A 71,598-nucleotide genomic window follows, 5' to 3' on the forward strand; every position below is an offset into this window, starting at 1 on the left:
CTTTCCCTCTATCTCTCTCTCTGTTCTATCTCTGTCTCCATTTCTCTTTGTTGTGTGTGTATGAAAAGATCTGTATATAGTATATATATCTATATGAAAATATCTATATAGATGTAGATAACTCTATCTTTCCATATGCCTTCTTCAAAAGTTGAAACGTCTTAAAAAGAACTAGCTAGGCTGAATACGCTAGATATAACCTTTCATTTCTTTAGTATTTTAAGAAGGAAAATGTGTATTGTTCCTCAAGCAATAGCAATCAATAAACATTTATAGCACGCTTATTATTTTGAGCATTGTTAATGGGGGCTTAATCTGTGTAATTGGTGTCAGATTATATAATTCGTTCAACAAAGAATCAGAGAGTTTAAGTAGTGTCCTAGAGAGTTGCTACTGTGTGGTACATGAGATTCAGCTAATTGTATCTCAGTTTCCTCTCATTTATAAAATAGAAACAATAATAGTTTGACTTAATAAGGTTTTTAGGAAGATATAACAAGCTGATACAAAGAAAGTTCTTGGAAAAATGTCCACTACCACTTAGTAAGCACTGAGTATATGGTAGATTATATATAAAGAGCTAATTTTTTTATTTTGATTAAAAAGATAAACTCTGGTTAAATCTTCTTACACCAAATGCGGGGAGTCTGTCCAAACTTCCTGTTTTATTATATACTATTTCAGGGGGAAAGACAGGTAGTAACCAGGAGTTAGAATATTTTTTTCCCGGAAATAATATTACTTTAATAGACATGGATCTTTATCTTTGTGAAGGCACTCTTTGCAGTAGGAAAGATGAGCAGGATAATTTTTAGGATTATGGCTTTGCCATTCAAATTTTCTTTTTTTCTCTTTCTCTCTTTCTCTCTTTCTCTTTCTTTCTTTCTTCCTTCCTTCCTTCCTTCCTTCCTTCCTTCCTTCCTTCCTTCCTTCCTTTCTTTCTCTTTTCTATTGTCAGTAGCTTGTTTATTCCTCAGAGGGTAGAAGAGGTAGCACACATCTTTGACATCACCTCACAGGTGATAATGTTGTTTATAAACTAGAGCATCTCTGAGAAATGGTTGAATATCAATGTACAGTTTGCCTTACTTGTGGGAAGTATGAGAAAATGTAATAAAAGGGATACAAATGTTATTTCCCGTTTCCCAGTGGGTGTTAAAGCTGAGCAGCTGAATGCTTTCAACCTTGGTCAGAAGTAAGAGACTTGAGATGTAATCAAGTTTTATGATTTTGGTGAAATCCTTAAATTCTCTGGGCCATTGTGTTATTATGTTAACAATGAAGATGCTGGTTTAGTGAGCTACTGTTTAACATTAAAATGTTGCTATCTGTTTTAGTATACTTTCTGTAAGTTTAAAAAAAAAAGTCCCTTTTTACAGTTTACTCCAGTAGATATGAAGTAGCAATCACTACTATCATTTTCAGTCTTTGAGTAGACAACACTTATATAAAATGTTAAAATATGAAATATTCTAAATATTTCAATGTCATGTTAATTATAAAATAAATTACTTGAAGTTGCAGATGCAAACATTTCTATTAGTGTTCAAGTGTAGGATGGAAATACTTAATTCTTTGGAATATCAGTCTCAGTTTTCTGAGTTCATTATAAATAAATATTTTTTAATGAAAAGTGTCGATAAAAATCCCAGGTGTAAATGGTTATATTGTTGAAGAGTGTGGATCAGATAATTTATCAATGTTTTGTTTCCTGCTTCATTAGATCTCTGCCTCCAAAGGAAGTTACAAATTATTATAGATGTTTTCTGAATATGTGCGGTCCCATTCTTCATTGTACAAACTAAGTTGAAGAAGATAAATTGAAATGTATTGAAAAATTAAAATTTTAGTAGGGGAAGAAGAAAAACATTTTTTCCTTAGTCTAAAAGTTTATTTAGAGAATATGCATGAATTTAGTTTTTAAACCAAATTTATTATATAATGTGCTAAAGCAGTGAACATGCTTTAAAACCATGTTCATCTTTAAGCAGAAAATAAAGAAGTCTCATTTACAATCTAATTCTAATCCATTTGATTTGACAAGTTAAATGTGAGAATGTAAATAGAAAATCTGAAGGGAAGAGGAAAAATCTCTTTGGAAACAAGCTATGTGTGTGTGTGTGTGTGTGTGCACGCGCGGATGCCACTCTGTTAATATGTCAAGAAAAGGGTCTGAGAGAATTCGGGAGTTAGAATGATTTACGGTGATTCATTCATTTTCATTATCCTTTTAAAGTTTTGAATAAACAGTACTCAAACTCTCTTGGTTTTTCTCTTTTTGGTTAATGGGCCTTTTGTAAGAACATTGCATTGTAATTAAGTGATCAAATTCAGGCTGCTACAATAGAAAAAGCTATAAACTGCTTTTAGATTTCAGGAAGTGCAAAATCATCTCATTTCCTCTGACACCATAACTTTTATTATTTGATTCATGCTTCTTCAACCTTTCTACCTAGTTTGTCGAACAGACCTTAGGTAATACTGAAGAAATAGAATGTATAGAAAACTGGACACTAGAAACGAAGATAAGATTATTTCTGGGAGGATAATGAGCATCAACTGAGATTCCAGAAGAAAGACACTTGGTCATGGAGAAAAAGACAGTAAAGAAAAGCTCAAAAACATTGCTCATTTATTTCAACACTATAGAAGTTTTCAAATCCAGTCTTGCTGCTTAGGAATGAACATCTGAACCACAAATAATGGTCATTTATTTTTAGAAGTTACCCAGGATTAGATATAATGATGCCTTTATGTGCTTCAAAGTAACTTATTCTCCCAAGCAATCATGATAAATAGAAAAGTTCACCATCATCTGAAACATTTAACTCTTCTATTGAGTTTCCCAAGTGTGTACTCATTTTCCCCAAAGTTAGATTAAAAACAATTGTATAAAAACATTTCTGTGTCTTACACTATTCTAGTTTCTCTTAGGTATAAACAATAAATTTCCCCAGTGCCTCTCACATTTCCAGATCTTATTCCAAAAGAGTGCACAAACTAATTAACAAAAATGCATTTATTAAAAAAAACTGGGCATTTTTTGTTATCTCAGAGGAACACAGTACTTTGCAAAAATTAGAGGCTTGCTTAGACCTGCATTAAAGTCTCTGCCTATAGTAGCATCATACACTGTTACTTCCACCTGCTTTGATTTGGACATACGTATTTTTAAAAACCTGATTCCTGTGAAGTTTAAAAGTCTAGGAAAGGGAAGGGACCCTTTATAAGCCTTAGAAATTCTATTTCCGTAATTGTAAGTGTTAAATGAAAGATCTTTTACAGAGATAGACTCAAAGTCTAGGAAGGTAAGAATAATTCAGCTACCATTAATCCAAAGTGGGGAAGAGCAGAGAAAAGCCTTCAAAGATATGGACTGGAATCCCTTAGGGAAGAAGAAAGCATTGAGATGTACAATGGGAAGAAGGGCATACCATGAAACCTGAAGCTATCTGTAGCATTTCAAAATGAAAAACATTTCTTAGTTTCTTACTAGACCAATAAGCACTAGTCTAAATAACAGAGGTATCTGAGAGTTCCTTTTGCAGTTTCTTACTGATATGTGTGTGTAAATATGCTCTTCAGAAAAATCAGAAGATGAAAAATTAAAATCTCACCTTAACCATCTCTTATTTTCATACTATGCATTGAAAGGTGCAAACCTCAAGGTTGTGTATGTGGGATATGTTAGGACAAAGAGGTCTTAAGCTCCTCAATATGACTGACAACAAGGCAGATGATTAAAAAGTAGAGAAGGAAAAACTCTAAGTTACAAGCATGATTAGAGAGAGACTAGGATTTCATTAATTTTCGTGTCTTTCTTTCTGGGCTTCTCCTTGCCCATGCTGACTCTAACATGCTGTGCCCAGAGAAGGACTAATTTTTCTCACCCCTTCTTACATATAGGTGAGACCATTTGAATATTTCTCTTTTAATGAAATTTGAACTGAAGGAATATATGACACTTCGGAGCCAATGGTTTTAATTATTTTTGAGACTCTTTTTTTTCTCATTTTAAACTCACCTACGTTGGTGTGGGGAATCCCAGGTGGGTATCCTACAGTAAAATTAAGAAGAGCTGCTTACATAGTACGTGAGCATTATGCCACTGGGAAAATTACTTCTTAAGTCACTGTAGTAAATACCCAGTAATGCAATGGCTGGATCATAGGGTAGCTCAAGTTTTAACTTTTTAAGGGACCTCCACACTGCTTTCCACAGTGGCTGTACCAACTTGCATTCCCACCAACAATGTAGGACGGATCCCCTTTCCCCACATCCTCTCCAACAGTTGTCTCTTGCCTTGTCAATTTTTGCCATTCTAACTGGCGTAAGGTGGTATCTTAGTGTGGTTTTGATTTGAATTTCCCTGAGGGCTGATGATTTTGAACATTTTTTCATGTGTCTGTTAGCCATTTTTATGTCTTCATTGGAAAAGTGTCTGTTCACATCTTCTGCCCATTTTATGATTTGTTTATTTGTTTCTTGTGTATTGAGTTTGAGAAGTTCTTTGTAGATCTTGGATACCAGTCTTTTATCTGTAGTATCATTTGCAAATATCTTCTCCCATTCCGTGGGCTGCCTTTTAGTTTTTTTGACTGTTTCCTTGGCTGTGCAGAAGCTTTTTATCTTGATGAAGTCCCACAAGTTCATTTTATCTTTTGTTTCTCTTGCCTTTGGAGATGTGTCATGAAAAAGGTTGCTTTGGCCGATGTCATAGAGGTTGCTGCCTATGCTCTCCTCTAAGATTTTGATGGGTTCCTGTCTCACATCGAGGTCTTTCATCCATTTGGAGTTTACCTTTGTGTATGGTGTGAGAGAGTGGTCAAGTTTCATTCTTTTGCATGTAGCTGTCCAAAGATACAGACATAGTGAAGAGAAAAGCCATATGCACCCCAATGTTCATAGCAGCATTGTCCACAATAGCTAAATCATGGAAGGAGCCAAGATGCCCTTCAACAGATGACTGGATTAAGAAGATGTGGTCCATATATACAATGGAATATTACTCAGCTATCAAAAAGAATGATTTCTCAACATTTGCTGTAACATGGACGGCACTGGAGGAGATAATGCTAAGTGAAATAAGTCAAGCAGAGAAAGACAATTATCATATGTTTCTCTCATCTGAGAACATAAGAACTAGGAAGATCGGTAGGAGAAGAAAGGGATAAAGAAAGGGGGGGTAATCAGAAGGGGGAATGAAGCATGAGAGACTATGGACTCTGAGAAACAAACTGAGGGCTTCAGAGGGGAGGGGGCTGGGAGAATGGGATAGGCTGGTGATGGGTAGTAAGGAGGGCATGTATTGCTTGGTGCACTGGGTGTTATACGCAACTAATGAATCATCGAACTTTACATCAAAAACCAGGGATGTACTGTATGGTGACTAACATAATATAATAAAAAATATAATAATAAAAAAAAGTCACTGTAGTAAAGTGGCTACTGATAATGACTACCATGTAGCAAAGCTCCAGTAGGAAGATCTGCTGCTTGATCTGACATAAGTTCTGAATTTCAGGGCTTGTGACAACTTTATTTCTCACTTTAATTAATAAAATTGCAATCTGTTTTTTTCCTTCAGTCTCCACTCTTTAGTTAGCATAAGACAGTCCCTGAGGGACTGATTATCCCTGAAAATGGAAAGAAGGGCATCCCAGAGCTTCTAAGGCAGAGAGCCAGATGCAGCCAGCCTTCCCTTTGATCATTTTATTATAATTTACATCTTCATTCATTCTAACGATTTCTAAGATAAGGATATAAATGTGTTTCCAAATAATCCATTTTTTGAACACTAAATTTGCCTTTCTTATAAAATTTTAATGTTTTAAATCAAATAATATATTGAGTACATATTGATCAGAAGGAAATTTGTTATGCTGGTATATAGAAATTTGTGACATTTTCAATAAATACATAAGTTGAATATTAACTTTTTTATGGTATGTGTGGAATTCTGCATCTGCTTTTATATTACTTAACATCTCATGCAGTACATTCCCATATTTGGGAAATGTCATGTTGAATGTGGTAGGCAGGATAATAAACCCCTAAAATGTCCAAACACAATCCCTGGGATACACATATTATTACCTTACATGGCAAAGAGTCAAAGGGTCTTTGCAGATGTGATCAGGGATATGCATTTTGAGATAGGAAATTACCCTGGATTATCCAGTTGACCAAGTCTAGTCACATGAGTCCTTAAAAGTAAAAACCTCTCGTGGCTAAGCTTAGAGACAGATGTGACAATGAAGAAGGGTCCAAGAATTGAAATGGTGCTGGCTTTGCAGATGAGTGAAGGAGAGCACAACCCAAAGGATGTGCAGACCTCTAGAAGCTAGAAAAGGCAGAAACGGATTATCTCCTAGAGCAATCAGGGCAGAACACAGCCCTGTTGACACCCTGAAATCTGTGTGGAACTTTTGATCTACAGAAATGTAAAATAAAAAATTTGTGTTGTTTAAGCTGCTAAATTTAAGGTAATATATTACGATGGCAGTAGAAAACCAATACAGTAAACAATTTACATCAATTATAAGGACATACCTGTGAAGGCATCTTGTAGTCATGAAGACAAAGGACAAGAATGAAACAGAAGGAGAACTCCCTTAGAACCAACTGCACAAACAGCATATCATGGAGTTCATTGTGGGGATTCTCCTTCTTACTATTGACCTTTAAAGGAGCAACATCACTTGTACACAAAGGATGCTCTTAATAGGACAGAGATTTTATAATGTCAACTTTGGGAAAAGAATTAAGGTGAAGGATCTTGTTTGATAAAAGAAGATGTAGTGAACATGAAAACATTTAAAGGAGGGTGCCAGCCTGTTTTTTCTCTCAGTGGTATTCTTAGCAACAGTGACAGTAGACTAAGTGTCCACGATTCCCATTAAAAGAAACTTGGAAGTTCTCACTCGCTACAGCCAGCCCGCACTCCACATTCTCCTCCTGCTTGCTCTCCGCATCCACTGCCTCCACCTCCACAATGGAAGAGATCGCTGCGCTCGTCATCAGCAATGGGTCTGGGGTTGAGAACATGGTTATGGAAGAGAAATCTATTAGTTTGAGAATCTACAAGATCATGAGGTTCTTGATCTGTGCAGGGTATTAATGTGTAAGAGTTACCTATTCCAGTATTTCTCTAGAGGCTGGCAAGAGTCCTGAACGAGTTGTCATTTCTGTCTTGCCAGTCTGACAGGGAGGAGAAGGTCTGAGCCTTAGGACCCACTTTCTTTTCTTACCCTATGTTTTCCTGCCAGAACACGATGGGTTGTTAATTGCCTTGAGTTGGAAAACAGTTTGCATTTACAACAGTAAATGTATTCTTCCTTTTAATTTATGTAACATTTTTGTATGCAATTCTTAATTCTTTAAGAGAGGACAACAAATTTTGGTTTTCTAATGTCATGTGAAAACATTAGGCCCCAGGAACTCATCACTGTGTGAGGAAAATAAAGTGCTGCAGTGAAAAGCAAACAAAAAACAAAACAAAACAAACCTGGATGAGGAGGCATTGGACTCAGTCTGATTTTGATTATTTTAGGTTGGGTTTAGCACTTGTCAGATGTTGCTCTAATCTTTTCTAACTCTTTGTTGCCAGTAATGATTGTGTATCACAGTTAAAGAAAGCAGGACAGAGAAATCAGCAAATACTTGATAATGTTTTTTTTCTTTTTTTTTCCAGCTTTGAGATATAGTTGACATATTGTGTAATTTTAAGGTGTACAAAGTAATGATTTGATACATGTGTATATTGTGAAATGTTTGCTACAGTGAGGTTAGTTAACATCCTTCACCTAACATAATTATCATTTTGTTATTACAGTAAGAATATTAAACTCTACTCTCATAGCAACTTTTAAGTATTCAATACAGTATTATTGACTATAGTCACCATTCTTGTGCCTTTAATGCCTAGAACCAATCAATCTTATAACTAGAAGTTTGCATCCCTTGAGCAATATCTCCCTAATTCCCCACCCCTCAGCCTTTGGCCACCAACATTCTATTCTCCATTTCTATGAGTTTGGAGTTTTAAAGAATCCACATAAAAGTGAGATCATACAGTATTTGTTTTTCTCTGTCTGACTTATTTCATATAGCATAACGTCCTCACGTTCCATCCATTTTGCTGCAGGTGAGGATTTCCCTTTTTTTGGTCACTGAAGAACACTCTATTATCTATTTATCCTATGATTTCTCTATCATTTATCCATCGATGAATGTCTTGGCTGTTGTGAATAATGCTTCAATGAACATGGGGATACAGATATGTCTTCAAGATAGTAATTTCATTTCCTTTGGATATATACCTAGAAGTGAAATTGGTGGATCATATGGTAGTTCCAGTTTTAATTTTATGAACCTACATACTTTTCCATAGTGGCTGTACCAATTTCCATCCCAACTAACAGCAGACAGGATTCCCTTTTCTTCACATCCTTGCAAACACTTCTCTCTCATCTTTTTGGTGATAACCATTCTAAAGGGTGTGAGGTGATACCTCATCACAGTTTTGATTTGCATCTCCCTGATGATTAGTGATGATGAGTTCCTTCTCATGTAACCATTGGTCATCTGTCTGTCTTCTTTGGAAAAATGTCTATTCAGATCCTTTGCCCATTTTTTTAATGTGATTTTTTCCTTTGTTATTCAGTTGTATGAGTGATTTTTTTTTTAAGATGTTATTTGAGAGAGAGAGAGAGAGAGAGAGAAAGCATGAACGGGGGGAAGGGCATAGGGAGAAGCAGACTCCTCACTGGGCAGGGAGCCCAACACAGGGCTCAATTCCCAGACCCCAGGATCATGATCTGAGCCGAAGGCAGACACTTACTTAAACTGACTGAGCCACCCAGGTGCCCGTCAGTTGTAGGAGTTTTTTTGTTTGTTTGTTTGTTTTAATGTATTTTGGATGTTAACTTCTAATCAGATATATGGTTTGAAAATGTTTTCCCATTCCAAAAGGTTGCCTTTTCATTTTGTTGATTGTTTATTTTGCCATGCAGATACTTTTTAGTTTGATGTTATTCCAATTGTTGATTTTTGCTTCTGTTGATTGTACTTTTGGTATCCTATCCAAGAAATTATTGCCAAAACTGGCGTTGGAGTTTTTTTCCTATATTTTCTTCTAGGAGTTTTATGGTTTTAGTATTATGCTCAAGTCCTTGATCCATTTTGGGTTAATTTGTGTGAGAATTGTAAGATAAGGGTCCAATTTCATTTCTTGCATGTGAAATTCCAGTCTTCCTGATACCATTTAATGAAGAGACTACCCTTTCCCCACTGAGTATTCTTGGCTCCCTCGTCCACTGTTAATTGACCATATATGCATGGGTTTATTTCTGGGCTCTTGATTCTGTTCCATAGGTTTTTGTTTCTCTTTTTTCCCTATACCATACTATCTTGATTACTATAGTTTTGTAATATAATTTGAAATCAGGAAGTGTGATGTCTTCAACTTTGTTATTAAGATTGCTTTAGCTATTCAGGTCTTTGGTGGTTTCGTATGAATTTCCGTGAAAAATGCCATTGGAATTTTGATAGAGATTGCATTAAATCTATAGACTGTTTGGGGTGATATGGGTTTTTAAGAAAATAATATTAACAGTTCTGATCCATGAGCACAGAATATACTTCTAATTTTTGTTTTCTTCTAGTTCTTTCATCAGTGTCTTATAGTTTTTAGAGTAGAGATCTTTCACCTGGGGTAAATTTATTCCTAAGTATTTCATTATTTCATTGTTTTTGATACTTTGGTAGATGGGATTTTAACGATAGACAGTAACTAAGATAAATATATTTTTCAGACAGTTATTGTTGGTATATAGATACGCAAGTGATTTTTGTATGTTGATTTTTTACCTAAAGCTGTACTGAGTTCATTATTCTAACAGTTTTTCTGGTGGAGTCTTTAGTATTATCTACATAAAAGATCAGGTCATCAGCAAACATACAACTTAAATTTTTCCTGTCTGATTTGGATGCCTCTTATTTCTTTTTCTTGCCTAATTGCTCTGGCTAGGACTAACAGTACTATATTGAATAAAAGTGGTGAGAGTGGGCACCTTTGTCTTGTTCCTAATCTCAGTGGGAAAGCCTTCAACCTATTATCATTGAGTATGATGTTAGTTGTTGGCTTGTCATACATGGTTTTATTATGTTGAGATATGTTTATTCTATACCCAATTTGCTGAGAGTTTTTTATCAAGACAGGGTGTTGGATGTTGTCAACTTCTTTTTCTGCATCTATTGAGATAATCTTATGATTTTTGTCTTTCATTCTATTAATGTAGTATATCACATTTATTGATTAGTGTATGAGGAACTATTCTTGCATCCCAGGGATAAATGCCATTTGATCATGGCATATGACCTTTTTAATGTGCTGGTGAATTTGTTTTGCTATTTTGTTGAGAATTTTTGTATCTGTATTAGGGATATTGGTTTATAGTTTTATTCTCTTGTAGTGCCTTTATCTGATTTTGGTATTAGGGTAATACTAGCCTCATAAATTATTTTGAAAGTGTTCTGTCTTCAGTTTTCTGGAAGGTTTTGAGGAAGACTGGCATTAATTCTATTTTAAGTGTTTAGAATTCACAGTGAAGCCATTTGGTCCTGAGCTTTTCTTTGTTGGGAAATTTTTGATTGCAGGTTCAATTTCTTTACTTGTTTATTGGTTTGTTCAAATTTCTATTTTTTTCTTGATCGAAATGTGGTAACTTGCATGGTTCTAGAAGTTTGTGCATTTCTTCTAGGCTATCCTGTTTGTTAGTATAATAATTCATAGTAGTCTGTTATGCTCTTTTACATTTCTCTGGTATTAGTTTAACTTCTCTCATTTCTGATTTTATGTATGGGAGTACTCCACTTATTTTTTCTTGGTAATTCCTGTTGCAGGTTTGTCAATTTTTGTTTAACTTTTCAAAACATACCTCTTATTACCATCTTTTCTATTTTTTATTCTCTATTTGATTTATTTCTTTTTGGTTTTTATTTTCTTCTTCAAGCTTTGGGTTTAGTTATTTTTTTAGTTCTTAAGGTTTAAAATTATGTTGTTTATTTGAGATCTTTTTTTTAATATAGGTATTTATTGCTATGAAATTCCTTGTTAACTGCTTCAGGTGCATCTCATAAGTTTTGTTGTGTTTCCATTTTTGTTGTAAGATATTCTTTTGTTTGTTGTAAGATATTTTGTAAGATAAGGTTTCCCATTTGATTTCCTCTTTAACTCATTGTTTATTCAGGAGTGTGTTTAATTTTCTCATATTTTCCACATTGTGAATTTTCCAGAGTTCCTTTTGTTACTTCCAGTTTCATACCATTGTGGTCAGAAAAGGAAACTTCGTATGATTTCATTCTTAAATTTGTTAAGACTTGTTTTGTTACCTAACATATAATCTCTCCTTGAAAATGTTCTATGTGTACTTGAGAAGAATATCTATTCTGCCTCTTTTGGATGGAAACTCTATCCATGTAACTCTGTTACATCTATTTGGTCTAAAATATGGTTCAAATCAAACATTTTCTTTGTTGATTTGCTGTCTGGATGATTTACCCATTGTTGAAAGTGGGGGATATATTTAGGTGCTCTACTGGTGTGTGTGTGTGTGTGTGTGTGTGTGTGTGTGTCCTTGAAGCTAAAGTGAGTCTTCTACAGTTGAGTCTTGGTTTTGTTGTTGTTGTTGGTTGTTTTTATTTTTTAATCCATTCAGCATGCTGTGCCTTTTGTAAAGACTTATTTTTTCTTGCCATCTTGTTCATTGTTTTCTTGCTGATCTGCAATTCCTTTGTTTCTTCCCCTCTTGCTGTCTTCCTTTGTGAATTGATGATTTTCTTTAGTGGTATACTTTGATTCCCTTCTCTTTATCTTGTTTTTTGGTAATCCCAAGGCTTACTTGAAACCTCTTAGAGATATAAAAGTTTACTTTCATCTGATAACACTTAACTTTGATCACACAAAAACGCTGCCCTTTTACATTCCCCTACATTTTGTTTTTGATGTCAAAAATTACATCTTTTTATATTGTGTATTTATTAACAATTTTTGTAGTTATTGCTCTTTTAAATACCTTTGTCCTTTAATCTTCATAACTAGAGTTATGTGGTTAACATGCCACTTTATTTCACTATATTTCCTATTCTGAATCAGACTATTTACTTAGCTTTACCAATATGTTGTATATTTTTACATGTTTTTATAGTACTAATTACCATCCTTTCATTTCAGCTTGAAGAACTCCCTTCAGCATTTCTTGTAAGGCAGGTCTAGTGGTATGAAATCCCTTAATTTTTGTGTGTTTAGGAAGGTCTTTATATCACTTTCATTTCTGAAGGATAAATTTGCTGAGTAAAGTATTCTTGATAGGCATTATTTTGTCTTTTAGCACTTTATATCATTACACTCACCTGGCCTGCAAGGTCTTTGCTGAGAAATCCGATAGCTTTAGGAGGGTTCATGCAGGTGCACAGCTGGAGTGGCTAGCGTATGTGAATCCAGTGGTGAGACCAATGATTGGAGATAGGGCTGAATTCAGGCTCACAAGCTGTTGTAGGGGTCTTATCTGTCTCTGTGCATTTCTATGGCTGCAGGATGTCACCATGGGTATGCATATAACAGTGGAGGCCAGTGACAGAATTCAGACAATTGGTATATAGGTTCATGGCTGAAAGGCTAGTGCCAAGTATGCACATAGCGGTAGGGGTTGACCCTTGGGGTCTAGAGTGGCATTTAGCATTTAGTCATGGCAGAGTCCTGGGCTGGATGCCTGCTAGTTTGGATCCCAGGTTTTGGCAGGGGTTGGGTGAGGGATCAGGAAAGATTGATTAATTTTTATTTTTATTTTTACTTTTTTTTTTTGCGGGGGTGGTGGTGCAGGTTTAGATGGTAGTATCCACAAACGTGTACACCTGTGAGGCTTATAGGCTGGTGAAATCTGCGGGGGCTCTGTAGAGGCTGTGCTGGCTGTTGGTTTCTTCAGTGGCAAAAGATGCTGGGGTCCTCTGTAGAGCAGGTCACTGGAAATTGTGGTCACTCCCACTGCATGGTTGACACTGGTAGCCCCTGTCTTCTGCCTTGTTTCCAGCTATTTCTGTACATCTCAGAATTGCTGTTTTCTGGGTGAGGTGAAGGCTACATGGGTTCTTCCTATAGTGTCCTGAATGGCTAGGGAAGCTGTTCATTCACACTGCATTCACTTTTCCAGTGGCGGGGGGGGGATCTTTCTAGCTGGCTAGTTCCTTCTTGGTGCTAAGCAGTGTGAGGCCAGGGGAGGAGGAGTGGGGGGATGGTGGATGATGCAGACAAAATGAAGCTATTCTTACTTCCTTTTTTGTATAATTATTATCAGGGATTTTGTTCTATCATGTTGGTGAAGTTTCTTAAGTGGACACCTTTGTTCTCCCAGAGATGTTTTTGTTCACAGAAAGCTGTCTTAATTTGTTGATCTTTGGGAGGTGATAGAGGCTGGAGTCTCCTAATTCACCATTTTGGTGATGTCACACTTCTCATATGCCAGTGCAAGTGTTTCAAATATAGTAGTAGCTTTATCATGTAGTTTAATATTTAGTAAAATAAGTGACCCTGATCATTATTCAGCTCTTTTGGATGTTCTAGTTATTCTTTTTTTTTTAATTGAAGCATAAATGACGTACAAAGTTATATTAGTTTTAGGTGTAAAACGTATTGATTTAACAGTTCTATACATTCCTCAGAGCTCACCACAATACATGTAGTCACCATCTGTCACCATACAACATTATTACAATATCATTGACTATATTTTCTATGCTGTATTTTTCATCTCTATGAATATATGTGTGTATGTGTGTATATATATAATTTTGTATAAGTGTGTGTGTGTATATATATATATAATTTTTTAAGATTTTATTCATTTTTTAGGGAGACAGAATATGAGTGGGGGGAGGAGCAGAGGGAAAGGAAGGGGGAAAGAATCTCAAGCAGACTCCACCCTGAGCACAGAGCCTGATGTGGGGCTCGATCTCACAACCCTGAGATCATGACCTGAGCTGAAAACCAAGAGTTGGGTGCTTAGGAAACTGAGTCACCTAGGTGCCCCATCTCCATGACTTAAATATTTGCACCTCTTAATGCCCTTTATCTTTTTATCTTTTTCACCCCTCCCCATCCACTTTCTTTCTCTCAGCCATGTTTGTTCTCTGTATTTAGAAGTCTGTTTGGTTTTATGGTATTTTGTTGTTGTTTTTTAAAGAGTCCACATAAAAATATGTGAAATCATATGGTGTTTGTCTTTTTCTGTTTGGCTTATTTCAGTTAGCATAATATCCTCCAGGTCCATCCATGTTGTCACGAATGGCAAGATCTCATCCTTTTTTTATGACTAAGATTCCTGTGTGTGTGTACACATCACACATCGCATCTTCTTATTGATGGACAGTTCCATATCTTGGCTATTGTAAATACTGATGCAATTAACATAGTAGTGGATATATCTTTTTGAAATAGTATTTTCCTTTTCTTTGGGTAAATACCCAATAGTGTAATTACTGGATCTTATGGTATTTCTATTTTTAATTTTTTTTTTTGAGGGATCATCATAGCTATACCAATTTACATTTCTACCAACAGCACACAAGCGTTCCTTTTACTATTCACATCCTCACCCACACTTATTATTCTTTGTGTTTTGATTTTAGCCATTCTGAAATGTCTGAGATAATATCTCCCTGCAGTTTTCATTTGCATTTCCTTGATGATTAGTGATGTTGAGCATCTTTTCATGTGTCTATTGGACATCTGCATGTCTTCTTTGAATAATGTCTATTCAGGTCTTCCCATTTTTAATCAAATTATTTGTTTTGGTGTTGAGTTGTGTAAATTCTTTATATATTTTAGATATTAAGTCTTTATCAGATATATCATTTGCAAATATCTTCTCACATTCAGTAGGTTGTATTTTCATTTTGTTGTTGGTTTCCTTTACTGTGCAAAGCTTTTTATTTTGATGTAGTCTCAATAGTTTATTTCTGCTTTTGTTTTGCTTGCCTGAGGAGACATATTAGAAAAATGTTGTTAAGGATAATATCCCTGAGATTACTGCCTGTGTTTCCTTTATGAGGCTTATGGTTTCATGTCCCACATTAGGTCTTTAAACCATTTTGAGTTTATTTTTGTGTATGGTATAAGAAAGTGATCCAATTTCATTCTTTTGCATGTAGTTGTTCAGTTGTCCTACCACCAAAAGACTGTCTTTTCCCTGTTGTATATTTTTGCCTCCTTTGTTGTAGATCAATTGACCATATAATTGTGGGTTTATTTCTGGGTTCTTTATCCTATTTCATTGATCTGTGCATCTATTTTTATGGCAGTACCATACTTTTGTGGCTGTTCAGGGTCTTTTATGGTTTCACACAAATTTTAGTATTATTTGTTCTAGCACTGTGAAGAATGCAGCTTGTATTTTGATAGGGATGGCATTGAATCTAGATTGCTTTGGGTAGTATAGACTTTTTAACACTATTACTTCTTCCAATCCATGAGCATGAATATCTTTCCTTTTTTTTGTGTTGTCTTTAATTTCTTTTAACAACGTTTTATAGTTTTCAGAGGTTTTTTTTTTTTTTTACTTTTTATTTCCTAGATATTTTATTCTTTTTGATATAATTGTAAATAGGATTGTTTTCTTAATTTTTCTTTCTGCTAATTGTTATTAGAGTATAGAAACTACCAATTTCCATATATTAATATTGTGTACTAAAACTTTATTCAATTCACTTTTGACTTCTAATAGATTTTTGGTAAAGTCTTTAGGTTTTTCTATGTATAGTAGGTCATCTGCAAATAGTGACAATTTTATTTCTTCCCTACCAATTTGGATGCCTTTAAATCTTTTCCTTGTGACTAGACCATGCAGTATCATGTTGAATAAAAGTGGCAAGAATGTACATGCTTGTCTTGTTCCTGATCTTAGAGGAAACACTTTAAGTATTTCACCATTGAGTATGATGTTCGTTCTAATTTTCATGTATGGCCTTTATTATATTGAGATATGTTCTACCTAAACCCACTCTGTTGAAAGTTTTATAATGAAGGGATCTGTATCTGTGAGATGAACATATGAATGGTTTTTATCCTTTCTTTTGTTAACATGATGTATCATATTGATTTGCAAATATCGAACCACCCTTGCATCCTTGGAATGAATCCCATTAGATCATGCTGAATGATTTTTTAATGCATAATTGAATGTGGCTTTTGTTGAAGATTTTTGTATCTATGTTCATCAGGGATATTGACCTGTAGTTTCCTTTTTTTTTTTTTTTTTCTTTCTTTCTTTTTTTTTTTTTTTTGGTGGTGTCTTTGTATGGTTTTAGTATAAGGGTAATGCTGGCCATAAAGAATGAATTTGAAAGTTTTCCTTCCTCTTCTAGTTTTTGGAATATTTTGAGAAGAATACGTATTATCTCTTCAAATGTTTGGTATAATTCACCTTTGAAGCTGTCTATTCCTGGACTTATTTGTTGGGAGTTTTTCTGATTACCAATTCAATTTCATTACTTGTAACTGGTCTGTTCAAATTTCTATTTCTTCATGATTCAGTTTTCGGAAGATTACATTTTTCTAGGAATTTATCAATTTCTTCTAGGCTGTCCAGTTTGTTAGCATGTAATTCTTGATAACATTCTCCTGTAGTTCTTTGTATTTCTGTAGTGTCATTATTTCTCCTTGATTTCTGATTTTATTTATTTGGGTCTTCTCTCTTTTCTTTCTGATGAGTCAAAGAACCAGCTCTTGGTTTCATTGATCTTTTCTGTTGTCTTTTTTAGTCTCTATTTCATTTATTTCTGCTCTAATCTTTATAACTTCCTTCCTTTTACTAGCTTTGGGCTTTGTTTTTGTTCTAGCTCCTTTAGGCATAAGTTCAGGTTGTTTATTTGGAGATCTTTCTTATTCTTTGATGTTGGTCTGCATTACTATAAACTTTCCTCTTAGGACTGCTTTTGCTGTGTCCCAAAGATTTTAGACCACATGTATTTTCATTTTCATTTTCATTTGTTTTCATGTCTTTTTACATTTCCTTTTTAATTTCTACCCTGACCTATGGGTATTTGGTAGCTTGATGTTTAGCCTTTACATGTTTGTGGAGGTTTTTTTCATTTTTTCCCTTATATCTAGCTATTATTATGTGTTGGTCTGCAAAATACATTTTAGAATAATTTTGACATCTTCCAATAACAAAAGAAATTATCATTATAACTCCTTTTGGGATTTTGATATTCTTCAAAATACAAATATGCATCCTATGTGTATTAATGAAGATTCATCCTAATTGTATACTGTGACTTTAGAATTAGCTGTCATACATTCATTTATTCATTCAACTATTGTTAAGGGCCTACTACATACCATTTCCTGTGCATGCACTGGGGATGCAAAATAATGTAAACTTGTGTTCATGGAATCTATGTTGTAAGAGAAGAAGAGAGATAGGAAATATATTTTATTCTGCATACATTTGTCAGCTATTGCCACAATAATGATTTACAATGAGTTGCCATAAGATCTGGTGGCTTATAACAATAAACACTTGTTTTTCTTGATCTTCAGTCTGTGGGTGGGCTCAGATGACTTTGTTTCAGGGAATGTGTAGCCTGGGCTTGGCTTGAGGCTGCAGATTGGATTCTGTCCCACAGGTTTCCTTATTTTCTTTTGAACAGCAACTACTCAGATGTAGAATCTGGGAGTGTTAGGGACAAACCAAAGTCCACAGACTTGTTCAAAGCCTATGTTTATGTCACATTCACATTCCATTGGCAAAATTAGGTCACATGGTCAGGGTGGGATATTTTGCCTTATTAAAGTGCTTGACGAGAATGTAATCCATTGAAATATATTAGATGATAAAGTCTATGGTAAAAAAAGAAATAGAGTGGGGGAAATGGTTAAGGATTTTGAGAGTTTGGGTTGTTATTTAAATAGGGTGGTCTGAATAGTCCTCCCTGAGATGATACTTAAGCATAGATCTGAAGAAGCTGGGGGAGTTCTCTATGTGGGTACCTGAAAGAATAGCAATCTAGAGAGAGGGAGCACCCTGTTCATAGTCGTAAAATGTGCAGTTGTCTACTATTTTAAGGAACAAAAAGTACACAGAATGGTCGGAGTAAAGAAAGGGAGGTAGAATAAAGTAGGATAGGGATTAGAGACTTAACTGGAAGCCAGATCTTTAGGGACTATATAGGTTGTTGTGAGGTCTTTGGCTTCTACTGAGTGAGTTGAGGAACGGTGGCAGAATTTGATCAGAGGAGTCGGATGATCTTTCTCACTCTGACTTCAGGGCTTAGGTGAGCATGTAGGGAAGTAAGGGTAGAAGTAGGAAGACCAATTAAGTCACTATTGCTGGAGTCTGAGTGAGAGATGATGGTGGCTTGGACCAAGGTTGTAGCAGTGGAGGTAAAATTATATTTTGAGTAAATGACTATTTTTGTGTTTGAAAGGTATGCTCAAAAGTTTTTTTGATTGAAATGTATAAGAAAGTGGTTTGGAAACACTAATGAGTATTGCTGAAACTGCTTATAGTATGAAAGAGTGTATGGAATACATCTTGGCTTTCTCTACAATTCATTTCTTATTGGGTTCTCACCAATTCTCAACCGCCAACGCTCTGTATTTTTAGTATCAAACTAATTACGGCACATTGAAAATCTTTTATGCAACACATTTCTTTGTGCCAGTCCCTGTGATATTATATGCCTTGGTGAAAGAAACACGCATGGTTTCCACCTTCCTGAAGCTTATCCTCTAATCCGGGAAAGAAGCAACACACCCATACACAAACAGTTATTTAAACATTTGTTTTAGATAAATCTTCTGAAAGAAGTTAATGGAGTGATGGTCAAATGTGTGCAAAGTGATGTGCAAAGGTACATCAAGGGAGGCCATATCTATGTTAGGGCCTAAAATTTGAAAAGAGGCCAGCTTGGCAAAGAACAGAAAGAAGGGAGCCATGATTTACACAGAGCCAAGAGCATACATGATGGCCCTAACCAATGTGCTAAAATTGCATGATTTTTCATAAATGATAATGCAGAAGTATATTTTATTTCTGGTTTAAAGTCGTACTTTAAACACCAAGTTGGTACCTATTGAAAGAGGATAAAGAACCATTAAACAATCTTTTTGCACATTAGAAACAATCTTTATAGTCACATTTGTCTCAGAACTTAACAAAGTAGTTATGTTCTTTTCCTGAAATATTATATCCAGGACATGTTTTTAAAATTGGGAAAAATTAGGGGCCCCTGGGTGGCTCAGTCAGTTAAGTATCAGCCTTTGGCTCAGGTCAGGATCCCAGGGTCCTGAGATGAAGCACAGAACCCCATGTTGGTCTCTCTGCTCAGCAGGGAGTCTGCTTCTCCCTCTCCTTCTGCCTGCTGCTCCTCTGCCTATTTGTGCTCTCTCTGTCAAATAAATAAATAAAGTCTTTAAAAAAATAAAATTGGGAAAAATTAAGTATCAAAACTCACAATTACTTCATACGATATTGACATAAATAAAGGCAGCATTATATGGTATTTTATGGGCACAGCATCGGAAGCTAACCAGGCTGAGTGGAAAGCAGGATCTGCTCCTTATTAGGATGACCTGGAACAAGTTACTTAATTGATGTCTCAATTTCCTCATCAGTACAATAAGGGCTTTTGTGGGCATTAGATTTACACCTCTAAAATCTTGTTATAGGGCCTGACATACAGAAGAGAAGTTGGAGAAGGCTGGCGCGAAGTCTCAGTCTTGGCAATGTTCCGGCTGATAGGTAAACAACTGATATTGTGGACCTGGTAGTACCAGATCTTCTCACTTTCAAGAGAAGCTAGAATTCGGGCTTTGAATATAAAACATAACAATTTTTAAAAGTTGGATCTAGCTATTAAAAGAAAAAAAGAGCCTACAAAATGCATATGCTGGCTGAATTCAGCTATACAGGAGGAAGCAATTTGAAGCTGCTCCCTGAGGTAATGTTTTGTTAGGTTTTGAAAGAATAGTAGGAATTTTTACCTCACTGATGATCATTTCTAAAAGTCTGTATTTGGCTTAGGTTCACAGTTAATACAATATAAGACAAGAACTGTCAGGGTGGCACACATTTATATAATCTATTTCTTCCTTAAAACCCTTCTTTGCTATGGAACTAAGAAAGAGCAGAGAATGACATGGATACTCTTGCAATGTGAGAATATATGATTCTAAATTTGTGCTCTAATATCTTTACCAAAAACATCAGTGCCCTATGTAACAAATTTATGAATCGGTTAGTGGCTGCCTTTGCCTCTCAGGAAGAATTGCTGAGAGTTATTAGATCTAAAACTTTGCCGTTGCACAAAAGGTGATAAAACATTTACTTTCTAAACCAAGCGGGTAGTCGTCTACTCAGAACAAATTGAAGCATACTGAGATGGAGAAGTACTAACTCTGTAAGTTGCACTGTTTCCTTCATAGATTTCTCTCCATAAGCCTTTGGTTAAAAATCCCATAAAGAACTGATCCGATCAACAATAAATCCAAGGGTTCTCCAATAATCATTTTACATGTTTTCTCTTCCATGGTTTCATTTTTAAACACTCTTTGATTGAGAATATAATTATTACTATTTAAAGAAATCAGATTTTCTCATTCTCAAGAAACATGGCAATAAGTGAAAACATAATTTTGAAATCTTTGCCTGGAATATCTAATTGACAGAAGGAAAAATTCTCTTCCACAAAATGTCTTTTTTCTCAGGTGGCATTGTAGTATGATTTCTTATTTAAAACTATTTTCCCAGGAACATTTTGTAAATGAGTCATCACCATAATTCTGTCTCAATGCCTCAGCATCATTTTCAAACACTGATACAAAATTTAAGGATGGTTTTACTTAATTTGCTGGGTCTTGCTTTTTTCCATTTCCTAAAAAATACATATTTTTATTTTTTTCCTCTTCCCCTTTCTCTTGTATGCTCTTTCCGTCCCCTCCCTTCTTCCTACTGCAGTGTGTTCACTTAACTTCACTAAACCCTTTAACTTAATAAGTCTCCCACCCCCACCTCAGAAACCTCTCCCCTTTACTTCTAGCTCTCCCGGGACTGTATTTCATGGCAAAACCCTATTAGATTATTTTGAAGTTTTTATCTTTCTGAGATTAGGAACCAGTCCATACAGCCAAAACAGACAATTTTCCGAGGGCACTAAGTGGCTTTTCAGATCTCCTGTGAAGAGGAATGAGCTTCAATAAAACATTAGGCCACTACCAAAGTTGACTGGCTTGAGCAGTGTAACATCTTATGTGGTTCCTGCCTTTTACTGTAAGTTTACACTCCCGTGAACATTAACTCTGCCCAGCTGTAGTGCTTTAAGTGAAGGTTTGCACGCAAACATGGCCTCCGTGAAAGTTACCTCGGGGCTAAAGTACTTCCATCATCGACAAAATTAAGCGTCACACTAAGTCTCTGGTGGTTTAGTTGGCCTCAGATTCAGTTGTGGCTTATGTTTTATTAATGTGGTGAGATTGTCCTTTATTTTCAGCCTCCCACAGCAGGTGAGCTTGTCATATTCAGTAAGAGAGAACGAGAGAAGATTGCCAACCACTTGCGCGAATTGTTTCCACAGCTCTTAATTTCTGTTGAGAGGCACGCAGTATAAACAAAGTTTTACTTAACTGCTGGAACATTTGTCAAGGATTTGATACACGCAAACCTCCATTTCTATGCTATACTATGAAAACACTGCAGTGTCCTTCCTCCGAGTAACCCTGTGCATGCCAAGCAGAATGCCAGAGGTCTTTGAATACATCCTCTGGCTTTCGCTAGTGGAAGGAAATCTCACTACCCAGAAAACTAGGTGGGTGGCCTGGAAATAGGTTAAAAATCACACTCAGCTAGAGTAGAGAGGTTCTGGTCCCTCCTGAGGTTTAACTTTGTCCCAGCCAATTTTTCTATGGTGGATTTTATTTTATTTTGTTTTTTAAGTATAGAAAAAGCCAAATCCTTAAGGTTTCTAATGTGCTAGACAAATCTTCAAATTTTATTTTATTCTCTGTACCCAGTATATCAGTGAATACAAAGATTATCTTTCTTGTGAATTAACAGAAATTTAAAATTGTCAACAGTTATGAGAATCCTTACTGTGTTTAATCTCTATTAGCATAAGGATTCCTCCTTTTCTTGAAATATTTGCTGTAATTGCAATTTTTTTTCTTGAATTTGAGAAGACCTATAGTTTAGAAGAGCAGGGTTACAAATTGTGTACTACAAGTAATGACAACATGCTGGTCAATGGATTCTGTATATTAATCTAATTCTGTATATTAATCTAATTAACTCTAGATAATATGAGTCGAGAAAATGAACCAACTGCATTATTGTTGGTTTTTTCCCCCCTTGGAATTATAATACAGTAAAAGATTTTGGTGAAAAACATACTCAGTTTTGAATTTTAAAAATTAAACAGTAGGGGCGCCTGGGTGGCTCAGTTGGCTAAGCATTTGATTTCGGCTTAGGTCATGATCCCGGGTCCTGGGATCCAGCCCAATGTCATGCTCTGTGCTCAGTGGGCATCTGCTTGTTCCTCTCCCTCTGGGCCTCTCCTGCTCTTTCTCTCTCTCTCTCAAATGAGTAAAATCTTTTTAAAAAGTTAAATAATATGTTTAGTTTTTCTATTCATTTTATTTACTCTAAAAAATGTTGCAATCTTGGATCTTAAACGGTTCTAAAGGCTATACATCCATAATTCGTAATGTAAGTCAGGGAATACTTTCCTCAATCTCCAATATATTAATCTATTCATAGAAAAAATAGTTGCTATTAATGTTTTTAAAATTTTCTGGTCTTGAATTATCTAATTGGACTATATATGCAAATATTTATACAAATTTCTTAGTTTGACTATGTTAATTAAATGGGATTGCCAAACTCTCCTCTTTTTTAAATTTATGCTTTGGGAATCCTTATCTATGATTTCTAATTCTTTGTTTTGATTTAGTTACCTTTAATCAAAACTTCTAGACTCAACAAATGATATGTAGAAGTTGAAGTTCGACACTACTATGAATATGAAACTGCTATTTTATGTATATAACATATACATTTATAAATATATATATCAGCTTGAGTAACATTTCAGTGATCTAGAATTAATGTTAAAAATTTCATTACTATCACATCATTAAGGTGGTTGTCTTTAATTGCCACTTCATTATTAACATATGCCTTTTAAAGAAGCATGTCATAATTCTAGTATTAGGAAATACATATTTTGTATTTTTACTTCTAATGTTTTAAAAATCTATTTCATTTATATTTACAAATGTGTTACTTTAAATGGAGAATTGATTATTTTATCTAAACAGAAAAAAATATATACTGTATTTTTAAAGGGACCAAGAGTAGTTTCAAATGCAGTGCATTTCCTTGTGGAAGATTACTATTTAGTCTTGAAGTCTTTCAGGTACCTTATCCATAATCTGAACTCAAAAATACTGCTTACTCAAGCTTAATTTAGAACCATTGCCTTGATTCTTGCTCATTAAGGAGGTAAAATCCTCTGACATTGCCATTCATGTCATTATTTGAGGAGGAGCATGTGCTCTGGAATCACACCGACATGGGTTTAATTCCTGCTCCATGTCTCCCTGGGTAAAGAACACTGGGTAAGTTACTTAAACCACATTCAGTTTCTCCATCTATAACATGAACTATATTAATAGTTCCCTTCTAAAATTATGATAATTAAACAGCTGCTCTTTTTATGACAATGCATACTGACATAAGGTGTTAGTTTATGGTAAACAAAATTCTAAAGCTCTTCCCCCACAATTTCTGTCCTTATTTATTAAACACGAATTTAGGTGCTGTTGTGATGGGACTTTGCAGCTGGAATCAAAATTACTAATCAACTGACCTTAAAAAAGGGAGATAATCCTTGATTATCTGGGTAGACCCAGCCTAAACACTTGGGTCCTTAAAAGTAGAGACATTTCTCTGGCTGGAGTCAGAGAAAGGCTACAGATTTGGGTGGGGGCGGCAGAAGAGAGATGAGCATACAGAATAGGTCAGATTCAGAGTGTGTGAACTAGCCTTGCTGTTGCTGGGGGTGGGGGGGCACATGTAACACACAAAGAAGAATGTGGGCAGCCTCTCAGAGCAAAGCCAGGCAGCTGGCTAACAGTAATGAAACAGGGACCTCTTTCCCCTAACTGCAAAGAACTGAATTTAGCCAACAACCTAAATGAGCTTGGAAGCAAATTCATCCCTAGAGCCTTGGGAAAAGAATGCAGCCTTGCTACACGTTGATTTCAGCCTTGTGAGACTCTAAGCAGAGCGCCAGCTGGGTTGTGCTTTGCCTGGACTTCTGACCCATAAAAAGCGTGAGATAATAAATAGGGTGTCTTTACTAATTGACTTGAATACACAAACAGTGAAGAAATGAAGGACTGTAGGATAGTACACAAATATTGAAGAAACCAATGCATGATAAGATGGAAAACGTTAAAACCAACTTTCAGAGGAAGTAGGTGAACTTCCTCTTTTAAACCTACAGTGGTTACCCGGACAGAGGCAGGGAGGGACGAGGATGCAGCTGTGCAAGCTATTGGACGTGTCCTGACTGTAGTTAAGCAGATAGCACGGGGGTCCTAGTGTTATGAAAGCCAAGGTGAGAGGTGACGCTGGCTCAGAAAAGAAGTGAAGGCAGCGGCAAATGAGGACAGAGATGGCAGATTTTGTGCTGTATTGAATAAAACTTTCAACAAATTAATGACTCAAGAAACACTTCTAGTAAGCGTTGCTGTTGATGTAGCTGTCGCTAATTTTGGCTTAATATAGAACTAGACTTAAAATGTTGATTATTCTTCTTCCTGGTGATCCATGTGCTTAACTCTGTCCCTTCCCCTTAGTCTCTACTCAAATATCACATTATGAGTGAGACCTGCTCTGATACTATAATGAAGTGTAAAATAACCCCCATGTACCTCACTTCTGTCCTTTCTTGGTAAGCTTTATTTTTTCCCCATGACTCATGCAGAAAACATTTACTTTCTCTTTCTCGCACTTGAATGCATCCTTCAGGAACATAGGAAGCACATGTGTACGCTGCTCTTATCTCTGGCATCTAGAGAATTCTATAAGTTGCTGAATGACTGCCTGTTGAGTAGATGAAAGAGAAATCTAAATGCTTGATTCCTGTCCAAATATCTCCCCCTGTGTTGTCAAAGGACTTCCCTGCATCATTCTTCCTCAGCTTTCCAAAATTTATATAAAATAAGTGAACCTGGATCAAACTCAATTAAAATTCAAGCTCATTAAGATATTCCTAGAGAAATTTTGTTTAACAGCCTAATTACTGATAATATTTCATTTTTTTATATTGGTAATTTTGACCATCTGTTTAGAGAATGCTTTTCTTTCTTTTGTCCACTGTAAATGTAATTCTAAGGACAAATGGTTTTATCCTAATACACTAACATGACACATGCCTCATGTTAATCCGTCAACACCATTTGCAAAGAAATTATGTATTTTTAAAAATTCTAATCCAACTGAGCTAGGTGGATTCACACTTTTATTTAGAAGAGTTTGTTTAAAAACAATGGAGTTTAAAAAGCTGTTCCATGTCATGCAGTAGGACTAGCATTTAGTCCACCAAGCTAAGGAAAATAGCAAGGGACTGTTTGCTGAGTAAGGAGAAGGCAGGCAAGTTCTTACCAAGTTTCTACTAAAAGAGCTAGTCCACAGATTTCATTTTTGTCCTGTAGCATTGTATATTAGTGCTGTCTAATTTTTCTTATTGTTATGTGGCTAAATAATTTTAGCACATCAAACCAGAGGGAAGAATTCAGATGCTGATTTATCTGGTTCTTTGAAGTTTATTCCTGCAAATTTTTGAAACTTCACATTTTGCTCTCTTTTACTATATAGTTCACATTTTCTTTGAAATATAGGGCTAAATAGCAACAAGGGTTATTTGTGTAAAATGAGTTCTCTCTGTGCAGTACCATCCATAAACAATGCATATGGTTCAATAATGCAAGTTGAAAATCAGAATCACATTTTAAAATGACTGCAGTGTAACATAGACTAAAATTAGTTCCTACTATTTAATTAGATTTATTTTTATGAGAAGATGCTCAAGATTATTTCACTTGAGATATTATTTTAGGCTTTCTTCTAGAGTGCAATAATTATTGACACTATTTTCAGCTAACCACAGCATTTTGACTGAGAAGTAATTCTACCATCACATTTCTGTCACATGGTATAATTAATAGGCTAAATTTTTCCAGCAAAGGGAGTAAGATGTGTAAAAACAATTCAAAGCCAGTAAATGCAGTTACTAGGAAACATTATAAGGAAATGTCACACAATAACATTTACCTGCTATGTTTTATTCTTTAACCCTCAAGCACTTTTGTTGTTTCCTGAGCCGAGATTAGTAACTTAAAAAGCTTTTATTAAACATGTACAATCTAAATGAAACACTCAACCAACTGTAAATTCTCTCAATTAGACTTCCTGCAAATGACAAGTGAGTGTGAATGTGCAATAAACCTCTGAATACCAGTGATTTAGGGCTAAGCAGAACTAGGGGATTTCTAGTAACAGATTGAATGCAATTGATTGTTGTGGTAAAAGGCAAGAAAAGTGTGTGGTGGTTCCTTGTTTGCCCTTTCATTCCTTAAATCAAGAGAGGATATTTGCAATGCAGAATTTATATTAATGTGCTTTGAGCAACAATTTAGGGCACAGAAAAGACACAACTCCTAGATTAACAGTTGCATTATTTCAAGCCACCAAACCTCAACTCCTTTTCAGCAATATAAGAATTACTTGTAGATAAGAAAAATTCATCCAAAGTGTCATTTATTTGCTTTTTGTTTGTATGGAGGAACAATTTATAGTATTTCTTTATGGACCATAATTGACTTGCTTTAGACTTTCTGATAGAAGCTTACCGTATGTAATGGAATTACTTTGGTCCACATTTGCAATTTTAAAATTTGCTGGTGGCAGCCAAACATCTCTGCCTAAATATGATATTTGGCATTTATATTTCTTTTCTGGAGTTCTATGTTTAATCTCCGTGGAGAAAATTTTAGGCCCTGTAAAATTTGTAGATCAATAACATGGTCTTGAAAAGTGAACAATATTTGCCTTTTAAATAGGAAGACCACAATATTGACTTATAAAAGTATTATATTTTATTTTGGAACATATATTTATCTTTAAATACAGGACTAAAAACCAAGTTTTGATTATATATACACACATCATATCGGGTTATATGGTGACAGCAAGCAACCCCAAATTCATGTGACTAAACAATTTTAAATCTGTTTAATTCTCATATTAAAAATATGAGTTTATTTGAGCAAAAATCATTCTAATCTGGCAGTACGAAACTAGAAGTGATTAGGAGCTCACCACCGGCAGGAGTTGGGGAGACTTTTATAGAGAAGTGATGGAAGCAAAGCCAGGAAATTATGATTGGCTGTAGTTTAAGCATTTGTCTTCTAGGGAAAAACCTAGCTGGCTGTTTGGGTTTGGTTTTCCTTAGGTTTTGATTTCTTACCCTTGTAGGATTTATAGGCTTGGGTTTTGGTTTCCTTATGGAGTCCACTAAGGCACCTCAGTCTAGTGGCCTACTTTTATTAAGTTAACAATTCTCATTCATGTTAGATGTCCATTAACAGACAGAAACAGGGGATCTCAAACATGTTCACTTAAGGACCCAGGCTGACTGATCTTAAAAACTGGTCCTTACAGTTTCAGAAGGAAAGTGAGCTCTGGAAATTCTCAGTCCAAAGGTGATACATGTTATGTTCACTTACAACTGACAAAGTAGCTAGTTTTGCTTGTTTTCAATTTCCAGGAGGCAGGTGAAAACACTGTAAAACACTACCTGGTTTTACAGTTCTTTTCTTAGCACAATTTTCAAATAAATCACAATTGGTATTGTGCTACTAAATGCAAAGATAACAAGTTGCCAAAATTGTATGCACAAATTTATATGGATGCTTATACACTGATGATCTTCCACCATTCTATATTGAGGTTGTATCAGTTTGCTGTTTCTAAAATAACACTAAATTGTAAAAATTTACCAACTTCCATGATACCACTTATAAAAATAATAAGTTCAACTATACTTCAGTAATAAATAAACAATAAGCTCATACAGGGATTGGCAAACTACAGCCTGATGGCCAATTTAGGCTTGCAAAACTCCTTTTATATATCTCATTTACTAAGAATGATTTTTACATTTTTTAAATGGTTGAAAAAAATCAAGAGAAAATATTTTACAACATGCAAAAACTGTATAAAGTTCAAATTTCAGTCTCCAGGAGTAACGTTTCATTAGAATATAGCTGTGGCTGTTGGTTTATGTTATCTATGTGTTTGTGGTACAACAGCAGAGTTGATAGTTGACACAGAGACCGTATGGCCTGAAAGCTGAAGATATTTACTGCCATTTCCTTTATGGAAGAAAGTTCTTTGGCCCCTGAGCTAAAAAGGCAGCTGATTTAGCTTGAGCTTGCCTGGGATGGCTCTTCTCCACATGTCTCATTTTCCTTGGAGCTAATGGGCATGTTTCTTTCATGGCAATGATGACATGCATGGGTATTTGTATCTTACGAAGATATTCTGGAATGCACATACAGAGAAAATTTGGCAGTAGAAAAATTTGAATATCTTATGCCTGACAGAATTTAGATCAAAGATGCCAAAAAAAATAGATCTCCTGGAATCGCTACCATTTTTTTGAATGATTAATATGTGACAGACACCTGGTGTGCATTTTCTGGGCATTGAGATGCAAGATGTATTAGATAATTCCACAAATTTTTATACCTAGTAAAGTAATAAAATTACAATTAGAGCTCCAGGTCTGTGTGCAGTAGGCATGACCATATGCCATGGTAAGCACAGGAGTTCTAGTTTTTGTGTATCATCCAGACTAATGATCAGGAGTTTCTCCTTTGTTCTCAAAATTGTCTGTTTTGGATGATAAATTAGATGGTCACTCTAGTCTAAGTCCAACTCTTTCAACTGTGTCTCCTTGTAGTAGAGCAGAACAGGAAGCTAAATATAAAAGCCCTACACCATCTACTGCCCTTTCTTTTGGCCTTAGCCAAAATGTATTTATAAAAGACTTATTTCTAGAAATAAGATCAATTTTGCTCAGGATTTAAGCCCTTTATTTCCATTTTTAGAAATGAGGAAATTTTCACCACACTGATCTTAGCATTGTGGGACTCATTTGGGTTACTGAGCACGTTGAAACATTATTCTCTTATTCCTGCGGTTTCTGGATATGACCAACCTTGCATTTTGGAACAGACTTTTTTTTATATAACTGTGTACTTTTTGACATTTTGGGGTTTGGTTGTACGTGGTTTATATGACATACATTCAGTAATAGGAATTAATTTTGGGAGACTTTCAAACTAAAGTTGATTTTGACTATTATCTGTATTAGAATTGATTTCTCATTTCTCTACATGAATCAAAATGGGATATACATAATCCAACAAATTCATACTCATTACCAAATATTGTTAAATGGAAGGCTATGGAGAAATATGGGGTTTGTTTACCTTTCATTAATAGAAGGAAGAGCTTGAATTATTTACTAATTTAAAATATTAGTCCTTAAGCATAATAGTTTATAATTACAATAAGTGGAGAAATTTCACTACTTTACTGCCTTTTTTTTTTTTTAAAGATTTTTTATTTATTTATTTGACAGAGATAGAGACAGCCAGCGAGAGAGGGAACACAAGCAGGGGAGTGGGAGAGGAAGAAGCAGGCTCATAGAGGAGGAGCCTGACATGGGGCTCGAACCCGGAACGCCGGGATCACGCCCTGAGCCGAAGGCAAGACGCTTTAACCGCTGTGCCACCCAGGCGCCCCTTTACTGACTTTTTTTGAATGTATTGCTAGCATTAGTTTTTCTGGCCCCAAACCTAATCATATGCAGAGTCTGGTACTCAATTAACATTTATTGACTAACTGACGGACTGATTGATTGACTTAATGCACAAACTCAGTGCACTTAGAAGGTAAATTTGAGTTCTTTTATTAGAATTCAGTGATAAATCTGTTTATTTTGTTCCAACTTTTTGAGAAGGAAGTTTTACTAATAAAACCATGGTGATAGATCATCTAGATTAAGCAAACAGAAAATATAGTCAATAAAACTGCAGATTTCTTTTAAAAAACATCACGGGAATATAAGCAAGAAAACTTCTTGGGGTGCCTGGGTGCCTCAGTTGGTTAAGTGTCTGACTTTTGATTTCAGCTCAGGTCATGTTCTCAGGGTTGTGAGATCAAGCTCAGCATTGGGCTCCATGCTCAGCAGGGAGTCTGCTTGAAGAGTCTCTCCATCTGCCCCTCCCCCTACTGTCTGTCTTCTCTCTTTCTCTCATTTAAATAAATAAATAAATGCGCGTGATCGTGAGCGTGTGTGTGTGTGTGTGTGTGTGTGTGTGTGTGTGTGTGTGTTTATGTGTATTAATAGCCGCTCTGAAGTTATGAGACTATGGTCTTGAAAACATCCATGGTTGGAAAATCTTCAGCTGAAGAATAGGTCTTACATTAAAATAGGACTGAGAGGACTAAGGTAAACCTATGTAGGTGTATGCACTGTTCTTAAAATATGTACTAGAAAAGATGTATATTTACTAGATTAATGTGTTGGTTTTTTTTTTTTTTTTCAACCACAGGACAGTGTATTCCCAGTGTCTTATATTCTTCTTTCTTAATCATGCAATCATGATGGGGACCAATATATTAGTTTCTCTTTGCCAAAAGGAACCCAAGGTGAAAACGAATCTCATTGGATAAAACATGCATGTGAGATAGTATCCACAGTACCACACGTAGCATCCCTCAGTCACATTCTTCTTGCAGTAGTCTGGGGAGTTGTTGCTCTTTACATGTGTGATTTGCATCATCATGTAGATAACAATTGCAAAATGTTTTTAATGGTTTATTAAGAAAAGATAAATCATGCCCATAATTCTCAAATAAGGCAAGAATGGAGGTAATGAACTGTAGTTGTGGCTCTTTTTTTTTTTTTTTTTTTTAATCAGATCGTTATTTTTTTGAACAGCTGTTCTAGGTAGCTCCCAAGTTAAACAGTGATTATCAGATTGGCTACCCATGAGATTACTGATGTCCCTTCCCAGATCAATTTTATCAGATTTTTCTGTGTGGGGGACTTGGTGGTGGTGGTGGTGGTTAAAGTTTTCCAGGGAGTTACAATGTGAAACCAGGGCTGAGAACCACTGAACTAGATTTCGGTTGGAGAATATCATTTTCTCCAATCTTAAGCTATTCTCCCTAAGAGGATGATAGAACTGAATTCTAAATGCAACCATTGAGAGAGAAGTACAATAAGGAGAAGGGTGATGGTATAGGTCTTCTACCTTTGACAGAGCAGTCTGGTTTGTCTCGTTAGGATATAAGCCACTGGGGAAGAACACACCAGTGAGGACTCTTTAACCGTGGCTTGCTCACTCTGCAAGTCGGACCCTTGGCAAGACCAGAGTTAGTGACAGAGAGGGGACTGAGGTAGAGCCAGAATGGAGAGCAATACCGAAAAGGAGGGTGTATTTTTGTTTTGCTTTGTTTTCTCAATTCAGAAAGAATTAAACTTGAGGAAAAGAAAGAAGAGTTTAAAGATATGAGTCTTTTTTTCCTTCTTTTAAAAACTTACCCTGCAAGAGAAGCAAGCGATATTAATTAATTATATCATTTATTAAGCATACATTTGGGAGTGAGATATGAATTAGACATACTTAGAGGAGATACAAAGTGCACATAAGTAGCTTTAATACTAAAAAGAAAACACTTATAAAAGTATTATATTTTTTAAATGCTATTAATATTTTAATATTTTCCTAATGACCAGCACATATAGGTCTGTCCAAGCCATATTCTCTGACACCACTTTCAAACAAAAAGGGGAGAAGAAATGTCTAATATTCTAAAAAGAGATAGCCAAAAAAAACTACCACAATATTTTTGATACCTGAGTCAAAAAACAGAAGCATTTGGTTTCAAGGTCTTTGTAGAATAACCACAACAAAAGTCTGAAAATAGGTAAATAATTTTCTAGAATTTCAAACTCCAAAGAACTTAGAAATTATCTGGTAAATCTTTTATTTTTATTTGTGGGAATTGAAACCCTGAGAAAGTGTAACTTGTGATATCATTAATTTCTGGCACAGATCTAAAAACTCAAGGTCTTAACACTCAGTTTTATCTTATTCTAATTATCTCATGACAGGTTTTTGGTTTTTTTTTTTTTAACTGTAAGAGAAAGATCAACTAGATTATTATTTATTACCTCAACAAATGTCAGAAACATCTTTGTCTCAAAACCTCAACATAAATAAATATACTTAAGGGGAAATTCTAGAGTATGAAAAATTTATCAATTAAAAAGTATTTTAAGATAAGTTTACCAATTATAAACAAAAAGATTCACTGATCAGAGAGTAGAGATATATGAAGATATGTGAATATAAGCTATTTAAAATATTTTAACCATAAAGAACACTAAAGCATCATTAGAGTGAAATAGCATCATGACTTATAAAAGATTTTCATAGTAAAATAGGTAAAAAAATTATTTTTCAAGTAATTTAACATTTTTGTTAAATCCTAAGGGAAGTTTTATAAGCAATTTTTAGAAAATAAGGAAAGTAGGCAGTATTGCAACGTAGTACATTCATGGAAATCATATAGGGAGACAAAACAGAAATCCCAAAAGATCATACACAGACCAAATCAAAGCTTGTTTAAAAATATTAAGAATAAACCTATTTTGTTATATAAAATTGATTAGTTTTAAATGTATGTATTAAGTATATTTTTGTAGTTTGAAATTGCCTGATTTCTGGGAAGCAAATCTTAGAAAATTTTTGGAAGGATTTTGGAGAGAAAGAATGAGACAAAGCAAAATTATCATTGCTTTCCAAGTCTAACAGATGATACAATAAAAATTATGTCCAAATTAACCTTTATAGATTTACAGTAATTATAATATGCAGATTTTTATGTTTACCTGACTAAAAGTCTAGAAGAATGTGAGATTAACACAGACTCTAATATACATTACTTTTGTCATCTTGGAAAGATATATGGAAAAAGGGAAACTAATTCATAAAACAAAAGACTTTTCTTTTTATATTTGTAAGTGAAATAAAGTAAATTTATGTTGTGTCAAGTCATTTTAGACAAAGCGAATTGGGGGAAAAAGTGAAAGCAAAATGTTTGCTTCACAGATGCCTAAAGTTCATATGAAGTACTAAGATTGTGTGAGAGCATGCTGAAAATCACCCTCAGTTCTGTTAAATGTTTTTGCTAGTATATTAAAAATAAATAAAAACCTGTCAAGAATGTTTGAATTCAGTGGAACTCTGATATTCACGATCTTCCCATGACTTTAAATATCACTCTGTATTTCTGAGGTGTTCAGTTATTATATGAGCAACACGTTAATAGAAATACATCATTTCTTTAAACATTCAGTTTTTGTGCTTGCAATCTTACATTTTTTAAATCTTAAAGATAATGTTTTAGTAGTAAAGACCACCGGATTTTTTTCTAAATTAAGATAGATAAATCTAACAGTATGCCTATGGTGTTCTGTGTATAATAATAATAACATACAAAATGATACCATATACATAGATAGGTTTTTTGAAAGCCTATCTTATTTCCCAGAAAAGAAAGATTAACATAATCTATTTCTTAAAAAAATAAAAACAACAATAACGACCAACTAGACTGGAACTCTAAAAGGAAATTGAGAATAAATCTTAAGTAATTATCTTCATTTTCTCTCTTATTATGAACTATCTTTTGCCCATTCAAATCTGAAAATGTTGAATAACACCTGAGAATTTTAAAAGAACTTCTTTTACAGTTCTTAATTCCAGTTAGTTAACATACAGTGTTATATGTAGTTTCAAGAGTACAATATGGTGACTTGACAATTCCATACATCATGACAAGTGCACTCCTTAATCCCCATCACCTATTTAACCCCTCCTCTCTGGTAACCGTCAGTGTGTTCTCTAGAGGTTAAAACTCTGTTTCTTGATTTGTTTCTCTCTTTTTTCCCCTTTGCTTATTGGTTTTGTTTCTTAAATTCCGTATATGAGTGGAATCGTGGTATTTGTCTTTCTCTGACTGACTTATTTTGCTTAGCATTATACTCTCTAGCTCTGTCTATGTCATTACAAATAGCAAGATTTCTTTTAAGGCCAAGTAATATTTCATTGTATGTATCCACCACTTCTTTATCCATTCATCAGTTGATGGACCCTTGGGCTGCTTCCGTATCCTGGGTATTGTAAATAATGCTCCTATAAACATAGGGATGGCCTGTAAACATAGGGGTGGATGTCTCCCTTTGAATTAGTGTTTTTGTATTCTTTGGGTAAATACCCAGTAGAACAATTGCTGGATCATAGGGTAGTTCTATTTTTAACTTTTTGAGGAAACTCCACACTGTTTTCCAGAATGGCTGCACCAGTTTGCATTCCCATCAACAGTGCAAGAGGGTTCCCCTTTCTCCACATCCTCGCCAACAACTGTTGTTTCTTGTGTTATTGATTTTAGCCATTCTGACAGGTCTGAGGTGAAATCTCGTTGCAGTTTTGATTTGCATATGACTGATGATCAGTGATGATGAGCATCTTTTCATGTGTCTGTTGGCCATCTGGATGTCTTCTTTGGAAAAATGTTGGTTCATGTCTCATGCCCTTTTTTATATGATTATTGGTTTTTGGGTGTTGAGTTGTATAAATTCTGTACATATTTTGAGTACTACTTATTGGCTATTTAATTTGCAGATACCTTCTGCCAGTCCATAGGTTGTCCTTTAATTTTGTTGGTTGTTTCCTTCACTGTGCAGAAGCTTTTTATTTTGATGTAGTCCCAGTAACTTATTTTTGCTTTTGTTCCCTCACTTCAGGAGACATATCTTCAAAATAGTTGCTTTGGCCGATGTCAAAAAAGTTATTGCCTGTGTTCTCTTCTAGGATTTTTACGGTTTCAAGTTTCACATTTAGGTCTTTAATCCATTGTGAATTTATTTTTGTGTTTGGTATAAGAATGTGGTCCAGTTTCATTCTTTTGCATGTTGCTGTCCAGTTTACCTAATACCATTTGTTGAAGAGACTCTCTTTTTCCCATTGGATTATTTTTCCTGCTTTATCAAAGGTTAATTGACCATATAGTTGTGGGTTTTTTTCTGGGTTTTCTATTCTGTTCTATTGATCTATGTGTCTGCTTTTGTGCCAGTACCATAGTGTTTTGATAACTATAGCTTTGTAATATAACTTGAAGTCTGGAATTGAGATGCCTCCAGCTTTGCTTTTCCTTTTCTAGTTTGCTTTGGTTATTTGGGTTTTTTGTGGTTCCATATACATTTTAGGGTTATTTGTTCTAGTTCTGTGAAAAATGTTGTTGGTAATTAATAGGAACTGCATTAAATGTGTAGATTGCTTTGGGTAGTATAGACATTTTTAACAGTATTTGTTTTTCTCAATCCATGAGTATGGAATATTTTCCTATTTGTGTTTTCTTCAATTTGTTTAGCTTTCAGAATGCAGGTTTTTCACCAATTTGGTTAGGTTTATTCCTAGGTATTTTATTATTGGCACAACTAAGGGTCGGATTTTTTTTTTAATTTAACAAAACTAACCTTGAAGATAGTTACAGAATGCTTTTTGTTCATAAAACTCTAATTTGTTTTAAAAGTTTTTGTTTAATCAGTGATTTCAGCAATATTTTACTGGTTTATATTGCAGAAAAAATTATTTCTATGGCAATTTTTTAAAACAGACTTTAGGGGCGCCTGGGTGGCACAGCAGTTAAGCGTCTGCCTTCGGCTCAGGGCGTGATCCCGGCGTTATGGGATTGAGCCCCACATCAAGCTCCTCCACTAGGAGCCTGCTTCTTCCTCTCCCACTCCCCCTGCTTGTGTTCCCTCTCTCACTGGCTGTCTCTATCTCTGTCAAATAAAATAAAATAAAATCTTAAAAAAAAAAGACTTTAAAGTTGTTTAAGCATTTCTAAAAATTGAATATTGAATACTATAGATTTCAATGAATGCTTTTGTTATTTCTGATTGTTCATCTGAGTTTCTTACTCTTTCTTGTCCTTCATGACATGGATGTTTTGGAAGATGTGGAACTTTCTTTAGATAGAAATATGTATTTTTATGAAGAAAAAAATATAGGTCTGTAATTTTTCCAAATCACTTTTAACATTACAAAATTCAAAGTTATTTGACCTTGATCTTGTTCCTTTTTATTGAAAATTTTGGTTCATATTATTAATGTGATACATATTTGCATTATTCTACACAATAAGTTTAAAATAGTAATATCAATTATGCTCCAACACTTAGACTGCTAAGTGATATTTACTAATTCTTTGCACTTCTAATTTATTTCAAAGCCATTTAAAGTAATTTATTCCTGTATGTGGCTATGTCACCACTTGATTTACAGTTGGGTTTGTTTATATTTCTTTTCAATTTTTTTGGTGGAGGAGGCTTCTGTAAGTGTAAATTTCCTTTGCAACTATGTAAAATGTTTATATATTTTCTAAACCAAAACTATTGTAACAGGGTATATTTTGAGAAGACACCCTTCCATTATTGCCCTTGACCCTGTTCTTTTCCTCCCCCATAGGGAACCATTTTTATTAATTTTTAAATTCAATGAAGAGTTTTTCTTTTATTTCTTAGTTTCAATTTTCTTGTATCATGTTTATCTTAGGATTTTATAGAGGAATAAATTTGATATTAGCCTGAGTTGGTGCAGAAATTGTTAGGATGAAGCCCCTTTCAGTGAAGATAAAAAGTCTTCAGATGAAATGGTCTCCATATAAGCCAGTCTTACCCCCGCCCCTCATCTCACTGCTTTTCCATCAGGCCTCTCTAAATTGGATGAATGGCTTTATGCTTCTTTTCTTCTTCATGAATACTAGTTGTTTCTACTGGAAGGTGCTCACTTCATTTCTATTAGGGTAGAAATCCTTTCAACAGGGAGCATGACTGAACAAAATAACTGTATGATTCCATTTACCAAGTGAATGCAACCCAATGAGCTAGATTTTACCTTGCTGTTCTTCTCACTATTGATCATGATGGTACCTTGATTGACAAATTTCTCTTAGTTTGTGTATTACTCGGAGTTCTCCAGAAAAATAAAGCCATAGTAGAGTCACATAAAGAGTTTGTAATAATTTAGCTCATGCATTTATGGAGACTGAGAAGTCCCATGATCTGCTATCTCCAAGATTGAAACCCCGGAAAGCCAGTCATATAATCCTAGTCCTATCCTAAAGGCCTAGAAAACAAGGAAGCTGATGGTGTAAATCTCAGCTCAAGGGCAGAAGACTGATATCCTAGCTCAAGGAGGCAGGAAGGAAGCAAAAAGGGGCGAATTCCTCCTTCATATACATTTTTATTCTGTTGGAGCCCTCACAGATTGGATGATGCTCACCCACACTGGAGAGGGCTGTATTTAACTGAATCTACTCATTCAAATGCTAATATTATTCAGAAACACTCCCAATGACACTCCTAGGAATAGTGTTTAATTTGGGCAACCCCTTGCTGGGTCAAAATTGACCCATAAAATTAACCATTATAATTTATCCGCTTCCCCACTAAAGACTCAGCTTTATGAAAGACTCAGCTATGTTGAATGTGTTCTTCATTCTGTTCCTTGTAGCTAGCATACTGCCCAAGCCACCTTTTGTCATACAATGAGCTCTTACCCTCTGAAATTCAAATGCTTACTTGGGAGTGAGCTGCTGTCCTATATACAAACTCCTTATGAAGAAGTATGAAGATATAGGAGATGACCAGTATGACAAAAAAAAAAAAAAAAAAGACAAGTTTGTTACCTATACATGCATCATTTTATCTTAAGGACATATATCTGAGGCATACCCGTATCCCTGTACTCTTAGCAACAATTAGGCTTTTATAAAATTTCAACCCCTTTCTCTTCTCTTCTAAAAACCTGTTTCTTCCCCAGTTTTTGAAATTTTGCTTATTAGAATCATCAGTTTCTCAAGTTACAAACGTAGTATACCACATCCAGCTGTTTACCAGGTGATATTGATTCTATTTTAGGATTATCTCTTGAATTCAATCATTCTTTTCTTTATGTATGCCTGCTTCCCTTGACTTAGTTTAGACATTAATTTTCTCTTTCCTAATCACTGTCTACAGTCTTTTGTCCAATATCTCTATAGCGGCCTGTTTTACTCTTTCATCTGCCTTAATGAAGCTTGCATTTCTTTGTATAAAATGTATCCTTCATATCACTGTTTGGTTTTAAAAAGGATGCTTTTTAACATATAGGATTATGTCTAATCTCTTTAACATGGAAATGAAATATTTCAGAATTTGTCCCTATCTACTTTTTCAAATATTTTCTATTTTGTAACCTATGTTCCAAGCTTAGTAAGTCTCTGTTAATTTCCTCTACATATGATGATCTTACATGATTCTTTGCCTTTAAGTATGTATTTTCTTCTGTTTGAAAAACACTATCTTGCTCTCTGCCTGAAATATATCTACTTATTTTTCAAAAGCACAGATAAATTATTATATTCTACTTTGATAATGTCAGATCCTACAGAGAATTAGTCGCCTCATTTTCTCTAAAAATGATATCAACAAGAATAATTAGACTTTCATGTGCCATTTGCTTCCCATCATAATTGTATCAAATTCTTAAAACCATAGTTTTTCAGGTGATAACACTGAGAGGTTTGGAAACATTACTTAATTCAGCCAAAATAATATAAGCTGAGGCCCTACCACTTAATCAACACTTTATTTATTTTTATTATTTTTTTAAAGATTTTATTTATTTGTGTGAGAGAGAGTGCACTAGTGGGGGAACAGCAGCCAGAGGGAGAAGCAGGCTCCTAATCAACACTTTAAAGGCTCCTGAATTAGTGGATTTGTAAAGAATTTTTCATATTTAGATACACATCAATTCTCACCACACATTGTTCATTTAGCTGTGCTGCTTCTCATCTACTTATCTCCCTATCTAAGAAGACCTTCTTTCTCATTACTATTTACCTTATTTCCAGTCTAATTTCTCTGAGCTAACCTGAAAAGGAATAGACCTTTTCAAGTTCTCTATTTCCTATTTTTAACCATACCTAACGTAGGCTCTTTGTGTCCATAAGCAGTGTGTGCCTCCCAATCTCTAGTTCTCATAAATGTTTTCAGTTAATTTCCTATCAAATTCTTGATCTTCTATTTTCCACCGAGTTCTCTTGGCTTCCAGGTTCCGAGCTCTGATCTATTGCTTGAGTTACAGTTACATCCTTTCGGTCTGTCTTGATTTCTTGCTTACTGTATTAGTAAGCACATAGGCTATATAGGGCTGAGTATGTAGTAACAATGAGACCTGGACATTCAAAGCTAAAATAAGATACATACTTGCTTAAGTTGCACATATATCTAAGGCTATGTTGGCTCAGTTCTAGGATATCATTCAGTAACCAAGACCCCTTATAAATCTGCCCATATGCCAAAGTGTTGTCCTGATCTGCATGGTCCAAGATAAAGTACTACTAGGTCTGTTTTCTAACTTTTTTTTTTTCTGGGGAAGACAATGCAGTGCAATGGTAAATCAAAAGTTGCAAATACCACCTCTGTTCATATCCCATTAGTGTGGACACAGTGACATGACCATGTCGGACTGCAAGAGGGGTTGTAAAATACAATCACACGGTAGAACGTCTGAAGGAAAAAAAAGAGAATAGAAACTAAGTGTTAGGGGCACCTGGGTGGCACGGTGGTTGGGCGTCTGCCTTCAGCTCAGGGCATGATCCTGGCATTATGGGATCGAGCCCCACATCAGGCTCTTCTGCTATGAGCCTGCTTCTTCCTCTCCCACTCCCCCTGCTTGTGTTCCCTCTCTCGCTGGCTGTCTCTATCTCTGTCGAATGAATAAATAAATTTAAAAAAAAATCAAAAAAAAAAAGAAGAAACTAAGTGATAATCACTACTATGTATTATGCTTATCTGTTTATTATTCTGAAACTATGATTAATTTATCATATAGTTATCCATTTATTTAGTAGGAAATTCCACACTTGAACTAGAAAGTCCTGAGATTGAGTCCTAGCACAGCCATGAAAAACTTTGGACTTGGACATGACATTTTCTGAACTGCATTTTTTGTTTTGTTTTTGTTTTTGTTTTTGTTTTAATGGCCGAAACTAGAGTTTGTGGAAATTTTATCAATATACATTGAGTTATTTTTAAAGTATTATCCACTGTGTATTTCAGGAACGTCATGCACGGTAACAAGAGAAGTTATTAACCTCTTCATTTTACCAACAACTCATTTTTATTAAAGAGACTATTCTTTATCATTAAAAGGGAAAGTGATTTAAAATAATGAGAAATATTCTGTTACTAAAAGGAAGAAAGAGAGAATGAATATTAGGATAATTAATGCTTAAAGAAGAAACCTAAAATTACCAATACTCTCATGACCATATCATCTCTCCCATAGACTTGTTCTGTGATCTTGAGCTTTCTGTCTATTCTCTTTTGGCCTTAGTTTTCTTATTTATAAACTGAGATGGTTAGATTTGACGATCTCCAAGTTTCTTCCCTTTACTAACATTTCAGATTCTCTTGTAAAAAAAAATGCATTTATTAAACTTTTTATTTATATGTATAGGAAATAATACATCATTCCTATTGTAAGGCAGTTTGCTATAGGTTGATGATTAACTGTTGAACAAAATAGACCTAGAGTCCTCTGTTAAAAAACTTATTCTAATAAGAAGATTGGTAATGGGGACACCCGGGTGGCCTAATCGGTTTAGTGTCTGCCTTCAGCTCAAGTCGTGATTCCAGGGCCCTGGGATCGAGTCCCACATCAGGGTCCTTACTCAGTGGGGAGCCTGCTTCTCCCTCTGCTGCTCCCCCTGCTTGTGCTCTCTCTCTCTCTCTGACAAATAAATAAATACATCTTAAAAAAATTGGTAATGAAAATTAGGGGAAAATGATAATGGAGTAATTACTATCAGAAAGTGTCAAAGCCAGGCTTAAAAGAAAGAAAATGTATATATTTATAAAATCTGTGGTTTTCAATAACATAAACTGTTACATACATAGTTTCTTAAAAACTTAGGTCTTGGGATAATGTATAATTAAAACACAGCTTAGGGGCATGTGGATGGCACAGGCAGTAGAGTGTCTGACTTTTGATTTTGGCTCAAGTTGTGATCTCTGGGCGTGAGATCCAGCCCCGTGTGGGGCTCTGTGCTGAGCACAGAGTCTGCTTGTTCCTCTCCCTCTGCTTTCTGCCCCCACCTCTCCCTATATATGTATCTATCTCTAAAATAAATAAATAAAATCTTTTAAAAAAACCCCACATCTTAAATATTTCCCTAATGAATTGACTCATACATTTTATCTTACCCCGCCTCTACCCATTCCCCCACCTATAAAACATATTATATAAATCTCTATGCGGTAGTATAGAACTCAAACATAATCGCCTGCATCTTCTTACTTTAGATGATATTCCACAAAAGTGTGCAATGACATCCAGACAGCTGTTACATTTAAGTCTATTACTGATGTGATTAATAAGTCTTTTGATACTGAATGATACTAGAAATAAAATAATTATTCTCTATTGAGTTCACATACTGTCTATAAATATATTCTACCTATGAAAACACTTTGCCTCCTAGCATCATTATAGGATATTAGTTATATGTGCCAGTAAAAATGTCATAGCACAATAAATTTTAAATACACATGTGAAGTATAATTTGACATGGTTCGATATCTTAAAGTATGCATTTCATTATATCTTTATTCCAAGGCACTTCTCCAACTTTGAATTACTGACTAGCTGAATAAGTGAAAATTTATTAACTACCATCTAGTCCTTTTCAATTAGTTCACATTAACTTTCTAATCTTAGAGGCCATTGAGATGTACCCAGGTATAAATTTTCTATTTTGTCACTTAATCTTAGTATCCGTCTCTAAATTGGCATTATCGTAATAAAAACTAGTCTTTATGGAGATCCATTTGTGTGCCAGTTACAGCACTAAATTATTCTTTAACCTTCATCCAACTTGATGAGTTAGGTTGTTGTATTATGCTCAGTTGATTGTGACTGGAAAGTTAATCCAAATTTATGATTATAACTATACACTGTAACTATGTTTATTTGAAAAGATGCTAAAATGCAGAGTTTCTCTCAGAAATAGAGTTCTAACACTATTCTGGTTTTTGTTGTTTTCTGTAAGTATAGAAGATCTTCTGCTAATTCAACAAGGCTACCACATATTAACTTTCCCCCCAATTCTGTTCTAGTCACGTATATGTGAATAGATGAAGCAACGTTCATTTACAGTCAGTATTCTATGTATCTTACTTACATACAGAAAAATATTTTATAGTGCTAAGCCTTAAGAAATTCTTAGGCACCCCAAACAGCTAAAAGTTAAGACCACTAGCTTTCAGCAGTAAAACATTAGTTTGATGAGTTCTGTTCATTTTTATATTTGGCTTCTTTCTAGTTTAAAATTTTAACTTGTGTTGTCTGTGTAGATATTCACTGTAGATGATTTAGAAGATACAGAAAACTATTAGTTAAGATGTGGGCTATACTCTGAGAACAGATAGCAGTGGCTTAAACAACATAATATCATACTCTTTTTTTCTAAAACGGCTGAAATGCTAGGTGACTTGGAGGGAGAGTGGCATCTTCTACATTGCTGTGCTACCATTCCCTAGGATGTTGCTGACATCATGTTGCATCCGAATCAGACTGAGTGTCAGACAACATGCTTGGAGGGGGAACATTTTCTTTACAGAAATTATTAGAAAGTCACATCTTCATCTGCTCCTATCTTACTGGACAAAAGTTAGACATACAGCAATTTTGAATTGCAGGAGTCTTGCTAATATGGTCCCTAGCTGCGTGGTCAGGTGTCCAGCTAAAATTATCAATGTTCTATTATTTAAAAAAAGAAGAAGAAGGAAAGGAGAGTGGATATTGGGATCAGTAACCATGAAAGACAAGTACCTATAATCTCTGTGATTTTTTTTTTTTTTAAGCAGGGGAGGGTCAGAGGGAGAAGGAGAGGGAATTTTAAGCAGGCTCCATGTCCAGTGGGGAGCCCGACAGGGGGGCTTGATCTCACAACCCTGAGATCATGACATGAGCTGAAATCAAGAGTTGGATGCTTAACCAACTGAGCCACCTAGGCTCCCCTTTCTGAGATTTTTAATATTAACTTCTAATTAGTATGATTAATGCTGAAATAAACATACGGAATTCACTAATTATTCCACAGGGTGGTCTTAAGATAGATTCCTGAAAATGTAAATTCTGGGTCAAACTGTATGGCAAACAAACAACATTATAATTGTGCCTAAATATATCTTATAAAAATAGTACTAGTTTATGCTTTAACATGATTTGTTTGAAAACTGATATATTTGCAGTACATATTTACAGCTCTTAGCAAATGTGACAGGCAAAACACTTAAAAATGTACATTACTTTCCTTTTTAACCATTATCTATTACCGAGTTAATTGACCAATTTTATTTGCTCTCCACATTGTCTCCTCATGCATCTTCTTATTTTACGCAGAATTTAATGTTTCTTACTAATTTATATGAACTTCATATATATCATGGATAGTATCACTTCACTAATTATGTTTTTTAAAAAATATTTTCCTTTGCTGCTTTTCTATGATGTTTTAGAACTTTCAAAGCTTTATGTTTCTAGTACTCAAACCCATCAATAATATTCTTCAAGGGTCTCATCCTCGAAGTTTAATTGAGATGTAATTGACATACACACTGCATAAGTAAAGTGTACAGCATAATGATTTCACTTATATATACTGTGAAATGATTACTATAGAAATTTTAGTTGATATTGATCATCTTGTATAGGTACAAAAAGTTTGCTTTTTCCTTATGATGAGAACTCTTAGGATTTATTCTCAACAACGTTTATTGTGCCAAACAGCAGCGTTAGCTCTAGTCATTGTGTTGTACCTTACATCCCTAGTACTTATAATGGAAAATTTGTCTCTTTGGCCACTTTCTCCATTTCCCCCTACTCCCACTCCAATTTCTGGTAATCATAAATCTGATATCTATGAATTCTTTTTATCTATTGATTGATTGATCTATTTTTAAATTTGCAACACATGAGAACATACAGTATCTGTCTCTCTTCGTCTTTCTACTTTTTCTTTTCTTTCCTAGAAGTTTGTACCTCTTAATTCCCTTCATATACTTTGCCCACCCACAGCCTCTCCCTGCTGTGGTAATCCACATGTTGTTCCTTGTAACTGTTTGTTTTATTTTGTTTGTCTCATTGTTTAGATTCCACATATAAGTATTTGTCATTCTCTGATTTATTTCACTTAGCATAATGCCCTTTAAGTCCCTCCATGTTGTCATAAATGGCAAGATTTCTTTCTCCTTTATGGCTGAGTAATATTCCATTGCACAGCCATACCTTGGAAATGCTGCAGGTTCAGTTCCAGACCACTGCAGTAAAGTGAACATCACAAAGTGAGTCAAATGAATTTTTCTGGTTTCTAGTCCATATAAAAGCTATTTTTATACTTTAGACTATTAAGTGTGCAATATCATTATACCTAAAAAAACAGTATATGTACCTTAATTAAAAAATACTTTATTGCTAAAAAATGCTAACCATCATTTGAGCTTTCAACAAGTCATAATTGTTGATCACAGATCACCGTAACAAATATAATAATGAAAAGGTTTGGAATATTAAAAGAATTACCAAAATGTAACACAGACATGGAGTGAGCAAATACTATTGGCAAAATGGTGCTGATAGATTTGCTCAATGCAGGGTTGCCATAAACCTTCAATCTATGGAAAAGGCAGTACCTACAAAGTGCAGTACAGTAAAATGAGCACAGTAAAATGATATGTCCAATAAACGAGATGTGTTTGTGTGTGTATATGCACATACGTATATTTACATGTATATACACACATATATCATTTTATTCATGTATCAGTGGACACTTAGGTTACTTTCCTATCTTGGCTGTTGTAAATAATGCTCCAATGCACATGTATCTTTTTGAACTGATGTTTTTGTTTTTTTGGATAAACATCCAGAAATGGAATTGCTTGATAATATGATAGTCCAATTTTTAATTTCGAGGAACCTCCATACTTTTTTCCATAATGGCTATACAAATTTACATTCTTTCCAACAATGCTCAAGGATTCCCTTTTCTTTGTATTCTTGCTAACCCTGGTTATTTTTGTCTTTTTGTTAATAGCCGATCTGACAGGTGTGAACTAAAATCTCATTGCGGTTTTGATTTACATTTCTCTGATCATCAGTGAGCATCTTTTCAAATACCTGTTGGCCATCTGTATGTCTTCCTTGGAAAAATGTCTATTCAAGTTCTCTGCCCATTTTTAATTTTTTAAATATTAAGTAGTATAAATTCTTTATGTATTTTGGATATTAACCCCTAATCGAATATATGGTTTCCAAATATCGTCTCCCATTCATTTGATTGCCTTTTTGTTTTGTTGATGAGTATTTGTCTTTCTCTGTTTGACTTTTTTCACTAAGCATAATGCCCTTGATGTCCGTCCATCTTGTTGCAAATGACAGGATTTCCTTCTTTTTTATGGCTGCATAATATTCCATTCTGTATGTGTATATACACCATAACATCTTTATCCACTGACTCACTGATACATGCTTAGGTTGTTTCAATTTTTTGGCTATTATAAATAATGCTTCTACAAACATGGGGGTACAGATCTCTTTTCAACATAGTGTTTTCATTTCCCTTGGATGTATTTCCAGAAACGGAATTGCTGGATAATATGGTAGTTCAATTTTTATTTTTTTGTGTGTGAGGAATTTGAGGTTCTTTTTTATGTTTGTTCCCTTTTCAAGACTGGTAACACATTCATCCATTTTACTTTTCTTCCTAAAAGTACGTGGCTTTGTTTTGTTGTTGTTATATAACAATACATGTGAATGGTTAAAAAATATACATACAAGTTACCCCAATTAAAAAATACATGCCAGTCACCATTAACCCGTTGGTAATTTCCTTGCATGTTTTCTACAGATGAATAGAAAGTATGGTTTATAAAGTTTTAATAGAAATTCTGTATTATAGGAATCAGTCAATGTAGCAATTAATTGTGCAACATCTACTTTTTAAAAAATATCTTCACATCGCTTTGCAGGTTTGGATTTAATAACTTGCAGAAATGGAGCTAATCGAGTGTTTTTTATAAGGCTGTGCCGTGGTTGGATTTATGTAGGGACTTTGAGATCTCTGCACTAGATTCTATATTCATAAATCAAAAAGGAACTGTTTTTTTGGTATTATCTAGTGACTAACTTGAGGGAGGGTGTAGGTGAAGAAGTAATACTCTGCCTAATACCTCATCCTTCCTGTGTAGATGGTCAAGGCTCAAGCTCATACCGTATATGGTGACCTGAAACTTTGCAGAGGAGAAAAGACAGATTGGTCAATATCAAAGTTTCCATGATAGTGGCCCTTGAATTAAATTGTCATGTGTTCAGGTTCCTTTCATATGTAATAGTGACAGGTTTTATTGTATAGTGAAACATGCATGTTGAAATATCTAAGAGAATTTATTTATTGACCACTCTTTTCTAATTTTATTATTTACATTTGAATTAGAAAGCAATAATTGATGAATGACTTTTATTATTTTAGGAGCTACTATTTGACCTCTAACACAGATTACAGAAGTCTTACTAAGCAGGAGAACACAGCTTTAGATGAGGACTCAGAAACTGTTCCCTAACCCTCTAATATAGAATGGAACTACCTGAGAGAGGGTATTTAAAAATTTTTAATTCACTAAAAAATTCAGGCTTTTGAAATCTATATTTAGAAGTCATAAATATAAATAAATACATAAATCCTGTACCAATGTCCTAGCACAGGCTGCTATAAAAAAATGCCATGGGTTAGGTATCTTAAATAACAGACATTTATTTCTCACAGTTCTGGATAGAAGTCTGAGATCATATGCCAGCATCATTAGAATAGGGTGAAGACTCCCTTCCTGGCTTGCATTTGGCTGCTTTCTTGCTGTATCCTCAAAAGATGAGGAGGTAGATAGAAAAGAGAAGAAGGGAAGCAGACTCTCTAGTCTCTTCTTACGTGGGCACTAATCCCATTCTGAGGACTGCTGCCTCATGACCTCATCTAAGCCTTATTACCTTCCAAAGGCCCCACATCCAAATACTATCACATTGGGACTGAGGACTTCAACTTGTGAATTTTGGGTTAATGACGTTTAGTCATTAACTACCAGAAACTGTACTCAAAATATAATTCTTCCATAGGTGACATGTAAATTATCATTGGTAAAAACTTAAATGGCCTTGAGCACAGGACCTGAACCTGTTGCATTAGAACAGGTTGGAACCCTGGCTGAGAGCGGCGGGTACCTCAGGCCCAGGGTGTTTCTCAGCAGTGCCTGCACGCCTAGCTGCAAGTAAACCCAGCTGTGGGATCACCAAGACCCAGTGGGTGGAGGTTCAGAGAGGTTTAATGATCTATGTGTGTTTTGTTTTGTTTTTTCCAAGGGAGCTAATAAAGAACTTCTTCCCAAAATGGTTAATACACTGTTAAATATGAAACTAAGGGAAACAGAAAATGGCAAGCATATATTGGGTCTACCTGGTAACGTTCTTATCATCCCTCAAGTCACCTCTGGGAGGGGAGAATAAAAGGAAGAAACATGCAGTATCACTCTAACTCTGGGAAAGGGGGTTAGAACTTTATTCCCAATTTGTGACTCTATGTGAAAAAGAATTCGCTGCTAACAGCAAGAGCAATGAAGCTGGGCTGTGGTGGAACATAGTACTTATAGGAAAAGGCAGGTGTTAAAGCTGGATACCAGTGGACCATACACACACCTAATAGAGTTTTAAAGATTAAAAGTTTCTACAGTTGTTTTCCGGTATAAAAATAATCTAGACCACAATTGGATTTTCTTCTCTTCTTGAATACACTAAATGTTCAGCCTTTTTTAGATAAGAAAATCCTGGGTCCCATCCATAACTCTGCAACCTGCTAATTAGATGACCTTGCCAAGGCACCAAATGCTGGATCTCCATCACCTTTCATCCTGCTTTCCCCAACGCTTCCACTTGAAAACTGGAAAAATGCTTTCTATTCACTTTATAGTAATTGTGGAAATGCTCTTAGAGAGCTGTATTTATGTATTTTGCAGTGAAGAATTTTGTGCAATCAAGAAAAATATATTTCTTATACCCTCAAATGTATGTAGTATGTAATAAAAATAACTATTTGCATTAAAATTAGGTAAAATCTCACACAAACTGAAAAAAAATTAAATGGTCTTTGTTCTCACAAAATGCACAGACAATCCTATAGGTCTTGTATAATACTGTAGAAGCATCTTTATTACTGCCTAAGTGATTTACAGTCCTGTGATATAACCACCACTGCTTCAGTAAACAAAAGAAAGCAATTTTAAATTCAATTATTAAAATGCTAACATTAGTTTGAGATGGAACCAAACAGAAAATCATTTTTTGTCCATGGCTTAAAAGTAACATTATCCACAGTATGAAGTAACTTGAAACCAATATGGAGCCAAATGTAATGAAATTGAATTACTTTATTTTTCTTGATGTATTCCAAGAGTTGTATTTTACTGAATTCAAAACTAGTCTCACCTGAGACTTTTCCAGGAAGTCTCCTCTTATAAGCTCTTATTTCAGATAGAAATATACAGGTGAACCATTCATTTCTTCAGCTAATGAGTAAATTTTGTTGAGCACATCCTGTATGACATGTACTATTCCGAACACACGTATAGTTTGCCTTGTACATTTCTCCTTCTCTTCCATCTTTTCCTCTGCTTCCTTTAGAGAGTTGACCAGAGATTTTAAAAATGTGTAATTGTGTACAAATGCTAGGTTGCATTTTTTAAATTTATTAACATTTTAAAACTTGAGATTCACTGTAGATTTGATGATATGTCCTCATCAGTTTAATGGGTAATGTTTATTTCTTAGTGGTTCACTAATAATGGTGGATCTCATAAGTGTCCTCTTGTTGTAATGAAATATAGTATAGCAAAGCACTTAGAATAAGCACCTAGCTGCTGGCATGTGTCCAGTAAAGGTTAGCTCTTAATGTGCCATGCTAATCACAGACTGGTATACAAAAATAAATAAATAGTGCAAAATGGTTTTTCCCCTTATAATTGAGTGTGATAGAAGAAAAATAACACATCTGAACTCTCTCTCTCAATAACAGCTATTTAAAATCTTTTCAGTCTCCTCTAGTCTTTCCTCTCTTAATTTCTTTCTCCCCATTGCTGCGCTCTTGGTGTCCTTTTAAACACCAGGTTCAAATGCAAACAAAAAAGTTCTACCACTATGTACTGCCTAAATAGAAAAAAAAATAGAGTAAAATCATTTTCCATTAAAAGTGATTGAACTGATAACTCATTTTCTATTAAAGAGGGCTCAAGTAGGTCAAAGGTCTGAGGTCTACTTGTCACCTCTTTTTCTATGTATATTAGATCCCTAGGAGAATGTTTTCTAGTCCAAGACCTCTCTACATTTTGAGAACTCCCAAATTAATTCTCTAGTCTACATTTCTTTCCTGAAATTTACATTTAAATATCTACCTACGTAGTGTATCTATATGTATCCTAACCGATATCTCAAATCTACAACATCTGAAAGTTTAGTTTTTGGTATTTCATACCTCTCTCCACAATAGAAACAAACAAAAAGCCTGACCCCCCAACAGTGATTCCTATGCCCTTCATGGTAACTTCATCATTCTAAGTAAACAAGGTCAAAGTCTTATAGTCATTCTTGACTTCTCTTTATCTCTCACATGCAGTCCATGAACAAATCATGTCAGCTCTCCCTTCAAAATGACTTCTGCCTTCTAACAATGACACAGATACTGGTATAGGACTAGACCACCTTATGTAAAACACTGGAAAAGAGAACAAAATATATGACACAACTATTTTCAGATACCAGAAAATAGGAATTATAGGACTATGTCCGTTAATGAAAAAAGAAAAATATATGACTTACGTATGTTCAGGATCTTGGTTTAGAAAGCATTTCTGGAACACGATATGGCAACAGAAAATACAAGCAGAACATATGAGTTTTATTGAGATGAGGAAACAGAAATATTGGGGAGGCTGAGGAAGCTGAAATTATCAGAAAGATGTAGTGGATAAGAGGAAGCTACTCAGGAAAATTTCTCCATACATCTTCAGAGGAGTGTCTGGAATCTTCAGTTTTATATATATGAATAATCTACAAATACAGAAAAACAGCAACTACTGGGGAAATGTAATCTCAAAAACTTGCAGAGCTCAAACAGAATTGGGAGATGTCAGAATTCCATGAGCCAACATGGGGAGAACTCACCAAATGCTCAGGGCAGTCAGTTGAGTCCCAGAAATGTCCTGCTTTAAATCCAGATACTCCACAATGTATCATTCACAATATCTAGAATTCAGTAAAAATTGCTAGAAATGTAAGAAGCAGAATAATATGGACAAAGTATGTGAAATAGCTAAAGGTTAATGAAGTGAGGAAAATTTGAACATAATGGCTGCATAAATTTCATAAAAACTGAAAATACTTGAATGCTACAAAAGTTAGAGTGCTTTGTATATTGGTTTTCTAACTTAATTGGGGGGGGAGAAGTGGGTGAACTTTTTTTTTTTTTTTTTAGTTTAAATAAATTGGAAAATCACCACTTAACAATCTCCAATAACTTAACATGTAAAAGCATTAAGCATCAAAGCCTGCTAACATTACAAAGAGAGAGACAACTAGTTATTAAGTGTTTCCTATAGTCTGGCCAAAGGGACCTAACCCTAGTCTAACCCAGTTTCTGGATCCAGCTGCAAATTTTCAGGAAATACAGGGACAGAGGAACATGATAAACTTTACCGTAAGTGTGCAATCAGCAGAGCCCAGACAGTGGGAAATTTGTCTGTGTCTCAACCAACAAACTGTAAGTTAAGAATAGGGGTGGAGGAGGAGCCTAGAGATTAATGGAAACTTGAAAGATAAATTTTAAAATGTCTTAATATAGGACTATAGTTGTGATATAATAAAAATACATTCATTTGGCCTCTGCCCCAGTTCCTGGCACAGAGCTTCTAAGACCCTTGAAATCTGCTTTGTGCTAGAAGAGTCTTGTAGTATGCTAACGAGATGACTCCTACCTGAGGAGTCTCTAGACAACTTTAGGATGGGGTCTGGTTGTCAGAGGAACCAGCCATGTAATTGTCAGTGAATTGGAACTCTCAGCACCACCACCCCCAACACACACAAACACCCTCCAAGGGGGGGGGGAGTAATTTATTTAATCACTAATGGCCAATGATTTAAGCAATCATCCTTACATTACAGAACCTCCACAAAAATGCCTTAATTATAGGGTTTGAAGAGTTTCTGGGTTGGTGAACACATCTATGTGCTGGGAAATTGACAAATCCCAAACTCCAAGGGGACAGAAACTCCTGTGCTTGACAGCCTCCCAGACCTTACCCTCTGTACCTCTTCATCTGGCCTTTTATTTTTATTATTCATAGAAACAAGTAATAGTAAATAAACAAAACCCATAAATACACATGACTCAAGTTTTTTTTGGATCTTAAATCTATGGTATTTGGTTTGTTGGCAATATATACTTTAGTTTTTCTCATAATTACGTTCAATGTTAGTATCTTCCAAATTATTTCTATGGTTTTAAATAAGACTATTGACAGCTTTTGGTTTACAGACTTGTCGTCATACTTTGGCAAAACATTTTTAAGGTGGAGCAGGAACGCGACTATAAACTGCTAACACATGCCATCTGTAATATCTGTGCTATTTTAAAATGCCACGAGGCACCGGCCCGGTTCTATTGAATGGCTGGCTACTCAGGGTGCAGCATAAACTTAGCAGAAGAACTGTGCAAAAGCCATAGGATCAACCGTTGTTCCTATACATACTTTTTGGCCACACTGGAATCAACTTAACTATATGTGGAATTGCTGCCACCCATGTCATTCCATCACTGTGCTTTGTTCTCGTAGTTGTGTTCTCCTCCCACGTACTTGTATTTATTGCTATATTAAGATAACTTTGGTTTATATGTGTATTCAACACACATTTTTGAGTGCTTAACAGATAAGAACCATTACATAGTTACCTCTGTGCTCCTGGAGTCTGCATACGATATGAACTCATAAAAAGTTCATTGAATGAACGAATCATAGGCTTTCAGGAGTAACTTGGCCCTGTAAAAGGGCCTCACTCCCCTGATTTTTGGGTTGATGATAGAACTTCTGTGTGCTCTTTAAGCTTTTATTCTCAAACCTAAATATCTGTTGGAAAAAAAGACACTCATATATAATACGTTAATCTGAAGGCAGCACAGAGCTAGAAACAATATATTAATTAAAATTTTGTATGGCAATTGTAGACTCACATGCAGTTCTAAGAAAGAACATAGAAAGATCGCGAGTGTCCTTTATCTAGTTTACCCCAATGGTAACATCTTATAAAACTGTAAGATGGTTTTTCTGTTGGTGTTTGATTGGAATAGTGCAAGTATTGGCAGAAAGATATTCTGTTGTTAAGCCGCCCTGATCTTGTCCTTTTGCTAGGGAGAACAGGTTTTCTTGGAGCTCTCTCGATCTGTGTGTCGGTTGTCCAGGTTGGCAGTTTCTGCAGTGACCCGTCTGGGATATACGGAGCAAGAAGGGAACCCAGGGGACTCAGCACCATGTGTTTCTTAAGCCCTGAGGTCTCCAGGCAGTCTGCCAGCTGCTTTCCACCTTTCAGAATTTTCCTATGCGTGTTTGTTCTGCTAAGTCCAAGGTGTTTTTGTTGTAAGAATGATGACCAGGAGGAATGGAGTCACTGCGTATTGGTGAACCAGAATGTGTTTTTGAATACATGTCAGTAGAATGGGTTTTGTAACTTATGGGACTGAAAAAGCTACAAATGGGACTTACCTGGGTTGAAGAAAAAGACCTGTAGGCTGTGCTCGCTAGATGGTAGGAGAGGGATTACTTGTGGGAAAGATACAGTATGAGGAAGATGGGAAAACAAAAGACAAACTTGGATTGCCATGCCCCTCTTCCCTGAGGGGCAACACAAGATGCCATTATTTCTAAACACTCAGAGGTTCTTGGGAGCACTGAATATACAGAAGGCAATTAAGAGGCCTACTAGAGGGACAAAATTTAATCTGAATGAACTGAAGAAACATCATATCTCTTATATTGTGCCTAGGCCTTCTTCAAAATAGAAGTGAGATTATAATTTAGATATCTACCAAAAAATGTTCAGTATCAAATATATTTGTAGAATATAATGTTGTGGAAAGGGAAGGGAGAAAAAGACTCAGGAAAGAAAAGGTGTTAGAAATTTCAAAATATTAAGTCCTGATGTAAATATGTTCTTGTCATTTTGATAATACTGCATTGATATTTACTAATAGCTTTCTCAGTCTTTTTTTTTTTTTTGGAAAAAGTTAGACAGGGACCTTTTATTTAGGTTTGCTAAGGTAATGTATCTCATTGACTTGCATATCAAAATATACCTTTGATGAACTGAAAAATGATTATCAATGCTAACTGATATGTCTTAAAACTTGAAAGAGACATTGCCATTCATAACACAGAGCAATACTTTACCCAAGTGTTTTTCTTATCCATTTTTCTGCTCAAGGCTGCACCAGTGACATCACGGTACTGTTTCCTGTCTCTCTTCTCTAATCCCACAAGGCTCGGTCTCTGCCAGTTATCGCCTTTCTCCTCCTCCCTTCTTCTCCAATTAGCTCTTTACTCTCTCCATTTTTAAATCAATCAAGCCAGTTCCTAGATGCTTTCAAACCCCAAACCCCCAACCCAAACCCATTATGTATTATAAGCTAACAAAGCCTAAAATTTAGCTAACAGAGGAAATTTATTTCTGGTTGTCAGACAGGGCCCACAATATGGAATATATTTTAGGTGGTTTCTTTTCTTACCAAATTGGAAAAAAATACGGTGGCGTTCTTTTTGTTTTTGTAAGAATTGGAAGGTTGTTAGTCAAGGTGAGCGATGAACATGTACACCAAATAAGAAAATGCATATTTGTTATTTGAGGCAATTAAACTAGCATGACTGTAGATATAATCAGATTCGCAAATCCACATTAAGGAAAATCACTCACCTAGTACCATCAGAGACTTAACTACCATTTTTAGAAGTGCTAGGGTGTCTCTGATGTTTTGAGGCTACTTAATGAACTGATGCTCCTGACATGTTTTTTAGATTTTTAGAAAAAAAAATGTGTAAGCTTCTTTGTGATGCCTTTCCAGTCTCATCAATGAAGTATACTACCTGCATTCCCTGATGAGGACAGGGATGATTCAATGTTTATGGTAGTTCAATCACGTTGCTTTATATAGCAGTGGTAGAAAACTTGGCTGAATTATGAACTGTGGTTGTCTAATGTTATTATTCCACACTCCAAAATTTTGTAATTGTTAAGGTGTTATAATTCTGTTTTTAGGAAAGATTTGGATCTTTGATTCACAAAAGCTCTTGTGCTATAATTTCTAAAGGAATTCTCAAAGGAACAGCATTTTAATGAATAAACTGTATTTAAAAAGGGAAGGAAAATAAATCAGGTTTTATGTCATTTGGGATGGCTATTTTATTGAGATAAGTATAGAGAAACTATAGCTTATTATGTAGAAAAATTATCTTCTTGATACTAGAGGAAACTAGAATTTTAAAATCGTGAAAATGTAAGGTGATATAGAAAATGTCTATCATGACTCTTTTCTGAGTAGTGGACAAATCTTAAAATTTGGCATCAAAAGGATATTTGAGAGTTGTCTGTGCCTAATACTCACATATGAAGATGTAGAATCTGAAAGAAATAAGATAAAGATACCTAATTCTCACATTATTGTGGGGAAATAAGATAATGGATGAAAAATTCCTTAAATATAATACTTTTAATATATTTTAATGACCTTTCCCCAGCATAAAATGTTCACACATTACACTTTCAATCCTTATTATACCCTCTGAAGTATTTTACCCTTAGTTTTTAAATCTCACAAGATACAGATTCAGTGAAAAATAATATTTTTAAGATCACAAATGAATGACAGAGTGGGATTTGAAGTCCTATCTTGCGAGTTCTTGTCAAGAACTAATTCCATTGCTCAAAATCTTCTTTTAGTAAATTCAGATCACCTCATCATCCTTGATGATGTTTCTCCTAAATATGACTGCAACATTGTGCATCACTGGATCTTGCCTCTCAGCTCCTTTTACTTTTTTACCTTATCATTCTTATCTTTTTATACCTTCTGTGAGTTTCCACAGGGATTGCTTTCTCTACCTCAGTATTGAAGCCTCAGCATGCTATACTGCCATGCTTTATACAATAAAAACTTATGCTGAATATTTACTAAATTGGACAGGATTTTATTTTTTAAGGGGCAGCATTGAGTACTGGTTAAGAACCCAGGCTCTGTAGCCATATTTCCAGGTTTCAGAGCTTACCTCACTTTATCACATCTTTTGTATTACTAAAGATAAGTCACTGACCACCTCTGTGCCTCAGTTTCCCATCTGTGTCATGACGATAATCATGATACAATTATATACCTATCTTGTAGGCTTAATGAAGGATTATAAATGAGAGAATAGATTAAAAGAGCTTAGAACAATACCTACCACATAAAAACTCCTTAATCTCTCTATTATTATAGGTGTTTTTACTGCTTATCAACAGAAAACAAATGTTGTTAAACATGCATGCCAACTTGTATGAGGAGTAGGAATAATATTTTCTTCTTTAGATGGAATTATAAAAGTGAAGGGAAAAAAATGTGTAGTTAGGAACTAGTTATGTTTCTAGTGGATCAAATCAAAGCAAATGCCCACTGTGTGTAGAAGCTGAGGAAGGCAGTGTGCTCCTCCTGAGACATCTAGCTCCAGGTCTGATGATGCGTCTGTTCCACTAACTACTCAGGAGGAGCATTTTTAGATGGCACAGTGAACTTCATGAAATAAAGGGATGGATACATACTCTTAAAAGTGAGAAATCACTGGCAAATCATAGCTAAAATTCTGGAAGATTTAGAAAATACAAATTGTGGCTTAAAATACAATGACATAAACCAGCTTTTGTTGTATTCAAGCAATATATCTTCCTCAAAGTTTTGCCACCTATATTTTTTAAATTCATGAACATTGGTTTCTAGAAAGAATAAAAAGAAAAAAAAAAACTCATGCCATGTTCCCATCTGTAAACCTTTTAGAAATTGTACCTCTTTAAGAATTAGATTAATCACAATATAAAAATCAGATTTGACTAGAAACATCTAAGTTTATCCATTAAGATGACAATATGATGTGAGAAATGAGATTATTTACTGAATTAATTATGTAATAAACAAGATCACTGAAGAACACACATGAAAAATGAAGTAGAAGCTTAGCGGTTTTTGTTCTACAAATATTAAGATAAATTTCAGTAGTATATATTTTGGGGTTTTTGTTCTCTCTTGGTAATTGGATATGCGCCATAGATCTATAATATGTTTTCAAATGGATCATGACTATTTTCTCTTGGCCTTTTGGCTGAGATCAAATGTTACATGTTGTCTCTAGGGACTCTAGCCTGCAAAACCCAAGAAATAGACTGTTATCTAATAAGCATTTAGCATCTTTTAACTAAAATGATGGTAACCAATATTACACTAAGTGTTGGATTATTTATGAGTATTCTGCTCAGTAAAGATGTTCAAAGCATTAGCCACAACAAACCTTCATCATTTCCAACTATGCCAGACAGTAATCACACTATTTCTTTTCATCCTTTTACCTCTTGATCTTTTTGCTCCTTGACACCTGGTTTGACAACAAAACCCAGCTAAGTATGGCTTAAAACCATAAATCCTACTGGTTTGGAAGTACTTTACTCTTTTTCCTTTTTGTTATCAAGATATTAATGGAGCACCTATTGTATTCACCTAAGCATTTTTTACAGACTCCTTAGGAGAGAGGTAACTCTATATTGCGTAGTAAATGGATACATCAGGGTGTGTGTGTGTGTGTGTGTGTGTGTGTGTGTGTGTATCCCTAGAGAGTGCCAGAGAACACTAGGCGGATAATGAACTTGTAGGTTCCCATGTTTCAGCAAATGATTTCCTTGCCCTCCTCCAACTGTCAACACTCAGGTATAACCATTTAAGATGTATTCTTCTATGTGATGCAGAGACTGATCAATCCTTACCCGTTATTTATTATCCTTTCATTGTTAAGAGAAATCAGATATTGTTGGAAGAAGGAAATTGGCTTTGCTCAAAAAATGAAATACATCTGCTATCCTCCTTTGCAGCTGTTACTCTGTTACTATTTGCCCTATCTTCACCAAAATGTAGTATGAAACTGTTTACTGGGGCTTCTGAGGAAACACTTCAAAAAAGAACTTACCTGACCCCCATTGACTATTGGCCACTCATAGTTCTGCCTCCCCCTGCTAGGAATAGAGCTGCCATGCTCCTAGCTGTCATTGTGTAACTGCATGATTTTCCCTGAGAATGGCGGAGCCGAAAAGCAAAAGGAGGTTGGGGTGTCACTGGAATCTTGGAGACTCCACCAGCCCAGGACTTTCTGTCTCCAGATTTAGCATTATGTGACATATTAATCGTCAATTCTATTTAAGTCACTCCTTTCACCATGAAATGGCATTCTTAATTTACATCTTCCTAAGACATTTATATTTTAGAAAGTACTTTGGAAGAGTATCTTTAGATACTAAAGAACTTGATTAACCTAAACTTTAGATTCTGAAGTTGGAATCTCAGTTATAATTTATGAAACAACATATTTTGCAGTCCCACTAGTTGCCCTTATTAAACATATTTAAATATGTGGAAAACTTATCTTTTAAACATTGACTATTACTGTTTGGGGATTAATCAAATCCTAGATTACTAACCCTGACAGACTGTGTGATTCCATGGAAGGAAAATCCATTTCTATCTTGTCTAGAGTATCGCCAGGGCCTATCAAACAAATTAACATATAGAAGATTCTGAATAAATATTTTTTAAATGGATGAGTAAATTAATGAAAAAGTGAACAAATCCACATCATCCCCACGCATGAACAAAACTGATCAAACTTAGATCTTCTTTGATGTTAAAGAAATTTTTGCATGGTTCCTGCCCTTGAATGGGTTCAACAAGTGAGAACCTGCAGTTGTCATTCTCCAGACGCAGACTTTCATTTTCTGAGGTGTCCTACTTCCTTGCTCCCTTCTCTTCCCTGCTCTAGCCTTTTTCTCCCTCTTTCCTTTTCTTCCCTTTTTCTCTCTCTCAGGTTTATTTTGTTGATGTCTCTTACCAGCGCATTTGCTTAATGCTCCCAGTCTCTAACTTTTCAGCAGCTCTGTAATAAAAATTCTGACTTTTTGAACCATGGAGATATTGGGAATGAACGTTTACATGTATTGACTCTTTTCATCAGAAAAATAAATCCACTGACTTGTTTCCCTTCCCACCACCCCCCATCTTAATTCTAGTTTTCTTTCCCATAAAAGAATTAGTTTACTGATTGGTTTATGTAGTCTAGCCCTCATAGGAGCTTAGAGGCATAATCAAAGCATCGTTTCATATTAAAATATTACATTTGAAACTCACTCAAAACATAACAACATGCAGAGATATCAAATGATTTTATCACAGCACCCAAAGTATTAGATTGCACATTTCACTGAAACTGATTTTCAATACATTTTTAAGTTTAGGAAAAATGGGTAAAAGCTACCGTGGCTGTTTAAAAAAAAACCAACCAAACAAACAACAACAACAAAAAAAAAAACAGAAAAACTGACCAAATTCACTGATCCTAGATAGTTTTGAACTACTCCTCTTCATATCTTTAGCTTGAGCTTGAGCTTGATATATATTGACCTCTTCCTTACTCTGTCTCTGGTCAACTAGATAAAGTACTGAACTAAAATTTCTATATAATTTTCTGTTGCATTTATTAGTGACTCTTAGAAGGAAGTACTGCCCAGATTGGAAATAAAAGATTTTCTGTTCTTTGGATTCACTGGAAATCTTTGCTCATATAAACATTTCTAAGATGCAGTTTATAACCTGACCTTAGCTTATCCTTGAAACATACCAACATCCTAACTGAAGTGTTTGTAGTGGTGGGGGGGGAAGACCTCTTGATTTTTTTAAAAATGTATTTCAAGTGTCAGCTTCTGGCTTACCAATATCCTAGAGTCTACGCTCAGGTGACAGAGACATTTCTGTATTTATATTTTAAAACATGCATGGCATATCTATTTGAGGAGGTTGTTTAAAATTATATCCATCATGTAACTCTCAGTCATTCACAAAGCGAAGGATATTATAATAAATGGGATGGCATCAACTGTGACATTATCAAGTATAACATCAAGATAACCTTCCTTGAGAGGCCAACTCCCAGAGAAGCTGCCAGAGCCCAGGCCTAAGGCTAAAGGGAATACAAAGTATGTTAATTGTAGAGGCATTTGATGTTTCCTGAAACTTTTGTAGGTGTTCAACATAATATGATTACCACTCTTCTGTTTTGATGTTTAACACCCTCTTTCAATTTTTCAATGCATAGTTCTCTCTTTCCCATAAAATAAAATAAAATGTGAATATTAATACATACAAAACTATAAATTCCATTTTGATGGGTTTTTTTTTTTAAGATTTTATTTATTTATTTGACAGCGAGCAAGCATGAGTGAGACAGAGAGCAGGAGTGGAGGGGCAGAGGGAGACGGAGAAGCAGACACCTCACTGAGAAGGGAGCCGGAGGTGGGGCTCGATGCCAGGACTCCAGAATCATTCCCTAAGGTGAAGGCAGATGCTTAACCAACTGAGCCACCCAGGCGCCCCTCCATTTTGATGATTTTATATACATAAATTACATAAAATGAAAGAACAAAAAATATTACAGAAGATACATTGAAGAGGAAGGAGTTTGGTAGTAGTTTAGAAAGTTCTAGTGTCATGTGCTTTTTTGCACATTTTATTATATTGGCATCTATATATTTCTTTAAGTTTATAAATATGATTACAATATAATTACATCTGAGAACTAAAAAGGAGCTTAGAGACCAATTTTGATAGATAATAGTAGAGTTAAAACTAGAATTCAAACTATTTTTATTAATATTTGTTTTAAAAATTAAATCTACATGAAGCCAATTACTGTAAATTAAACTCTAGTTTACTACCATAAATAAATAAAAAAAAGAAACACTGTTGATTTTTTTTCGAAGATTTTATTTATTTGAGAGAGAGTGCAAGAGAGAGCATGAACTGGGTGAGGGGAAGAGGGAGTAGCAGACTTCCTGCTGAGCAGAGAGAGCCCGATGGGAGGCTGGATCCAGGACTCTGGGATTGTGACCTGAGCTGAAGGCAGATGCTTAACCAGCAAAGCCACCCAGGTGCCCCAAGAAAGATTTCTTTAAACTTTTTTTAGTAAGTAAAAAACAATAATATGGTGATTGTTTAAACCTTTTTATAATTTATTAATGGCAACAATTTAAAAACAAGTAAAATGACTGTATCCTCATATTGCTCAAATTTGTCTCTCTTTTTTGGTCTTTTTTCCCTTAAAGATTTATTTATTTATTTTAGAGAGAGTGAGAGTATGCAAGCCAGGGTACGGGCAGAGGGACAGAGAGAAAGAGAATCCTCAGGCAGGCTCCCCACTGAGCATGGAGCCCAGTGAGGGCCTTGATCTCAGGATCCTGAGACCATGACCTGAGCTGAAATCAAGAGTCAGCTGCTTAACCAACTAAGCCACCCAGGTGCCCCAATTTTAGCATTAAAAATATAGATTTTTATACTTGAATACCATGCTGCTATTTATTAAAATATGAATTTGCAAATCTTTTTCACAGTTTAATATTTTTGTTAAATGAGATTATGTATCTGACAAATACAAGCACATAAAATTATAGTTGAAATAGGTAGAAATATACATAGATAATATGTACATATATGTATATATTCTTAATTTTTATATTGATTTTAGCTGTTTAAAAGGGAATCCAGGAAAAATCAACTGACAGAGGCAAATACTTTGGGCTTAGAATTTACAGATCTCCTAGCAATAACTTATTCTGTCCATAGAAAGATACAGACAATCCTCTGCTTGCTGAGAACTACATATCTAGTACTAGTGAATTTAAGAAACTTGAGGCCTTTCTGAAATAAATTAGATTTAATAGAGGAGGAGAGAGTGATGCAAGTCTAGCAACAGCAGGAAATTAACAGAAAAGGGAATCTCTTTATGGAAACCTAAAAAATATTATCTATATTTCTAAAAAAGGAGGCTTCTGGTCCTATATTTATGACTGCCCTGATTATACATTATGCTACTTGCTAAATATAGTAGAAAACACACATATACAAATAAGAGAAATAGATACTAGAACTCAAAAACTTAAACTAAAAAAAATAAAAAGAAAATAGGATTACTTAGGAGATTGACTCACCCAAAACAAGCATGTGAATTTTAAAAGCATTACTCCTTTTTAAAATTGTTTTTTTGGAGAAAAAACAAAATAAAGAACATTATTTTCTAGGTTCAGCCAGTTCAAAAATATAAGCCACTTCAGAAAGAAATGTAATTCTTATTAGGGGAAAGGAGAAACAAGAGTAACAACAAAAAAACAAAAACAAAACCCTGCAGAAATGTGGCTAACATGTAAGTCAGCTTGAAAGCTAAAAAAAAAATGTTTTTATTTAACTATAGAAATACATCTTGGGGCGCCTGGGTGGCACAGCGGTTAAGCATCTGCCTTCGGCTCAGGGCGTGATCCCAGCGTTCTGGGTTCGGGCCCCACATCGGGCTCCTCTGCTGTGAGCCTGCTTCTTCCTCTCCCACTCCCCCTGCTGTGTTTCCTCTCTCGCTGGCTTTCTCTATCTCTGTTAAATAAATAAATAAAATCTTAAAAAAAAAAATAAATACATCTTTGTTGTAAAATAATTGTAATGTTAACGAATTTCTGAACTTATCTAGGAGAAAACTGAAGGCAGAGCACCTGTTGGCAGATTTTACTTGCTGATTGACTCCTTTCTGCAATTTCAGAGCAAGAAAGCCTCTGCTACCAGGTTTTTCCAGAATAGACTGGTTATTTCCTTAGGGATACAATAATCAGTCCAGAAGAGCTCAGTTCATAAGTTTTCAAGCAAGTTTTGTGGGTAGCTGAGATTGTGCTGTGGGGTTGTGTGTGGGTATGTGTGTGTGAGCTTGTGCACACGTGTGTGTATTAGTGGTGAGGTGAGATGGGGCTCTTTCACTATGACAGTGATAGCTTTGTTATCATGGAAATCTCCACCGTGGGTATTTTTTTTCCTTAGCACATTGCATATACAAATACTTTATGAAATTCCCTTCGTTTTTAATTTTTTTCAAAGCCACGGCAGCATTAAGGGACAAGTATATATTTCCTTGAATTTTCATCTGATCCATGATCAATGAACCACATACATAATTAGGAGCAGTTACAGCCCTGGAGCTAAAAGTACAAGTTTTTAAAAATTATGCCCTGTAGCTTATGTCAGTTTCAATCTGCAAATATCTAAAATTTCAAAAACTTTGTATGTGTCTGAACTTTGCAAATAAGTTTTGTGTCATGTCTGAAAATATCAGTTTTATTAAAACGCCCCTAAAACTTGGTCAATATTTAGTTGCAAATAAAATTTTCTCTCGCCACTAATTACATTCTCTAAGATTGATAAAACAGAAATCATATTTTGTCACGTATTCTCCCAAAATTGATGCATGTGGAATAATACACTTATATATTATGACCTATATATTTTAAAATAATACATTTAATATTTTTATGTATTTCTAATTTAATATATGTGTTATCTCATACTGTGTGGGTAGGTGATTTAATAATTTTAAGGTAAATAATATTTATGAAAGTTTATATTTAATTTATAGAAGTGTTTAACACATTTGTTCTACATTATAAATGATTATATTACGTTTACATGCCTTATAATTACTTTTAAATTCCAATTCTCTTTGGCTGATTTGCTCTGAAAATTTACTACTGTAAGTGGATAATAAAATTGTACATTATTGATTATTTGCATTTAAAAGAAATGAAATTATGTTCTGTGCAATTTTTCTCCTTAAAACAGTATATTGAATAGCATAGCCGAGTGAATAAATTCAATATTTCTTGCAATTTTTAGAAAATTAGCAAGGCTTAAAAATCTATGTGTAGATTCATATTACCCCTAATATATAAAAATAAGACAATATATATTGACCAAAGCTTTTCAGGAATAATATATAAATGATTTTGTCATTTTCTTCCCTGTCACCTAAGCCCTAATGCTCTACTGTATATTTGGAATATAACAAGATGTTGTCCTTGAAAATAAAGTTCTCCTATATGAGGTATCAAAGTAAATTGTACTTTGCATGAAACATACTACTCTCTGTATCTACCAAGTGAGTCAACTTAATCAGAAGCCTCTATTTATTGGCCTCGGGGAGGTAGAACCTCACGATCTCAGCAAAGCCCTGAGTGGCACAACTAAGCAACTCTAAAATGGTATTTCTGCAACTACATAGTATTTGTTACAGAGTAGTCAAATGACATTCAGTACATATGTGTCCCCTGCTAGATGACTTTGATCTGGTCCCAATATACTCTTCTATAAAAACCCTCACCAATTGCCTTCAAGAAACAAATGACAAATAAGGACAACTGTCATTCTGCAGTCAACATTAGCATCCATGATCTTTCCTTTTCTCTGTTATTCATTATTTCAACTGGAAAGCTCAAATATCACATTCTCCAAGTCAGAATTAACATTATTTCAGTTGGTTTTCCCATAAGGTTACACTATATCATAACACCGTATATGTTGCCTTGAATTCCTTGTGAATCTTTCATGATGATTAGACATTTTATGTTCTCGCTAACTCCCATCCCCTTATTCTGGTACATAGCATAGCTGCTCCCCAAAGAGATGTTGATTGAACCACTGGAATCATCATATCACTAGCATCATCTCATAAGTAAGGAGGTTGACCAGATTGAATAGTATCTTTGATTTCATATTCAGTTTGTTAGTTGTATAAAACCACAGCTTAAATGTAAAAAAAAAAAAAAAAAGTTTAAATATTATTCTATAAACACTTTAGTTCCATCAATGCCATTCAGGCTGCTCTGAAGCAAAGCACCAGAGGGACCTCGGTATTAAGGAAAAATAAAATTTCAGCATAAACTGTCAGGGCAGTATAATGAAAGAGCAAGCCCAGGGTCTGTAGACTTAGTTTGCAATTAATGGCTCGGACATGATTGATCCTGGTGAACTTCTCCAAGTTGCTTATACTGCCTCGGTTTGTGTATCTTCTTTGGTCAAATTAAGACAATGGATGAGCTCATTTGTCAAAGTCTTGCCCCATCTTGGTTTGGCAATTTTAGTATAAATAAAGGGAAACAAAAGCATTTGAATTTTAAACCCATAATATGTAAACAAAGCCACAAAAACTCATGAAACTAAGTCTGGGGCAATTTACTGAATTAAATGACCACCTTTCCTGGCTTTTTACAGATAGTCCTCATTTATGCCTCCATCCTGGTGTCCCATCTAGTTTAGCATTTTGCCTGAATTTGTTTTAATATAGTGAAGTATTAGTAGTAATAGTTCTGTATGTCAGAATGGGTATGGTAGATTGTCATTATAGCTTCTGCCATGATGTCCTCTAGTGGTGGTGTGTATGATGTCTATGCTCTGGACAGAGTTTTTGCTTTTATCACGTGAATAAACATAAAATATCAACAATAGCCTGTCTCTTCCCAACAGTCCAAGTGGCAAGGTAATCGAAAACTCTCCTTTAAGATCAGAGGTACAGGTGCTCACCTGTAAAATAGTGCTTTCTGATTCATGTGACCAGTCTTGGCTAACAATAAGACAGGTTGGCCCCTGTCAGCCACTTGACGCACAAGCCAGCTCTCCTATGTGCCAAGACTAGCAAGACATGGCAGGCTACTTTTTGACAGGGTATTTGGAAACAATTATATTAGGAGTGAATAAGATATGTGAGTGAAATAGAGGTGAGGTAGTCTTGTCCTGGAATGTATGTTCTGAATGCTTTTGTTATAGAGCTTTTGCCAACTTTTGCATGATGGAAATCTCAGTTCTGTTCATTTACTTGTTTTTGATTTTGTTTTAATTTACTTTTAAAAATAAACATTCTAGGGTAGATTTAGGTTTGCAGAGAAGTGGTAAAAATAGTACAGCAAGTTTGCAGATACCCTAGACCCAGTTCCCCCTATTTATCAACTTCTATTAGTATGAAACATCTATCACAAGTAATAAAATGATATCGACACATTGTTTTTAAAAAAATTCATACTTTCAGATTTTATTTTTTTAAATAATAATTTTTAATTATGTTATATTAGTCACCATACAGTACATCCTTAGTTTTTGATGTAGTGTTCCATGAGCCATTATTTGGGTGTAACACCCAGTGCTCCTTGCAATATGTGCCCTCCTTAATACCCATCACCAGCCTATCCCAATCTCCCACCCCCTTCCCCTCTGAAGCCCTCAGTTTGTTTCCCAGAGTCCATAGTCTCTCGTGGTTCATCCCTCCTTCTGTTTACCCCCCCTTCATTTTAAATAATGTCCTTTTTCTATTCCAACATTCCATTTGGAATACCATAATATACTTATCAAGTCTCCTTAGTCTTCTCTGACTGGGACAGTTTCTCAGACTCATTCTCTTTTGATGGCTTTGGGAATTTTTCAGGAGTACTGAGATTTGGTAGAATGTTTCTTAATTGGGATTAGCCTGATGTCTTTTTTTTTTTTTTTCCCATGAGTAGATTGGATGTATGGGTTTGTGAGAGAAAGACTGTACAGTGCCATTATCATAATATCCTATCAAGAGTACCTACTATCAAATGAGTTCTAAATTTTTTATTGAAGTATAGTTGACACACATCATATTATTTTCAGATGTTTAACACAATGATTCAATAATTTTATACATTATGCAGTGCTCACCATGATAAGTGTAGTTACCATCTGTCACCATGCAAAGTTATTAGAATGTTATTGATTTTTGTCTGTTAATGCTGATCATGAGATAGTTTGTTAGGTTTTTCCACTGTGAAGTTTCTCTTCTTTCTTTCTTTCCATATTGATCTCTTTGGAAGGAAGTCACTCTGCACAGCCACTAAAGGAGTGGAAAGTTAGGTTTCATTACCTTGATGACAGAACATTCATATCAATTTTTGGATATTCTTCTGCATGTGATACTTGTCTATTCTCCTTTGTTTATTTAATCACTTTTTTTATATCAGCATGGGATCACGCACATTCACCTTATATGCTGGGTTATAATCCAGCACTGTGTACTTAGTTGCTCAACTTGTTCTATCTTGGGCTATTGTGGGCACTTTTTTCCTTATGGCATACCAACATTGTGTTTATTTTTGAGTACTTCCTTTGTGGCACTACAGATACTGGCTCATCCTATGTATTTCCTAGTCCAGTTTTAGAATCAGACACTTCTCCAAAGAACTCTGATTCCTTATGTTGGAAAATGTAATTAGAAACCAAGATATAAGTGCTAGGTGTGTTTATTGCTTCTGTAATGTCACTGCTTCTAGGAATTCTCCAAGGACAGAGCAAGAACATATATGTGCATACAAACTTATATTCATATATGTATATAAAATATTTATGGTTTGTATGTTTGTGTATATATTTATCCATCTGTGTCTATGGTAAGCTAAACATGAGTTCATACTGATGTCTTCGACTCTGTTCCATAACCCTGTTATTCTTGGTTGTAACTTCCCACTTCAGCAGTACAAAATCTGGCTCCCACCATTCACCAGCCATTTACTTAACTTTTAATTGCAGTATACAGATATAATGGCTTTTGAATTATTACCTCAACCTCCATGGGAAATACTTTTTCAACCGGAGAACACTTCTTATGTTCAGCTCATTTTGCTTTTAGTTTTACAAACTCTACTCATTTCTAAGGTTACTTGGGTCAGCACCTTTGCTCCTCACCCCTTCACTAAGACTGTTTCATACATTTGTGATACAAGTTCCTTTGTCACAATCAGTATTCAATCATTGGATACACTGACCTCCTAAATGATTTTTTAAATTTCTACACATTAGGCTCATTATTTCTGTCATAAAATGCTTTGGGTTTTAACACATGCGCAGTGTCATGTATCCACCATTACAGCATCATACAGAATAGTTTCATTGTCCTAAAATATCCCCTGTGCTTTTCCAATTGAACCCGTTCTCCCCTCCCCACCACCTGGCAACCACTCATCTGTTTATTGTCTCTATGGTTTTGCCTTTGTCAGTACGTAGTCTTTGCAGATTGGCTCCTTTCACCTAGCAATATGCATTTAAGATGCATCCACATCTTTGTATGGCTTGATAGCTCAATTCCTTTTTATCACTGAATAGTCTTCCATCAAATGGAAGAATAACAGTGTATTTTTCCATTCATCTATTAAAGAATATCTTGGTTGTTTTCAATTTGGGGCAATTATGAATAAAGCTGCTATAAGCATTCACATGTATTTTTTGTATAGACATAAATTTTAAAATCAATTGGCTAAATATGTGGGAGCGTGATTGCTGGATCATATGGTAAGACAATGTTTTACTTTGTAAGAAACTGCCAAACTGTCTTCCAAAGTGTATAAATTTTGCAGTCCCATTAGCAATGAATGAGAATTTCTATTGCCCTGCTTCTTCCCTAACAATTGGAATTGTCAAGTTTCTGAATGTTAGCCATTCTAATAGGTGTGTAGTGGTATCTCATTGTTTTAATTTGCATTTCCCTAATGACAAATGCTATTGAGCAGGTTTTTATATGCTTATTTGCCATCTGCGTATCTTTTTGTTGATGTGTCTATTCAGTTCATTTGCTCGTTTTTAATTGGATTGGTTTTCTTTATTGTTGAATTTGAAGAGTTCTTTGCATATTTTGAATATAATTCTTTTATTAGATATGTGTTTTGCAAATATATTCCCCCAATCTGTGGCTTGTCTTTTCATACTCTAACAGTATCTTTTGCAGAGTAGAATGTTTCATTTTAATAAAGTCCAACCTTCGATTTTTTTTTCTTTCATGAATCATGCTTTTGGTGTCATACCTAAACACTCATCACCAGGGGTGCTTGGGTGGCTCAGTTGGTTAAGCTTCTGACACTTGATTTCAGCTCGGGTCATGACTGGAGGATTGAGCCTGGCATTGGGCTCCACTCTCAGCAGGGAGACTGCTTAAGATTGTCTCTTTCTGCCCCTCCCATGCTCATCCACTTTCTCTCTCTCTCTCTCTCAAATAAATAATTAAATCTTCAAAAAATAACATCACCAAACCCAAGATTACTTAGATTTTTTTCTTATATTTCTTGAAGTTTTATAGTTTTGCATTTTACATTTATATCTATGATCTATTTTTAGAGTAATTTTTGTAGAAGGTATAGTCTCTGGATTCATTTTTCGTTGTTTATAGACCTGCAATTATTCCGTCATCATTTGGTAAAAAGACTATCTTTATTCCACTGAATTGCTTTTGCCCCTTTGTCAAACATCAGGAGCTATGTTTGTGTGAGTGTCTCTATTGGCTTTTATTCCGTTCCATTGGTATGTGTCAGTTCTTTTGCTAATACCATGCTGTCTTGATTACTTTAACCTAATAGTCTTGAAATCAGGTGGTATGAACTTTATTCTTATTCAGTATGGTGTTGGCTATTTTAGATTTTTCTGCCTTCCATATAAATTTTAGAATCAGTTTGTTGTTAGCCATAAAATAGCTTGCTGGGGTTTTGATCAAATCTATTGATCAAACTAGAAGAACTGACATCTTAACAATATCAAGTTTTCCAACCCATAAACACAGAATATATCCACTTTTATCTGACTCTTTGATTTCTTTGGTCAGTATTTTGTAATTTTCTGCATAAAGACTCTGTAGATATTTTGTTAGATTTATACCCAAGTACTTTAGTTTTTCAGTGCCCTTAAATATGTTATTTTTTTATTTCCAATTCTAGTTGTTTATTGCTGATATATAGTAGAACAAATGACTTTTCTATACTAACTTTATTTTCTACAACCATGTTATAATCCCTTATTTGTTCAACAAGTTATTTTGTAGATTTTTAAGGGTGACATAGATAATCATGTCATTTACAAAATAAAGACAGTATTATTCTTTCCAACTTGTATAGCATTTATTTTCTTGTTTTGTTGTAGTAAGAAAGGCTTCTGATATGATGTTGAACAAGAGTGGTGAAAAAGGACATCATTTCCTAATCTTGGAGGAAAGAAACGTGAGTCTGTTATTATTACATATAATATTAGCTGTAGATTTTTTGCAAATGTCCTTTAGCAAGTTGAAAAAGTATCCTTTAATTTCTAGTTTCATGAATTTTTATAATAAATTTTAGGTTTTGTTAAAAGCTTTTTCTCTATCAATTGATCTGATCATTCTTTGATTAATGTTTGATTATTCTTTGCCCTGTTGGTAAAATTGTATTGCATTGATTGGTTTCTGAATATTGAACCAGACTTGCATTTCTGGAGTAAATCCCAGTTGGAACTTGGTATGGTATAGAATTCCTTTTACACATTGTTTGATTGCTTTGTTAATATTGTGTTGAGTATTTTTACATCCGTGTTTATGAGGAATATTGGTCTGTAGTTTTCCCTTCTTGTAATATATTTATCTGATTTAGTATTAGGGTAATACTAACCTCATAGAAAAGTTGAGAAATGTTTCCTTATTTTTAGAAAAGACTATGGGAGAATTGGCATCATTTCCTCTTAAGAGTTTGGTAGAATTCACCAGTGAAACCATTTGGTCTCAATGCTTTATTTTTTTCTTAAGTTACTAATTATAGATTCAATTTTAAAAATAGAATGTAGCTTTCTTAAATACTCCTCAGGGAGTATTCTGTGTCTTGCAGTCCTTTCAGCTGTAATCTGCTATACTGGAATCTTATTGGTAAGGTAGTAAGTATAGAGAAGAGATAGTATTCTATACTCTTATGATTAAATCTCTTATTTTTTTGTGGGCTTGTGTTTCTGGGATATGACCATCACAGATGTTTCCTAGATCTTGCTCTCTACCTCTTTGGTGATACAAAAAGACAAGAGGGGTTAGGAACATACTTCCAGGGCTTTACTTTGAATTTTTAATTGGATGGGGGGAAAATCAAATCATTATTGGTAATAACTAAATTTCTATTTCAAGGCTCTGATGAACTGATGTAAATTTAAAACTTTGTGACGTTTCTTATCCGCTAATGGGGTCAATAAATTAACAATTACTATTTCATTTGGGATTAAAAAAATATGTGAAATTAAGAAGTCATCTTACAATCTAAACAAAAAGTCTTTCTTTACTGAGTGAGATAAAATACACTTTTTGCAAAAGCACAATTAAATAGTTTTTACTAAACCAAAAGGTAATAAAATTAAAAAGACCTATGATTTGGCAGCACCTAAATTATAATACATTAGTGTTAAATCAAAATAAAGATAATGTTTTGAAGACTTCTGTCAGGAAAATCACTTATCAAACAAACGGAGATAGAATACGATAGTTGCATAAATATTTGCAATGGAATATTTAAACATTTTTATTTGAAGTAAACTGGACTTTGGAAAAGTCCTCCCTTAGCTTCGGTTACTCTGAGCTTATCAGGCATTTTAGCTCTCAGATAAGCAATTTTTTTTTCAATTAAAAACCTTATGATCTACAGAGAAGTGCTAATTGAAGATGTACACTTTTGATTACTCATTAAATGCAGCTTTGAAGAAGATAGTAGACATGTTTGGGTTGGGGGAGACCATAAAAATCCACTCATCAAAAAAACGCTGTATTTTTCAGAAATGTTTTTCTAAAACTGACACAGTATTAGAGATAACTGTAACTAAGGAATTGATTAATGTATGTGAATATTCTAGATTATTTTTGGTCTGGATTATCTTTTTAAGATTTTACTTAAATTCTAGTTAGCATACAGTGTAATATTAGTTTCAGGTGTACAATATAGTGATTCAGCACTGCCATAGAACACCCTGTGCTCATCGTGACAAGTGCACTCTTTAATCTCCGTTACCTGTTTAACCCATTCCGCCACCACCTCCCCTCTGGTAGCCATCAGTTTGTTCTCTATGGTTAGGGGTCTCTTTCCTGGGAGCGTGTGACTGGCTCAGTTGGAAGAGCATGAGGCTCTTAATCTTGGGGTCATGAGTTTGAACATCATACTGGGTGTAGAAAGTACTTAATAAATAAACTCTAAAAAAGTCAATTTCCTGATTTGCCTCTCTCTTTTTT

General features: G+C 34.9%; 1 pseudogene; it reads left to right on the forward strand.

The window, feature by feature from the left end:
• Positions 1 to 6,994: 6,994 nt before the first annotated feature.
• Positions 6,995 to 48,073, forward strand: LOC103679195 (annotated as a pseudogene).
• Positions 48,074 to 71,598: the final 23,525 nt, after the last annotated feature.

The sequence above is a fragment of the Ursus maritimus genome, unplaced genomic scaffold (assembly GCF_017311325.1).
Source record: "Ursus maritimus isolate PB19 unplaced genomic scaffold, ASM1731132v1 scaffold_8, whole genome shotgun sequence".
NCBI classification, from domain to species: Eukaryota; Metazoa; Chordata; class Mammalia; order Carnivora; family Ursidae; genus Ursus; species Ursus maritimus.